The 72,089-nt window shown below is 40.2% G+C and overlaps 1 protein-coding gene across 12 annotated transcripts; it reads right to left on the bottom strand.

Moving 5' to 3' along the window:
- Window positions 1-32,590: 32,590 nt before the first annotated feature.
- LOC113436585 (glutamate decarboxylase 1-like) lies at window positions 32,591-69,726 on the bottom strand. Of its 12 annotated transcripts, none has more exons than XM_087930738.1 (16): window positions 69,587-69,726; window positions 68,383-68,472; window positions 64,033-64,167; window positions 63,331-63,573; window positions 61,318-61,408; window positions 50,504-50,616; window positions 48,887-49,002; window positions 46,988-47,067; window positions 45,746-45,800; window positions 42,171-42,287; window positions 39,572-39,636; window positions 38,558-38,636; window positions 37,421-37,570; window positions 36,809-36,916; window positions 34,630-34,719; window positions 32,591-33,777 (listed from the first exon to the last, which is right to left on the bottom strand). In XM_087930738.1, exons 2-16 carry the CDS (start codon window positions 68,423-68,425, stop codon window positions 33,604-33,606), a joined length of 1,659 nt encoding a protein of 552 aa, XP_087786864.1. In that variant the 5' UTR covers window positions 68,426-68,472; window positions 69,587-69,726; the 3' UTR covers window positions 32,591-33,603. The 12 variants fall into 12 exon arrangements, with proteins under 12 accessions (XP_087786864.1, XP_087786865.1, XP_087786867.1 ...); XM_087930739.1 differs by having other exon boundaries at window positions 68,395-68,472; XM_087930741.1 differs by having other exon boundaries at window positions 68,398-68,472.
- Window positions 69,727-72,089: the final 2,363 nt, after the last annotated feature.

Genomic DNA, 72,089 nt, shown 5'->3' with positions numbered 1-72,089 from the left:
ATAATGTTGGCACTGCAGACAGCTACTTTACTTTAGCAAGAAATCACCCTCATAATATACTTCTTCTTTCTCAAGTTGACTCTTGAATTTCTTGAACCTCTGGGTGCCCAAGAATCTGCTACAATACTCCAAGGTTTGCTCAAGTGCTGTGCTTTGTCTTTTCAATGGGGAATCAGTTTCTGAGTTCAACTGACAATGTGTACTTCCTGATCTTCCTTCTTTGAGTTACATATTTCAACAAGTTTTTTTCTGCTAAGGGGAACTTTTTCTCCTCTTACTTATTCTCTTACTTTTCTGCCCCTTCAGCAAAGATTCCTGGATGTATTTCAGTGTAGAGACTGTCTCCTCAAATCTCTTCACTCTCTCCTCCAATAAAGAGAAAAACTTGTACTTGCAGTAGATATGTCAGCTTTGGAATCCTTATTAAAAGCTGCCACTCAGCTACGAAGGATGGAAGAGGAGTTGTTGTTATTTGAGTAATTTTCAGCAGACATAATAGATATGTAAGACTTTCAATGTCATTTTCTATGGCACAGCAAGAATTATAGTTGAAAGGTGATTGGTTCATGTGATTAATGATGTGGGAGAAAAGGGGTGGGCGTTGATTGAGTATTGTGGGAAGTCTGGAAGGAACCTTAGTTCCGGATTTCCCCAGTATGTGTCAGGTACTGTTCCAATAAAAGTACTTTGAGATGGCTTGTGTCTTGGAGTTACTGGGAGGAATGAAATTTCTCTGGAACAATGACAAGATATTGGGTCCTTTTCAGAAGACAAACATTTCAAGGCAACCAAAAGGGGAGAGAGAGGTTTTAGTTTAATTCAATTGAATTAATCATTTTAATAAGTTCAATGTAATTCAAATTATTTAAAATGTGTTATTTATTTATTTTATTTAATAATTTATCATTTAAATGATAAATTAGTTAAATGATGTTTAAATGATGTTTACCATGTTTTACTTTGAGGTATTTTGTGTACCACCAAAGAATTACACAAGATTTAACTGTGATAGTATAAAAGTGAGTGATTGAATGAATGGGAAAACAGTTCTGTATCGGCGAGTCTAGCTTTTGGAACATAATTTCAAAAGGGATCCTACTATCATTTTGTCCATTATTGAAAAATAAGTGTAATTCCCACCCAACCTAAGCTGATTGAGCCAATATTTTTACATTTTTTAGAAATAAATATCCTTCTAAAGTATATTATATCTGAAAACTATCACACTGAAGTAGATGTAAAACAAAACAGATTTTTTTGAGGCAATGAATATATCCAGTGGACTTTCCCACAAAGCAATAAAAATATAATTAAATTGGCAGCTAAGTTCTTTTTGATAGTATCCCAAGTTTATTACCACTTGTAAGCAGTCTTAACTAACAGTAGTGCAAATTCCTGCTTGCATCTTTAAATATTCATTATCTGCTTTAAATTATTAAATTTCAGTTTAAGATAAAATCCAGAAAAGAAAAAATAACGGAACAATAAAAAGAAATAAAATACAGGAAGGGTAGTCCATAATTATGGTGCTATCTCTCTCCAAGAGATTTTAATCTTTGGGAAATTTAGCCCAGGAGACTAGATGCTTTGGAACAATGTTTATTCATACATAAATTCAAGTATATATGTCAAAATGAGTCTGAATGGCAACAGACTGATCTGTCTACCGAATACATTCAGTTGCTCCCTCAACTCAATAATAGTTCTCTCCCTCTTCAATTCATGAACCATCATCAGCCAAATATTTCAAGCATTACAGTGTATAAACGTAAGTACAGAAGACATAGGGGTACAAACACAAGATGTCCAAATAAATGATGCACAAACACCAGGATATGCACACATACACACAAATTGTGTGAATTTGATCATTTCATATCATCGGTGTGAATCATTCAGCAGGTTCTAACCAGTTCTGGAGAACCGATAGCGGAAATTTTGAGTAGTTCAGAGAACTGGCAAATACCACCTCTGACTGGCCCTGCCCCCATCTATTCTTTGCCTCCCAAGTCCCAGCTTATCTGATGGGTTTTCTTTTATTGCCCTGCAGAGGAGAATGGAGCTGGAAAGCAGGTTAGTGGGGTGTGGAGGGAATGGGGATTTTGCAGTAACCTTCCCCTGGAGTGGGAATGGAGATGTTATAGTATCCTTCCCTCTCCCACGCCTACCAAGCCACGCCACGTCCACCAAGCCATGCCCACAGAACTGGAAGTAAAAAAATTTGAATCCCACCACTGGTGTGAATCAGATAGTTTTCACATCCTGTGTAATGATGATGCACAGGATGGATCCCCTTCCAAATGCCCATGTGTACAAAATGTATACAAATTGAAAAGGTTCTAAGCTGATAATTTTGTTTTGGATTTCAGATAGCCATTTGAAGTTTAAAATGGGTTGATAGAGACTGCCGCAGATCCAAAGTGGTTGTTCGATTGTGGGTGCAAAGAGACTCAGGATGCTCAGCTCGTTCAACATCTTTATTCCTTCTTGCAGGTCTGAAAACTCTAGCCGCAGCAGCTCCTTTTACAGCAGAGCTGTCCACAGCTTTGACCAGTGACAGTTGTTTGTTTTCCCGCTCCCGTGACTTGGCCAATCAGCGGTGAGTATGCTAATATCTAACAATCATGGTTTGAGTTTAGATAGACCAGGCAAGATAAAAAAAAGGGAAGTTTTTCAATGACAAGATATATATCCTGTCTTTCTTTTAAGGAGCACAGAATGACTTCACATGGGGAAACAACATATTCTACCTTCACATCTATATACTGTGAAGATATGTTTGGTTGAGAAAAGGTAGCTATTCAGGTAATGTGGGGATTTAAATCTTGATCCCCATGGTCTATGTCTAATGCTTTTAACCAGCTAGGAAATATAAGTTTGGGGCAAGAATAAAATGAGATAAGAACAATAATATGATGGAAAAGAATAAAAATGAGATGAGGTGAGAATAGAAAGAACCGGAAAGGTATGACTGGATGTAAATTACCATTTTGGTGGCAATGTTGCTGTTGAGAGTATCCTATGTGATATCTTTGTCCTGCTAATACAGTAGCTAGTAGGATATTAGAAGCCAAAATAGTTCCTCAAACCTAGAATGAAGGCAGCAAAAGAAACAATGGATGGAAACTAATCAAGGAGAGATCCAACCTAGAACTAAGGAGAAATTTCCTGACAGTAGTTGGGTACTCCATCATTGTAGGTTTTAAGAAGAGGTTGGACAGCCATTTGTCTGGAATGATATAAGGGTTGGACTGGAAAACCTACAGGATCCCTTCCAATTCGGTTATTTCTGCTGTCCTGCCTCCACAAATTGACTGGACTTTTTGCCCCTCTTGTCTACCTGAATTAAAATACTTATATGTTATTTCCTCCCTTAATTTCATAATCTAAAACAGGGGAGGACGATGCTTCTTTTTTCTGTCATAGGCCTCTTTCCTTTAGGGAAAATCTATTGAGGGCATAAGGTGGACAGAGATAAAACAAGAAAAAGATGTGGACAGAGCCAAAAAAATGGGGGAGGCACCATTCTCGGGCATTTCCCCCCCCCCCACACACAGCAGTTTCTGATGCCCTCCTCTCTTTTCCAAACCACAGGTGGCAGAGAACAATCAAAATGCTCTTATCAAAATGCAGGGGTGACAGCAGGCAATGGTTAAAAAAAAAATTAAAAAGCCAATGGGAGCGGCTGGTGCTCCCGCTCAAACAGCGGACCTGATTGGGGACTCCAACCAGTTCCAAAGACATAACACTCCTTTCCCCCAGCTGGGGACATGCGTAATCCTTTAGGTAAGTCGGTTGTCTGCGCTGGCGACCAGAACGTCGTAACCCGGGTAAACTGCTGGCTGGCGCCAAGTCCTTGCCCCCGGGAAACGCCTCGGAGGTTGTTGGGGAATGGGCTTGGTCAGGTGTAGTGTTCTGCGAGTTCGGTAAGTCCCCCAGTTTGGGCTGACCTGGGCGAGTCGCTAGGTCCGGCTGGCAAACAGGTTCGCTTGGCTGCTGGTTTGGTGACTCTGGTCGGGAACTCAGGTCCTCCAGCAAACTCTCCTGGTCGACGGGGTAGACCGGGTCCCTCAGGGAGCTTCTGTCTGAGCAGATTGGCACCAGCAAGGAGCCCCTGGTGCTGGAAGGTCGGGCTGGGCCGGTAACGGTTGCACCTCTCCATCGCCTTCTGAGTTGGTCCACGTGTCTCTGCCACAAGCGTCCATCTTCCAGGAGGACCCTGTGACCGATACGACTTGACCAGGTACCCACAGAGGATCCCCTGCATAATTCCTGGCGTACACCCGGTCATGCAGGGCAAAGTCCCTGACCAGACTGTCAGACCCTAAAGGGGCGTCTGGGCAGTAGTGGGGGTGCAACCTGTCCAGGGTGGTCCTAAGGCGTCTCCCATCAAGAGTTCAGCAGGGGATTTATTAGTAGTGGTGCATGGCGTCGTATGTTGGCTCAGAAGGTAACGTGACAGTTTAGAGTGCCAGTTTTCCTGGCCGAACCTGGCAAGTGCCTCCTTGGCTGACCTGACTGCCCTCTCAGCTATCCCGTTGCTAGCGGGGTGAAAGGGAGCTGTAAGGATGTGTCGGATGCCCAAGTTAGCAACGTACATACTGAACTCACATGACGTGAACTGCGGGCCATTGTCAGACACCAGCGTGTCAGGGAGTCCATGGGTAGCGAATAAGCGGGTCAGAGCCTTAACTATCGCTTGAGTGGTAGTCGAGGGTAGCAGGGCCAGGTCTATCCACTTGGAGTAGGAGTCCACAACCACCAAGAAGGTCCTGCCATGCACCGGTCCAGCCAGGTCGATGTGCAGGCGGGACCAAGGGGCACTAGCACTCTCCCACCTGGTGGGCGTGGCAGCTGGTGGGGCAGCCCTGGTTTCTTGGCAAGGTTGGCATGAGCTTACCCAGCTGGCAATTTGGGCATCCATGCCGGGCCACCAAACGTAGCTGCGGGCCAGAGCCTTCATCCTTACGATGCCCGGGTGGCCCTCGTGAAGCACCTTCAGGATGGGTACACGAAGAGTGGCTGGGATGACTACCCTTGTACCCCACAACAGACATCCCTGTAGCTTCGATAGTTCCTGCTGACGGGTTTTAAAAGGAGCAAAGTCAACGGTACCTTGAGTTTCCGGCCACCCCCTTCCCACCCAGTCCAGAACCTGGGCAATTATCTTGTCTTTTTTTGAGTGCGCAGCAATGTCCTCGGCTGTAACTGGTAATTTAAGTTCATTAACTTCAAAAATGGCGTGAACCGGTGCTGGGTCGTCGACTGGGACTGGTAGGGGGCAGCGACTAAGGGCATCGGCGTGACTCAAGTTTTTGCCAGGTCGATGCACCAACTTGAATGAGTAAGCGGCCAGGAACAAAGTCCATCTGGTCATTCTAGGTGATAGTACCTGCGGGGTTTGCTTATCCCCTGATAAGAGTCCCAGGAGAGGTTTATGGTCAGTTACAAGTTCAAAATGATGCCCGAACAAAAATTCGTGAAACTTTTTAACTGCAGCCACCGCAGCCAGGGCCTCTTTATCTATTTGACTGTAGTTCCTTTCTGCCGTAGAGAAGGTCCTAGAGAAGAAGGCAATTGGTGCCTCGGAACCGTTGGGAAGTCTGTGGCTTAGGACAGCCCCAATCCCAAAAGGGGATGCATCAGCAGCTAGGACCAGGGGGAGTCGTTGATCAAATTGAATTAAAACTGCATCCGATGTAAGTAAGGATTTGACTGACTTGAAAGCATGGGCTTCTTTGGGTCCCCAATGCCAGGGGGATTCTTTGTCTAACAGCCTGTGTAAGGGTTCAGTGATAGATGCTTTGTGCGGGAGGAATGAGGCGTAAAAGTTTAGTAGCCCCAGAAAAGCTTGGAGCTCCGTCTTGTTAGTTGGTGTGGGTGCCTCATGGATGGCCTTTACCTTGGATTCGATTGGGTGGATGCCAGAGGCGTCTATCCTATATCCCAGAAAGTCCACTTGCCTAGTGGCGATGGCGCACTTCTCCCTTTTAAGTTTGAGGCCATGCTGCCTAAACTTCTCTAGAACTGCTCTGACCCTCTGTATGAGCTGAGGTCTGTCAATTGCTGAGACTAAGATGTCATCGAAATAAGGGACAACCCCTGGGAGACCTTGGAGAATCCTTTCCATGAGTGATTGGAATATACCCGGGGCTACACTTTCACCGAATTGGAGGCGTTTACACTTGAATGCCCCTCTATGTGTGACTATGGTTTGTAATTCAGCTGTCTGATCATCAACAGGGAACTGTTGGTATGCCTGGGACATATCTAACTTGGCGAAAATGGTGCCGGGTTCGAAGGTGTGTAACAGGTGCTGAATAACAGGGACAGGGTATGCGCTGACCTGCAGGTAACGGTTGAGGGTGGTTTTATAGTCTGCGCAGGTTCTTAAACTGCCATCTTTCTTGAGTGGGGTGACTATGGGGGTCTCCCATTTGGCAAAATCAGTTGGTTCTAACACCCCTTGCTTTAGTAGCTTATCTAGTTCTGCGTCTAACTTGGGACGGATGGCGAAAGGCACCCTGCGTGGCTTAAGGCGTAGAGGAATTGCCTGGGGGTCCACAGAGAAGGAGATGGGGGTGCCAGAATAGCAACCCAGCTCGCTGCTAAACACATCAGAGTAATCTGAAAATAGTGCATCTACGTCAGAAGTTGAGACAGCATGGATCCCAGTTACACTAAGGCCGAGGGAGGGGAACCAATCTAGCCCCAACAGACTGGGGAGGGCACCATTAACAACCACTAAAGGCAAATGGCCTTTAAAGGCTTGGAATTGAACTAAAAACTTGCCTTTCCCGAGGACAGGGATGTTCTTGCCCTGGTAGTCCCGCAGTGTCAGGTGGCATCTCTGTAGCTGCTTCTTCGATAGTCTGGGCTGGATCTTCTTTAGGGTATCCCAGGAGATGATTGAAAGTGCCGATCCCATGTCTACCTCCATCCTGCAGGGTTTACCTTCTAAAGAAATAGAGATTTTGATTTTATTGGGAGTCTGGGAAGTATGGTTAGCGTGGCAGGAGGTATAGCAGTCCTCCACTTGCCTTTGGGAATTAGAAGGTGGTGGAGGTCTCTGAGGCAAGGTACGCCCTGCTTGGCAGACTCTAGCGAGGTGACCCTTCTTTTGGCAATTTAGGCAGATGGCGTTCTTAAACCTGCAGGATGCCCTAGAGTGGGAGCCTCCGCAGGTTAGGCAAATGGAAGGTTGTTTGGGGGCGAAGTTGTTTCTCTGCCCCGCTCCTACCTGTGAAGGCTTCTGTTGCTTAAGATGGTTAATGTCTGATGAGTCTGTGGGGTCTTCATCACTGAGCACTTCCTCTGAATGGGTGGTGGAACTGCTGGGCTTTAACGGAGTACCTTGAATTTCAGCTGCTGATTGGGCAGAGAGCTCAGCAGCTTGGGCTTCCTCTATGGCAAGAGCTAGGTTCAAGTCCTTTTTTGCTAGCAAATGTCTTTGGAGCCTCAGGTCCCTGACCCCACAGATGATCTGGTCCAATAACATGTCTTCTAGGTAGTCTTTGAACCCACACTGCAAGGCAGCTGTCCTCAGAGCTGCCATATACTCGTTGATTGACTCACCCTCTGCCTGTTTTCTAATTCTGAAGGCGAATCTCCTGGCTATCTGAGATGGCTTTGGCGAGTAGTGGTTGGAGAGGATTTCTTGGAGTTCATCCCACGGTACGCTTCTGATAGCGCGAGGGGCGACTAGTGCTGTAGCGGTGTCAAACACTGCAGCCCCACAATAGCTGAGGAAGTAGGATTTCTTCCTGTGTTCAGCGGCATCTGCTAAACCGATGGCATCAAGGAAATGGCTGAAACGATTTTTGTATGAGTCCCACGTTTCCTCGGTTGGCTCGAATGGTGGGAATGCTGGATTAGCGTTCATTTTGAAGATGCAGGGTTCGTCTTCTTCAGTCGTATTTCAAAATTCGCGCTCTTAGAAGAGCGTAGGCGGTGACTGTCTCTCTAGGCTACGGAGGCTCTTTGAATTTTGCGCTCTTTGTGAGCGCCGGCGGCTGCGGCTACAGTGCCCGTGGCTTCGCTTTCAGTGACTACAGCTCAAAAGCTACGGAGGCTTTTTTAAATTTCACGCTCTTTGTGAGCGTTGGCGGCTGCTGCTTCAGCGCCCGTGGCTTCGCTCTTCAGTGACCACAGCTCTTTTGAAAAACACATCTGGCTAGCCTTCGATCACATCCCATCCTCGTCGCCAGTGTTGTAGAGCGATGGAAGGAAGAGGCAAGAGCCAGAGTGAACAATGAACAGGCTTTATTACAGGGAATAAAGGGTTGCCGCATCTGCCTTCTAACTAGCAGGTTAGCTGGCGACAATGGGCTGGCTCTGCTTGACAGCCGGCTTTTATAGCCGACTGTCAAACGGAGCCAGCCAATGGGAGCGGCTGGTGCTCCCGCTCAAACAGCGGACCTGGTTGGGGACTCCAACCAGTTCCAAAGACATAACACCCCTACTTTAGTCTCATCTAATTTTGGGACCTGAACATGAATAAACACTGCAGGACTAAGGTGAGCATAGCACATTGTACAAAAACACATTTTGTAGTCTGTGATAGGCAACGGGCAGCACGACAGCAAGATTAAAAGGCATTTTCGCTGTATTCATATTTTCAATTACATTTCTAAGCAGCAGAGACATTCTAATAGTGTAAGTAATGTTAGACCAGGTACAAAAATGACAATCAAACTACATTTGTGCCATTAAAAGAAAAGCACAACAGGATACTGCCAGTGCTTCTAATTACATTTCTTTCATCCCTCTTCTTTAAACAAATGGTAATGGGCCAGTGAAACACAGATCTAAAAATGCATACAGACCAAAAAAAAGTTGATTAAATTCATGTAGGGTTTATAGTGGTATGAATGGAGAATTCCCCCCCTCCACTACTTGCTTGATCTTTCTGAGGGAGGGAAGAGGTGAAGACAATTGTGTGTGCATGGCTAATTTGGCAGACTTAACTTTGCTTGCATTCTTTGTAATTGACATGTAGAATTATCACAAACTGGCCCAGGAGGCCCAGGATGGGAGCAGCCACACTGGATCTCTTTCAAATGTAAACCAGCAATTTGGCAGATGAGAGGAGGATGGGAGTCAGTCCAGGCAAAAAATGGGATTTGATTCAAGGCACAAAAAGGGTTTAGTTCTACTAATGTGAGAAACAAATTAGTTAGAAGTTAGAAAGACAAAAAGAAGGGCCTGGAATTTAGGCACTGTTGTGTCTATAGAACTGGCTGGAGTCCCCAACCAGGTCCGCCGTTCGAGCGGGAACGCTGACCGCTCCCATTGGCTGATGCCGTTTGACAGCCGGCTATAAAAGGAGCTGTCAAACGGCATCAGCTGTTGCCGCCAGCTGATCTGCCGAGTTAGCCTGGCAGCCGCGGCAACCCTTTATTCACCCAAATAAAGCCTTTTAAACAAACGCTCTGGCTCAGCCTCGTATCTCCGCCGCTCCACAACACTGGCGACGAGGGCAGGATACAATAAAAGGCTTCCAGACGTCCGATCGTTGAGCTGGTCACTTAAAAAAGAGCGAAGCCACCGAGCGCTGAAGCCACAGCCGCCGACGCTCACCAAGAGCACGAAATTTAAAGCCTCCTCAGCCGAGGAGACAGACGCCGCCTGACAGGTGCAGCCGCATAACGCTCTTCTAAGAGTGCGATTTTCGAACCGCAGCAGCTGAGGCGACAGGCACTGCCGCCTCAAGATGAACACCAACCCGACATTCCCACCCTTCAAGCCAGCCGAGGAAACGTGGGAGTCATACAAAAACCGGTTTATCTACTTCCTGGATGCTATCGACCTAACAGACGCTGCTGAGCACAGGAAAAAATCTTTCTTCCTCAGTTACTGTGGGGCTGCAGTTTTTGACACCGCTACAGCACTAGTTGCCCCTCGCTCTGTAAGGAACATCCCTTGGGAAGAGCTCCAAGAGATTCTTTCCAATCACTACTCACCTAAACCCTCCCAGATAGCTAGGAGGCATGCCTTCAGAACCAGAGGCAGGCTGAGGGAGAGTCAATTAGTGAGTATATGGCAGCCCTGAGGTCAGCTGCCTTACAGTGTGGGTTCAGAGACTACCTAGAAGACATGCTATTGGATCAGATTGTCTGTGGGGTCAGGGACCTTAGGCTTCAAAGACGCTTGCTAGCCAAAAAAGACTTAACCCTGGCCTTAGCTATAGAAGAAGCCCAAGCTGCTGAGCTCTCTGCTCAATCAGCAGCTGAGATTCAAGGAACTCTTATCAGACCTGGCAGCTCCACTATTCACTCAGAGGAAGTTTCCCTTGAAGAAGACCCCATAGGCACAATAGACATAAACCGCCTTAGGCAGCAAAAGCCCTCACAAGAAGGAGCAGGGCAAAGAAACAACTTCACCTCCAAGCAACCTCCCATTTGCCTGAGCTGTGGGGGTTCCCACCTTAGAGCATCCTGCAGGTTCAGGAATGCCATTTGTCTAAACTGTCAGAAGAAAGGCCACCTAGCTAGAGTCTGCCAAGCAGGGAGAACCTTCCCTCAGAGACCTCAACCTACTGCTAATTTCCAAAGGCAAGTGGAAGACTGCTATACTTGCTACCACGTAGACCACACTTCTAAAACCTCTAACAAAATAAGTATTTTTGTTTTCTTAGAAGGTAAGCCTTGCAAAATGGAGGTGGACACGGGATCTGCGCTTTCAATCATCTCCTGGGAGACCCTGAAGAAGATTCACCCCAGAATTTCAAAAAAGAAGCTGCAGAAATGCCACCTGACCCTACGGGACTACCAGGGCAAGAACATCCCTGTCCTCGGGAAAGGCAAGTTTTTAGTTCAGTTCCAAGGTTTTAAAGGCCATTTGCCTTTGGTGGTTGTTAATGGTGCCCTCCCCAGTCTGCTGGGACTAGATTGGTTCCCTTCCCTTGGCCTTAGTATAACTGGAATCCATGCTGTCTCAACCTCTGAAGTAGACACTCTATTCACAGACTGTTCTGATGTCTTTAGCAATGAATTGGGTTGCTATTCTGGCACCCCCATTTCGTTCACAGTGGACCCCCAGGCAATTCCCCTTCGCCTCAAGCCGCGCAGAGTACCCTTTGCCATCCGTCCAAAATTAGATTTAGAATTAGATAAGTTACTAAAGCAAGGGGTATTAGAGCCAACTGATTTTGCCAAATGGGAGACCCCCATAGTCACCCCACTCAAGAAAGATGGCAGCGTGAGAATCTGCGCTGATTACAAGACCACCCTCAATCGTTTTCTGCAGGTCAGCGCATACCCTGTCCCTGTTATCCAACACCTATTACACACTTTCGAACCTGGCACCATCTTTGCCAAATTAGATATGTCCCAGGCATACCAACAGTTCCCTGTTGATGATCAGACAGCTGAGCTGCAAACCATAGTCACTCATAGGGGAGCATTCAAATGCAAGCGCCTCCAATTTGGCGTAAGTGTAGCCCCAGGTATTTTCCAGTCCCTCATGGAAAGGATTCTCCAAGGACTCCCAGGGGTAGTCCCTTACTTCGATGACATTTTAGTTTCAGCAGTTAACAAATCTCAGCTCATACAAAGGGTTAGAGCAGTCCTAGACAGGTTCAGGCAGCATGGCCTCAAACTCAAAAGGGAGAAGTGCACCATCACCACTAAGCAAGTAGACTTTCTGGGGTACAGGATTGATGCCTCTGGCATTCACCCAATTGAATCCAAAGTCAGGGCTATCCACGAGGCACCCACACCAACCAACAAGACGGAGCTCCAAGCCTTTCTGGGGCTGCTGAACTTTTACGCTTCATTTCTTCCTCATAAGGCATCCATTGCAGAGCCCTTACACAGACTGCTAGACAAAGAATCCCCCTGGCATTGGGGACCCGGGGAAGCCCACGCTTTCAAATCAGTCAAATCCTTACTAACATCTAATGCAGTTTTAATCCAATTTAATCAACAACTCCCCCTAGTCCTGGCTGCTGATGCATCCCCTTTTGGTATTGGGGCAGTCCTGAGCCACAGGCTCCCAAATGGTTCTGAGGCACCAACTGCCTTCTTCTCTAGGACTTTCTCTGCTGCAGAAAGAAACTACAGCCAAATAGATAAGGAAGCCTTGGCTGCAGTAGCTGCAGTTAAAAAGTTTCATGAATTCCTATTTGGGCACCACTTTGAACTCATAACTGACCATAAACCACTCCTGGGGCTTTTGTCAGGGGACAAGCAAACCCCACAGGTACTATCACCTAGGATGACCAGGTGGACCTTGTTCCTGGCCGCATACTCATTTAAATTAGTGCATCGCCCTGGAAAAAACTTGAGTCACACAGATGCCCTTAGTCACTGCCCCCTGCCAGTTCCGGTCGAAGACCCAGCACCCATTCATGCCATTTTTGAAGTAAATGAACTTAAATTGCCTGTTACAGCTGAAGACATTGCAACGCACTCAAAAAAAGACAGGGTAATTGCCCAGGTTCTGGACTGGGTGGGAAGGGGGTGGCCTGAAACACAATATACTTCTGACTTCACTCCTTTCAAAATTCGCAAGCAAGAATTGTCAAGCCTACAGGTTGTCTGTTGTGGGGGACAAGGGTGGTCATCCCAGCCACTCTCTGTGTACCCATCCTAACGGTCCTTCATGAAGGCCACCTGGGCGTCGTAAGGATGAAGGCCCTGGCCCGCAGCTAGGTTTGGTGGCCAGGCATGGATGCCCAAATCTCCAGCTGGGTAAGCTCGTGCCAACCTTGCCAAACTACCAGGCCTGCCCCACCAGCAGCCACTCCTACCAGGTGGGAAAGTGCTGGGGGACCTTGGTCTCTCCTGCACATCGACCTGGCTGGACCAGTACATGGAAGGACCTTCTTGGTTTTAGTAGACTCGTATTCCAAATGGATAGACTTGGCCCTACTACCTTCAACAACCACTCAAGCAATTGTTAAGGCCCTAACCCGTTTGTTTGTTACCCATGGCCTCCCTGACACACTGGTGTCTGACAATGGCCCCCAGTTCACATCTTGTGAGTTTAGTATGTTCGCTGCCAACTTAGGTATCAGACACATTCTCACAGCCCCATTTCACCCAGCTAGCAATGGGATGGCTGAAAGGGCAGTCAGGTCAGTAAAAGAGGCACTTGCTAGGTTTGGCCAGGAAAACTGGCACTCCAAACTGTCACGTTATCTTCTAAGCCAACATACAACCCCATGCACCACTACAAATAAATCTCCTGCTGAGCTATTAATGGGGAGGCGTCTTAGGACCACCTTGGACAGGCTACATCCCCATTACTGCCCAGACACCCCCCTGGGATCTGACAGCTTGGTCAGGGACTTTGCCCTGCATAACCTGGTATACGCCAGGAATTATGCAGGGGACCCTCTGTGGGTACCTGGACAGGTTGTGTCAGTTGCAGGGCCAAGATCCTACAGAGTCCTCCTAGAAGACGGACGCCTGTGGCGCAGGCACGTGGACCAGCTGAGGAGAAGGTGGAGAGGCACAACTGATGGCTCCTGCAACCAGCCAAGCGGCCCGATCTACCCAGCAAGCACCAATGATCCAGCCTACCCAACAACTGCCAAGGGGCCGGTCTACTCAGCCCAGCCAGCCAGCACCGGTTTCCTTGCCGGGACCGATCTACCCAGCCGAGAGTTCCCTGCAAGGCCCGATCTACCCTGACGACGACGAGAGCTCCCTGCAGGGCCCGATCTACCCAACCAACGCCGAAAGCTCCCTGCAGGGCCCGATCTACCCGGCCGGCGCCGAAAGCTCACCACCGGGCCTGATCTACCCGAGAGACAGCGAGCACTCCCTACCGGGCCCGGTCTACCGATGAAGGACTCTAAACTCACAACTGAGCGAGCCGGTCTACCGCCCCGGCCGAACGACGTGCCAGAAACAAACTGAACGGAGAGACCTACCTGACCCACCGAAGGGCCTCGCTGACCGAACCCACTCTCCAACAACCTCCGAGACGCTCCCCGGGGCCGAGGACTTTGTTCCAGCCACAGACTTCCCTGGACTCCGACAATCCTGCTGCCATCGTAGACGACCGGCCTATTTGCAGGACTACGCATGCTCTTGGCCGGGGGAAAGGAGTGTTGTGTCTATAGAACTGGCTGGAGTCCCCAACCAGGTCCGCCGTTCGAGCGGGAGCGCCGACCGCTCCCATTGGCTGATGCCGTTTGACAGCCGGCTATAAAAGGAGCTGTCAAACGGCATCAGCTGTTGCCGCCAGCTGATCTGCCAAGTTAGCCTGGCAGCCGTGGCAACCCTTTATTCACCCGAATAAAGCCTTTTAAACAAATATTCTGGCTCAGCCTCGTATCTCGGCCGCTCCACAACAGGCACAATTTCTGGATTGAGGGAATCAATAGGAATAATAATAATTTTTTAAAAAAGAGGTAAGAAGGAGGGGAGGAGCCAAGATGGCAACATCAGCAGCCCCTGAATTTAACTCCCAGCTTGTGACAGGCCTTATCTCTTCTCAGTTAATCCTACAGCCCCAAAAGGTTATCCAGAGGCAAGGAAAAAACAAAACAAAACCCAGATGAATCTTTGTTTCTGTTTTATGATCAGGTGCTGGGACTTTCCCCTTGAACTCCAAATGGAAGGAAAAAAAGAGGTAAAATTACGATATTTTCTTTTTTCCCTTTTTAATAGTCCATGAGAGGTAAAGAAGAATCCATCAAAATGGAAGAACAGTTTAAAATACACACACAAAGGGGTGATAGTGTCTTAAGTTGATTTCATTTCCAATCAATTTAAGCATTGGTGTCCATTTGTTTCAGCTATAGCAGAGAGGAAAAAAACCCGTGTCACAATCACATCTGCCTTGAATGTTCCCCAACTTCAGTACCCACCAGCGAACCTACGAAATGCATGACATAAGCAGAAAAGCGTTTCCTGGGACACATGCCTTAGCATGCTTGGTTGGCATTGGGAGAAAAAAATCAGCTTAGGGGAGGGGTCTTCAAACTTGGCAGCCTTAAGACTTGTGGACTTCAACTCCCAGAATTCCTCATCCAGTCATGTTAGCTCTGGAATTCTGGGAGTTGAAGTCCACAAGTCTTCAACTTGCCAAGTTTGAAGACCCTTGGTTTAGGCCATCAGGGTGGTGGGGTGGAGAGGGTCAAAAGAGCATAGATGTGAGAAGATAACTGGGAGGAGAGAGTTGAAGTGCACCCCCCCCCCCCAATCATAAGTGAGGGCAGGTCGGTAAGCATCTGAATTTTGATCACATATGGCCACAGGGATGCTGCAACAATTATAACTTGGAGGAACTGTTGAAAGAAATATCCTTCTGGGTTCAGTTCCAAGTGGGGAAAAAGACACTGGAAACATGGACAGGACCACATGACTTGGAGCTCCAAAGTCAAAAGGATGATCTCATGCTTCAAGATGTTGGGTGAAGGAAAAGAAGAACCAAGATGCTGAGAAACCCTTATATACCCTCTGTTGGGCCCCACCTTAGTGTTTCCTGTTTCTGTGCAAGAAATGTATCCCATTGGCTGTCAGGCTCCCAGGGGCGGGGGTCTTAGCTAACTTTGTAGGCTTTGTCTGGACCACATGGCTTCCCCTGAGTGCTGGCTGATACACTCTTCCCAGGCCAGGTGGTGAGATGGGTAGACCCTTTATTATGTAGAATACTCTGGCCTAGGCCTTAATGGCCCATTAGCAAAGGTGGGGGGGGGCTGAGTTTCTACTTCTCTGAGTTTCTACTTTACTCTTTTTAGGGGAAATATTCTGCCTTTTAGGGGAAATATTCCTTCCTTCCCAGGATATTTCATTTTTCTAGGAGGGGGGTGGGTGCTAACTTCCTACAGAACCATGCTAAGTCCTTTTGCTCGGTGCCAGTCTAATTTTGCATATTTTCTGAATGTTGTAAGATTCTTGGAAGATTATGGGTACTAAAAATGATCCTGAAATCTGCCAAAGTGCAGAAATTATCTGGAAATGTATAAAGACATAGATACAAACTCTATACCCCAATATATTCTTCCTTAAGATCTGTAGATAGGGAAAACTCCAATATGAAGACCAGGAAGGGGAAAAATTTTGTGAGGAAGAAATGTGTAATCAGAGGTGGGATTCTACCAGTTCACACCTAGGACTGGTTGTTAACATTCTAAGCAGTTCGGAGAACCGGTTGTTAGAAGAAATTACTGGCCTAATCCTGTAAGGAAGGCAGGAAGGAAACATTCTGGTGTTGCTTACAGAAACTGCCTCTCCGTTAACCCTTATTACATTCTTGGTAGGACTAGACTTCCTGTCTCAGGAATGTCTCTAGAGTTTTTTTCCCCTCCTTTGCTGGTACTTTGCTTGTGTGGAGTGACCATTCAAAGTTACAATGGCACTGAAAAAAGTGACATATGACCATTTTTCACACTTACGACTGTTGCAACTTCCCCACAGTCATGAGGCAAGGCGAGGAGAAGCATGCCTCGATATGAGTGATGTCGAGTTAGCCATGCCCAGCTAGTCACATGACCACCAAGCCATGCCTACTAACTAAGCCACGCCCACAGAACCGGTTGTTAAAAAATTTGAATCCCACCCCTGCGTGTAATCCAGCGTTACAAATCAACAGTTTCCATCATTTTCTTCTAAAATGATTTTGGATTATTTTACTGAAATATTGTATTACGGGGTGAAGTCTTTTTCTCCAAAGGTTTAAAGAGTTGGGACAAACAAACTGGGAAGATATAGCAAGACACCAACGAATGCTTCATATTCAGTTCTTTCAGCCTCTGCCCTTATTTGTTCCTCGACTATTATTGCTGTGACTTTGATGCCAATTGAGCAGAACACTAAAATGTCTTAAACTATTTTTCATTCTGCTTAGCTCTCTAAGCCCTGCATCTATCCTTGTTACATTTCTCATGTTTCATCCCTAGAGGTGCATCTAAGAGGTATGTCAGTTCCATAAAAAATGAGAAAGGAAAGAAGGAACATAGCAAGCTATTTAAATTACAGAAGAAGAGCAAAGTGCATGCCTTCTGCTCCACCAAAAAAATGGGTTTTTCATATGAACTCCATTCTGATTATTCTGAAAATTTGTAGATCTAATAGATAGGGCCATCTTTTAATTCTGTGTAATTTTCATAATACTTGCTGGCAAACTGTAGGGAGATCAATCCATCCTTTTATTTGAAAATCCTAAAGTATAAATACTGTTCTTATAAAAACACACAAATTCTGAACATATTAATTTTGATAGTTAATTTCCAGTAATAGTCATGAGAAACTTTATTTTCCAAATTAAAGACTTAAGCTCTGAGTCAAATCTGAAGATAACTGCATCAGTCTGATATGGTAGTCTGTTTGCTGTTTGAGCATATCCTAAGGAAGCTTCTTATACAATTTTAATGCAAAAATTCTTATGCAAGTTTTTCTTATTAAGAAGTTTTTCCTAATTTTCACTTAGAATCTACCTGTCTTTAAGCAGGGGTGGGATTTTAGCGGTTCGGGCCGGTTCTAGAGAACTGGTTGTAATGATTCTGTGCAGTTCGGAGAACTGGCAAATCATGCTCCTGGCTGGTCCCACCCATCTCCGCCCACCCGCTCTGCTCGCCCAGTCAGTCCTTATCACGCAACATTGTGCACCTGCCCAACATCACTGACTGCATTTTTTCCTGCCCAGTCACTCTTTAAGGTATTTCTTTTTTCCCCTCCTGACGATCAGCTGTACCTATGATCAGCTGTGCCCCCTTGCTTATTTACTGCTTCACCCAGGAGTCTTCCCAGAGGCCCAGGAAGGCAAAAAATGGAGGGGTGTGTGGCACTCCCCTACCCCCCTCCATTTTTTGCCTTCCTGGGCCTCAGGGAAGCTTCCTGGGAGCAAAAACGCCCCCCTAGGAGGCTTCTCTGAGGCCCAGGAGGATCTAAAATGGAATGCGGAGTGTGCTGCATGCTCTGTTTTTTCTTCTTCCTGGGCCCCAGGGAAGGCTTCTGGGAAATATAGGGGGGATGCTGCCAAAGAAAGCCACACCCAACCAGTTACATGGCCATGCCCACCTAGCCACATCCACCTAGCCACACTCACCTAGCCACGCCCACAGAACCAGTTGTTACAAAATTTGAATCCCACCCTGACTTTAAGTGAGGACCATTATCCTGTCTCTTCCAATCTGGAATGCTAGCAGTCAGGTCTTCTTCTGAGGAATAACTCAGCAAATATGTGAAAAATGCTATAGTATCTTCCTTCAATCATGGTTTTTCACCTCACAAGGCTTGATTTCCTATTCCTTGGTCATCTTTGCAGCTGCTTCAGCATATCTGAAATCTTTTTTTCCCGGGGTGTTGCTCAAGGTAGAATGTTACCAGTGCAACTAGAATAGAAATGGTTATAACAGCTGTAATATAGCCAAAAAGTTGTATCCTTGACTAACACAAGAATGGAGCAGTTCATTTGAAAAAGAAGAGAATATACTGTATGTATTTTAAGCTTGAACTGTGGAGCCCTTGATATTCTTTGAACATGGTTGCTTGTTTGCATACGTTTCTTTGCACAGTTAGGTAATATCATCAGTATTATTGACTGTGGGGTTTGCTCTCAGTTTATCTACAGTAGCTTGCCCTGCCAGTTTTCATGGGGATATGATTTTCTACTTGTAGTTCCTTGATTAAGGTATTGTTTTCTGCTTGACTGTTGTCTGGTGTTAATCCCTGCTTATCTGAGTGTTGGCTGCAAGAGAAGATATATTCTGGTCTTTTTGTTTCCTTCTTAGCTTTTTTTATTTTCTCTTTTAAATCATGTGTATATATGATTTGTTTCTATGTGCTTGTCGATGGATTATTTGGAAAATCACAGGATCTGATAGAATTGCTATCAGAAGGACTGGCAGCATCTTTCTATCTTACTCTTCTTCTGATACAAGAAGTAGTGCTAATATAAATATTAAATACTAATACTCTGATACAGGAAGTATCACTAAGCTACCTCAATACTCAATGTTCTTAAATATTGTATTAAGGATTGTTAATATTAGGCCTAAATCTTTACCTTTCTATGAGCTTTATTCGTAGTCATTTCCAGAATATTTCTATTTTTCTTGTGACATATCCTAAAGAATTTATCCTTCGCCTAGCGTTTCACTGGGTAATCTTACCTATATCTAAACAAAGATGTTAACTATTTTTTAAACATTTCTGCTTTCTTATCATATATGCAAAAAAAAAAAAAAGAATAATGCTTGTGCTGTGAAAGGAAGCAAAGGAGGTTCCTGGGTGGATTGCTTGTTAATAACATTCCATTACATTTCAAGGTTTTTCAGTTTGCTTGGTGTGAAATTTTTCCTCCTAAAATGAAACTTTTCTATGTTCATTCACCTGCTGAAAAATTCCTGCACATCTTACATAAAAGTATGGAATATTGAATTGGTTTATTTCCTGTTTGTGTGACTTTTCAGTATCACGTTGCTGCCACATGACGTTTTGCAACATTTTCCCCATTCACAGAGTGGGGGTGGGCGTGGCCTGTGTGTGACCTATAGGCTGCCAGTTTGAACGTTCCTGGGTTAGAGGTTAGAGTTACAGTTGTTTGGTGTGGGGAGCAAATGAGAAAATGTGTGTTGCACAATCATGTTAGAAACGCTTCCCTTCATATTCTTGGCTATGATGTCATGATGCAAATACAAAAGGACAGATGGCCTATGATATCATAATGTAGATTTTGTCACTTTGGCAGCATCATGGTTAGGAACAGACACCTATAATGGCTGAATTAAGTAATGCCTCTACCTACATTAATACAGTTTAAAGAATAATAAATTAAATAAAAAAATAATCCTTGACATGAATTCTATATGGTAGATGAGATAAGATGGTGAGACCCTACTTCACAATTTCCTCTTTGATAGTTCATGATACCTAGTTTTGTCATGTTGCAACAAAATGTCCTTGCACTTTTACTTTCTGCTTAAAAGTCTCTTGTTTAAAAGTTTGTAGGATTCTGGTGTAGTGCTGGTGTAGTTGATACTGCTGCATCCCCCCAAAATTGTAAACTTGAGTTATCCTGGTGAAACCTGGATTTTGAGTTTCTTTTTCCTCACAGGTGAAGCTTTGCAGTGATATTCTATGGACTAACAATTTATGGCACATAATGATAAGCCTATGTTTCATCAGCTATCACAATGCTATGAAGAAAAAACTCATCTTCATTCTTGTAGCATGGCAATATTTGCTGGTAAATTCGAACTCTTTAAACTTTCATATCTGCCATCAATATATGAGCATCTAATCTTATAAAAAATGTGGCCCACAAGTTGTAGTGACATTCCACATTTGAGTAATCCACCAAGTGTCCTTAATTAGTTCATCACCTTTTCTTATAATAAACTCCATTGGTATCATTACAGGTCATCCACTTCATTCTTGGTCATATTTATAAGCTCTTCTCACTTCAACATCTTAATGTAATTTTTGGCCCAGTGACACACAATATTCACAGCAACAGTCATTATTTCCCAGGGGGTATGTTTGAACCAGAGTGCAGAGTGCAATTATAATAAAGCACAATTGGTTTATTGACAATGCCTGAGGCAAAAACACTGCTAAAAAGGTGTAGGGATACATCCTCTTTGTAAACTTATTCAAATCAGATTATATAAGAGATCAGACACAGCAGCAAGATGTTTGATTTGACATAGTACATCATATATCTAATCTCATCAGTGACTCCATTAGGGTATAACTATGAGGAAATAGGGCAGGACTACAATAGAGATTTGAGAGAACAAAAATGCAGTATTATAAAATATAACATTTCTTGTTTCTAGTGAGTAATTTTCTTTTCCAGAGCTTTGCTTGCCTCCCAGAATTTTTTCTGGTTTATCACTATTTATTCCTTGCTTTCTAATGTTTTAGGGCTGACAGATTAGTTTCCCAGGAAAGCATTTATGAATATTGCCATGCCAAATTTTCAATTCAGCAGTTACCAAATTTGACACTACAAAGCTGGACTAGTACAGATAGTCCTCAACTTACAACAGTTTAGTGACCATTCAAATTTGCAACAGCACTGAAAAAAGTGATTTATGACCATTTTTCACACTTATGACCATTGCAGCATCTCCATGATCACGTGATTTATATTTGGATGCTTGACAGCTGCTTCGCATTTATGACTGTTGCAGTTTTCCAGGATCATGTGATCTCCTTTTGCAGACTTCTGACAAGCAAAGTCAATGGGGAACCAGATTCACTTAATAACCATGTTACTAATTTAACCTCTGCAGTGATTCTGTTAACAAATGTGGCAAGCAAAATCGTAAAATGGGGCAAACTCTCCTAACTTAGCAACATCAATTGTGGTTGTGAGTTGAGGACTACTTTTTTTGGGGGGAAAGATGTATTAGGGTTATGGCCTTTAGCTTGAACATCCCAAATTCTCTTTCATTTGCCATTAGTGATAGCTTCCAGAAATGCTCTTAATAGAAGGAAATCAAAGTTCCCTGTGCAATATATTGTACTATATTTCTTTGTGAGCATTAGGAACAAATTATTTATACACTTGTTCTCACACTTTGTGATTAGTATGTGATTAGAATTTTGAGAAAGAAAAACAAGAAGTTATTCAATAGGACATCTATCAGTATGAATAGTTTTAGCAAGCTATAGCAAAAGTCATTCTAGTAATTTATCTACCTGTGTCAATTCCCATTGACTTCTTGAAAATAAAAATCAATATTAATGATACATTTTCAGTACCATTCCTATGAACGTATATTAATAAGCACAGCACAGAAATCATTCTTGACCTTGTGCCATAAAGGACAGATAATCAATATCCCAAATGTCCTTGAACTCTGTCCTTGGATTATGCTAATGAAAAACTAAACAAACTGGGCTGTTATAATTAAGAAATGGAGAAATAGAACAAGATAATAAAGAGCATGTGGGTGATTTAATATTAAAGGTATTTGATAATGGTAACAAATTCTTAAGGCAACTCCTTTAACCTCAAACTATCCACTATTGACCTCACCCCATTCCTAAGAGGTCTGTAAGGGGCATGCATAAGTGCACCATTGTGCCTCCCATCCCTGTCCTATTGTCCCCATTTATTTGTACCTATTTCCTGTATTCTTACTCATGTTTAATCTTATACCTATTATCTTGTAAGCAATTGACAAATAAAATAAAATGAATAAACTTCTTCTACCTAGGTATATTATTTACTTACATGGAAATAGGAAGGTCATTCCAAATGTAAAGCAAGCAAGGAAAGCTTTAAAAATAGTAAAACTGAAGACACTCGAGTCAAAGATGAGATTCCTGTTTAGGTAAGTTTTGTGAACTGAGAAAGGAAAGATGTGCAGCAATTTGTGAATTATTTCTGGAATTTTATACATACTTGTAACAAATTTGAATACTTTTTTGAAGTTAGTCTCATAGCTCAGAAAAATTAAATACTCTATAGCAAAGGTCAGAAACTGCTATTAAATTTCAACAGAATAGAAGTACTCATTTAAAATGACCTAAGTGCTAGAGCCCACTGTAACGACGAAGCCAAAAAGGCATTAAGAATTGTTAATCTAATCTTACGTAGCTTTTTCTCTGGTAATATTACACTAATAACTAGAGCATACAAAACATTTGCTAGACCAATAGTCGAATACAGCTCATCAGTCTGAAACCCACATTACGTATCTGATATTAACACAGTTGAGAAAGTCCAAAAATATTTCACAAGAAGAGTTCTCCACTCCTCTACTCGTTGCAGAATACCTTACGCCACCAGACTCAAAATTCTAGACCTAGAAAATCTAGAACTACGCCGCCTTCGTCCGATCTAAGTATAGTATATAAAATCATACATTGCAATGTCCTACCTGTCAATGAATACTTCAGCTTCAACCATAACAACACAAGAACAAACAATAGATGCAAACTCAAGGTTAATCGCACCAAACTTGATTGCAGGAAATACGTCTTCAGCAATAGAGTGGTCAATGTCTGGAATACCCAGATGACTCTGTGGTTTTTTCCCCAAACCCCAAAAACTTTAACCTTAGACTTTCTACTATTGACCTCACCCCTTTCCCAAGAGGTCTGTAGGGGGCGTGCATAAGTGCACCAACGTGCCTACCGTCCCTGTCCTATTGTTTCTTTTATATATATATTGTTTTTCTTATATGTATCCATGTATTCATAACTATGTTTTTACTTATACCTATTATCTTGTAAGCAATTGACAAATTAGAAAAAAGAAATAAATACATTAAATTCTATTTGATTTTTTTAAAAAATGCTGTTACTTTTCACAATAAGTCTTGTATCTGATGCAGCACAAATCAGTGACTTTCTCAAGTGAGTCCTTAGCTTTCATCATTCCCAGAGATGTGTATCAGATGGGGATCTCACATTCTTCATCTCTTCTCTCCCAGTCCTTGGGCTGGGTCTGAGTGGATTGGTACTGCATGTGGTTCTATGTAGTCTCTGTATCCAATAGTAAAGCATATATGCTCTTCAGGAGTGAACTCTCGGATTTGGAGACTTTTTTAGCTTGGTTGCTTTCTTGAAAACATTTCATTACCCAGGTGAATAACATTATACATTATACACGAGCACACAGTAGTTACTAACTCAAAGTAAACCGCACCAAACTCGATTGCAGGAAATACGACTTCAGCAACAGAACAGCAAGGTGCAGTACATCTTTAAGGCCTGGAATACACTACCTGATTCTGTGGTTTCTTCCCCAAACCCCCAAAACTTTAACCTCAGACTGTCTACTGTTGACCGCACCCCTTTCCTAAGAGGTCTTTAAGGGCCATGCATAAGCGTAACAACATGCCTACCATCTTTGTGCTAATGTTCCCTTTTATATGTATCCATTTCATGTATAATAATCATGTTTATACTTATAACATGTTATCCAATACATGCTCGACAAATAAGTAAGTAAGTAAATAAATAAATAAATAAATTATCCGAATGCAGGGAAATGAGGTTTACTGGCTGCTTACATAGAGTAGCTTGCTCTGCCAGTCTTGGTGAGAGTGAAGGGAATGTGTTCTGGGATCTTGTCCATGAATCCCCTGAATTTCTGTGCAATTTATCTACCACCTATCTCTTTGCTTAATCCTTTGGTCCATCCATTCATTTTTCTATATGGCCAGTCGCAGGTCTGGCTAGATCAAACAATGTGCACAGTGCTTTTGCACATACAGGATCGAGACAATGCTCTACTCAGCAGAATACCAAGGTTTTTTTTTAAACCCAAACCCCTACTTTACTTTCAGAAGCATTGTCTGACTTACTGCCTGCTAAAGTCAGCAATCTGAGATTTTGGGTTTTCTTCAGATCCTCTGGTGTGGTGAATTGGTTGAATTGGAGTTCATGGGGGTAAGCTACAAATATCTAAAGTAATTGAAGGTAGGAAGCAGATAAATGGAGAGATGTGTATATGTGTGTACTTTACTATTCTTCAATTCCAACTCAAGTATTGGTCATGCAGTGATGTTGATTGTAAATACAGAGAGGATTAGTTTCTCTCTCCCTGTCTCTTGTACAATTGAAGAACAAGCTAAACAGATAGCTGCACAAAAGAATCTTGATATAGAAGCACAGAAAGTTAAAGGCATCCTCAATAATGGCTCCTTGGAATGGATGAGCCAGTATAAACATGCTTTTCAAATTGCCTAATGTAAAAATGCCTACACATTTTAAGACTGTATTTACTCAAGCAAGATTTGAGCATATGGGCACAATGGTTAAATATGGAGGATTTAACCAAGTCCCTCATGATGAATGTACTTTCCTTTGTGGAGCCCAGAGACATATACTATTTGAATATCAATTGTATAAGAATATAGACAAATGATCTATTGGGGTCCTTAGAATAACATATTTTATGTGCAGTCAGAATACAGAAATCACCTGTATGGCCATTTATTTATATAACCTAGTTCAGTTGAGATCTGCATTTGTGAGTCTGACTGAGGTAAATTATAGGAGTGATACAGAATTAAGCATCACTTTCTTTATTTAATCAGTTTATTTTGTTTCATTTTTACATACAGTTGTATGTAAAACAACTGGATGTAAAATAATAACTCTGAAGAGGCCAAAAGGAGCATTTACACAGCGCATGTGTTCATGTCAGTTCAACCAGACAACAATATGAAATCTTTTCAAAATTTTATCTTTATTGGTTTGGCTGGACAAATGAGTGTTGACTCTTTTTGGACATTTCCAGTTCATTTGATGATGGCTTTGGCAGCCTGCTGAACTTTTGAAGTTCATAGTAACCTGTCTATGCTCTCATGCCTTGATGATTGTGGAGTCTTAATAGTATATTGAGAAATATAGACTTTGTGTTGGTTTAGCCCATTTTGGTAAGCTTTTAATATCTACTGAATTGTGTGTGTTCTCTTCTGCCTGTTAATTATAGGGAATTTGAAATATATTTTAAAGTGCAAAACCTGTAAAGTATATTAGCTGACTTTTCAACCAATGATAGGTGTGCATTCAGTTCAGCATGTCAGGTGCTGTTTGTGACATCACCTCAGAGTTCCAAATTTCAAACTTATAAAACTGTAGCAAAAAAGGCACATATTTAATTTTTTATATACTATATAACACAGTACATACTCCTCTTTCCATTTCATACATTATTGTATGACATTAAAATCTCATTCAGCCATAAGTTGTTGACTGGGAGATGACATATAGGCTTTGGCTAAACAAAAGGATTGATGAATATAAGTACAGTTGAAATCCTTTTAATTTAGATGCTTAGTTTTTATAAAATTGAGCACCACACAAGCGCTGGCAACATTTTTAATGAATAGATCAGCAATTGTGGATTAACTTTGCCACCTAGTGTTGAAAAAGCAGATATGCAGAAACATATTCACCAATGTTCTGTACAATTGTGGTTTAAAATTTATGAATTCAAGTGTACTCATTCTTTGCATATTGCTCAAAATTAGTGGAATAGCTTTGCAATGCTTAATGGGGAAATGTAGCATAAGTAAAGACCAGGTTCAAAACAATGCAGGTAGTTGGGCAAGTGTGCGTCTTTCAGGGAAAATAGATCAGATAATATGGGATAAAGTAGATTTTTATCCACTTAGATATAGCACTAGATTTATAAAGTCAGTTCAGTTATTGAACCATCTGATGCTTAGGAAAATGGATTTTTAAGATTCTCAATGTAAGGGTTTCCTCGCTTTTTTCTCTTTCTTTCTTTGCAGCTATCCTTCACTCTAATATAGATTTTGGATTTTTCTTTCATATGGCCAAAACATCTCATTTTACTTTAATAACCACTGTACTGTTTATTTATTAAATAGTAGGAATGAGGTTTGAATAATTTCAGTCTCTTGAGGAACACATCCTAGCAAGGTATTTCTTTAAACAAAATACCCAATCACAGCTTCCAGATTTGTCGCTGCCCAGAGTTTAAGAGGCTGTCTCCCTTAAAATCTGCTCAGGCAGGATCTTCATGAACTCTTTGCAATTTACTGTGAACAAGTCTGCTGCCTAGTTTTCCCTCATCTTTTTTTGCAAATTCCGGTACAAATCTTCCAGTTGTGAACATTTACAGCTTGTGCAATGGAGTGCACTGTTGGAAGAACTGAAGGACCAGGTAGGAACACACAATCATGGAGAATTCTGCTCAGAGTCATATTCAAGTGGGGGGGGGGCATATAAATTTAATAAGAACTATGCAGTTACTAAGAGTCAACAATAACTTTATAAGATATCATTTTCAGCACTTTTGTTTTATTAAGAAACAGAATACATGTATAAGACATAATACAAAAACACAAGCATAAATCTAAACAACTCTGAGCTATTAAACCTGTGAAGTTCAGTATAGCCCTTACTACTACTTACACACATACACACAAGTGAGTAGTTTCTTTAAAGGTGCAGTACATCTTTAAGGCACAGTTAATATATAAACTCTCCAATTCAAAATGTCTTACAAAATATAAAAGCAACAGTTGAGATGCACCTTATTTTATTTTATTTTATTTTTTTCTCTGTTCATCTGCTTCATCCTTCCTTCTGTATTGGATTGATTATTTTGGCTCACTTACACCAGTCTTCCTCCTCCCTTTCAAAGCTTCAGGTATAGAATAGACCAAGGGTCTTCAAACTTGGCAAGTTTAAGATTTGTGGACTTCAACTCCCAGAATTCCTGAGCTAAAATGTCTGGAGGAGGAATTCTGGGAGTTGAAGTCCACAAGTCTTAAAGCTGCCAAGTTTGAAGACCCCTGGAATAGATGGTACCTGACTCAATAGCAGTACCTGTGAGAGGGATCTAAGAGTCCAAATGGTCAGCCACTTAAATATGAGCTAGCATTAAAAGGCATTAAAAGAGGGACAGAATTAAGATCACATGAAATGCTAGTACCAATGTATAATGCCTCAGTAAGACCATACTTGAAATATTGCATCCAGTTTTGGTTGCCTCGATATAAAAAAATATCCCAGAAAGATTGCAAAGAAGAGCAATAAAGATGAATAGGGGACTGAAGGCTAAAACATATGAAGAACGTTTGCAGGAATTGGGTATGTCTAGTTTAATGTAAAGAAGGATTCGGGGTGACATGATAGCAGTGTTCCAATATTTCAGGGGTTGTCAAAGAGAAGAGGGAGTCAACCTATTCTACAAAGCACCTGAAGGCAGGACAAGAAGCAATGGATGGAAACTAATCAAGGAGAGATCCAACTTAGAAATAAAGAAAAAAAATTCCTGACAGAATAGTTAATCAGAACAGTTAACAGATTGCCTTCAGAAGTTCTGGATACTCTAACACTGGAGGTTTTTAAGAAAAGATTGGACAGCCATGTGTCTGAAAAGTATAGAGTATCTTGTTTAAGCAGAGGGTTGGACTAGAAGATCTCCAAGGTCCCTTCCAACACTGTTATCTGATTTGTTTAGCAGAAAACATTGTAAACTCATTTAACAACCATCTTGCAGGCATTTGATCCCCATTGTGATTGTAAGTTGAGGACCACCTGTACATTTATTGAGACTGGCTATAATAACAGAAGATTACAGGTTTGATTGCATTGTATTACCTCTTTCTTTTCCTCCTTTTTATATTTTGGTGAATTAGAGAGGCATCTGCCTGAACTGCTTGCAAGTGTTATCTGACCATTCTAGATTTAGAAAATGTTTTGCCCTTTGTCACCTTGATGACAGAGTTTCATATCTCCATCAAGGTCATTTTCCTTACTCTCTAATGTTGGGAAATGCAAATATTTGGCAGTGGAGGAGACACAGGTGATTCCAGTGATTGATGACTCTTCTAGGCAACAGCCTAGGATAACCTGTCTCAGCCTTTCTGAAGATTTAAATATAATTTGGCTAATGACATCTACTGTTAAAAATTCAGCATCAGATATCTTTGCTAATCTACTGAAAATCAACTATTCAGTCCAAAGATCTCATTGAATTTTCTATTTGCTGCTAGATTCCCACCCCCTCCCCAGGCCTAATGAAGAAAACTTATATACATGCATAATGAAGCACACCCTAGAGTCATTCTGTCCCCATATTGAGCTTTATTTACTCAATTAATATCTCATATTTCCACAATAAATAGAGTTCAGAAATTCTTCTCCCCTCCCCTGGGGATATTACCAACCAATGTTTGATAAGAAAGGGAGAGGAAGGAAGCACACCCAGATGCATTTTTCCCCCTGTCTTCACAACATCATCACCACCAATCTCCTTGTGGAGAAATTCTAGTGACATTTTCCCCCACATCAGAGGTGGTATCCTCCAGGTTCTGACCAATTCTGGAGAACCAGTAGTGGAAATTTTGAGTAGTTCAGAGAACCAGCAAATACCACCTCTGGCTGGAGATTTTACAGTATCCTTCCCCTGCCACATCCACCAAGCCATGCCCACAGAACCGGTAGTAAAAAGTTTTGAATGCCATCACTGCCCCACATCCTAAATTATTTATGTTTTCTTATAAACTTCTTTGAGTTGGTAGTTGCTTTGAATGAAGGAGGGGAGGGGGAGAAATAACAGAAAACACCAAAAATATTAATTCAAATCTTTTTAAAAAATAAAATCTATTAGAAGGCAAAAGGAGAAGGACATGGCAGAGGATGAGATGGTTAGTGTTGTTGAGGTAATGAACATGAATCTGGGAGACAGACAGGAGGCCTGGCATGCTATGGTCCATGGGGTCACAAAGAGTTGGACATGACTTAGTAACTGAACAACAACAAATTAGCAACCATTTAAAAGAAATTACATAGCAATCCCCAACACTTCTATCTGGAATCCTTACTTCTGATAGTGAATGGGCTGAAACAAATGGCAAAAGACTAAAAAAATTTTTTTGTCCTTCTAGAGCAGGATTGTCAAACTCATGTCGTCGTGGTGATGTCACATGACATATCGGGACTTTTTTCCCCTTCGCTAAACCGGGTGTGGGCACGGCCAGTGTGTGACGCATCGAGCCCACAGGCCAAGAGTTTGTTCTAGAGGACCTTAAAGATAAAATTTGCCTTGTCCCTTGGTAAGAAAGCTGCAGAGCCCTAGAAATAGCCATTGTGAGGATATCTTCTGCCTTACCTGTCAAAGATATTTCTGAGTGATGGGAATGAAAATGGTTTCTTCCAAGGATTTTAAAACTCAGCCAGATTGATTTGAAATAATGTGTTATGGCCAAATTCCCAGAAATCTTGGCTACTTCCGCTGTAGGATTATTGTGATATTATTTTCCATTATTTCTACCATCAACATCCTATTATTTCAGGTGTCAGTCAGACATTATCTTGAAAGGGATATATAATAATCTCTATAATCTTATTGAAAAAAGAAACCTCTGAATGATTTGCATTCGGGTAAGGCTAGCAAGATGCTTGAATGATAATTTGTTGAAGCTATAATTGTGTATTACTCAAAATAGGTGACATTTTAATGATATAATCACACTATGGAGCACTGCACACCAGAACAACTAAACACAAGAACAGTTTTTTTTCCTGAAAGCCATCACTCTGCTAAACAAAATAATTCCCTCAACACTTCAACTATTTTCAAAGTTTGTATTACTATTACTGTTACTCCTCATCCATCCCCTCTCACTTGTGACTGTAGGACTGTAACTTTGTGGCTTGTATCCTTATGATTTATATTGACTGTTTCCTAGTATGATTTGATTGTTGATTGTACCCTATGACTATCATTAAGTGTTGTATGTTATGATTCTTGATTCTTAATGAATGTATCTTTTCTTTATATATACTGAGAGTATTTACACCAAGACAAATTCTTTGTGTGTCCAATTACACTTGGCCAATGAAAGTATTCTATTCTATTCTATCCTATTCTATTCTTTCATTCATGGCCAGGTCTTTATGTGATTGTCCTTTATTTTGGTGGCTTTTGATTTCTTAGTGTAACTTTTATATTCAGTAATTGGACATGCTGATTAACAATCTGTGTAAGTAGAAAGACTAAACTTAAAATGATTTTTATTTTTTATTTTATTTATTTATTTGATTTGTCAATCGCTTACAAGATAATAGATATAAGTATAAACGTGAGTAAGAATACAGGAAATAGGTATGAATAAATGGGGACAATAGAATAAGGATGGTAGGCACGATGGTGCACTTATCCACGGCCGTTTTTTGGAGGGTTATAAATTTTATTTCTGATTAATTCAATGAAATTAGACCAGTCTAAACCAAATTGGATGTTTGAGAAATATTATTCTTATTATATATTTTTGTTAGATAACTATGTTAACTGAATGTAATTCTTACTTTAAACCAGCTCAGGCTAATATTGTATTTATATGCATGTCAGTTACTCTAGTTTAGCCATGAATTTCCAACTTAGTTTAATGTAGAGCCTTCAAATAACCACCCAGTCTCAAATAATACAGCTCTTGCTGCCCAAACCTCCCAACCAACCAAAAATCCAATTAGAATCTCTGGGACTGAGTCATCCTTTTTTTAAAAAAATGTGTACTCCTTACCTGCTTCTGGATCCATGTTGCTGTTAGCCACTATTTATTTATTTAACTCAATTTAGGCATTGCCCAATTCCAAATCATCCATGGATAGTTCACAATAAAAATAAAAGCACAAGATGGAACAAGATGAGATCCAATCACTCCACACAAGACATAAAGGGCTCTATCCATCTCTACCCCAGCCTGAAAGAACCACCAAGTCTTCAAGGCTTTTCAGAATTTGATCAGGATGGGAGTCACATGGAGATACGTAGGGGGAATCTCATTGTGAAATCCCATGGTAAAGAAAGGCACATTTCTGAGTCCCCATAGATGGAACTGTTTGATTATAAAGACCTGGAGCATACTAACTCTTCTGGCATATACTGGCCATCAGAAACCATGGGAGATATAGGGCTTTATAGGTAATGGCCAGCATGAATTAAATCAATATGTAAAACTAAAATCTTTGTGTCATCTTGAGAAATGACACAAAATCACTACAAAACTCTAAATTGTAAAATTTACACTGATACCACTCACCATTATTTATCACTATCTAAAATAAATAGACATGATCTTTTGAAAAGAAAAATAAATATTCAAAACAATCAGCAAAAACAATCATCAGTCCATATCAATAGAAGGCAATATAAAACATTCACTACTTTTAAAATATCCCAACCAGATTTCCTTACCAGGCCTTCTGGCAAGACGTAAGGTACATAAGCTGTAATTTAGACCACACCTTCAGGACCAGATATTCTTCATCCTTGATTAGATAGGGCCATGATAGATATAATATGGGAGAACTGTGAATAGGAACTATGAATAGGAATATTTAGATCATTGCTGTAGAGCTAATTCTTATCTTGAGTTGCTGGTTTTCCTCAGGCTCCATATTAAATTGTAAAATTCTGCATTGGTATGATTCTGATTGGTATCTTAACTTTCAGAAGAAAAATCTGGAATGGTTGTTCTATCTGAAATGTTTCATTGAGGAGAAATAAGTTTGTTATTCCTAAATTTTATAAAATTCTGCTTGTTTGGCAAATCTCCTGTTTGAGACACAATCCCTATTCAGGCATTCAGATGTCCGCAACATACAGGCTACATTGGGACACACGCATTGGTTTCTGCTTTATTTATTTCCATCTTTATCAGATTGATGGTGAAAATCTAAAGCACAAGTTCCAGAAATGACCATTCTTGCACAGCTACCAGTATAAGACATTGACCAGTAAAAATGCTGAAATATGCCTCAAGAAAATCTGATGACCTTGAAAAATGGCATACCATTTTTTAAATAAATATAAAATGATTTTTTAATCTAAAACCAGCAGAAAAGAGGAGATAATGGTCTGAGGCGTTTTCAAAGAATTAAACAATCTCTATTTATTGATTTTATTCATTTGTTTACAATAATTTAGTGCTGCCTACTGACTAGATTCTAATGGCTTACAATTTTAAAAATGTTAAGGTCAATATTCTATGTAAATCAATCCAATAATATCCATGCAATCATTACCGATGCTGTCACTGCTCTTCTATTCAAATGCCCCATGAGAGAAGACTGTTATCACCATCTTTCTAATTACCGAATGGGAACAGCATCTTGACTTTGTAGAATAAGCTTCTCTGAAGTGATGGAGTTGCTACCAAGAAAGCCATAGTCAGGGCTTTTGCCCTCTTGCTTGCTTGGTCTCACAAAAAGTGGGCACCCTATCTGACTAGGCTGTGTCTACTTAGCACATATATTTCCAAAAGTATTGGATTAAGTGAAGTGTGCCATCCTCACCCACACCCTGCTATAGACCATCAAAAGAATGAGCAACGTGTTTTTGCCCCATGACTAGGCTTGAGCCCTGACTAAAAAGGATTTAAATAATATTTATTATGCAGGGTTACTTCTAGTTGTAGTCCAATCGTCTTTTTTAGTTTCCACTTTGTCTTTACTTCCACATTTTGATCACTGCTGCAACCACTGCCTGCAACGGTCATAAGTATAAAAAATTGTCAGAAGTCACTTTTTTCAGTGTCGTAACTTTGAACAGTCACTAAATGAATCATTGTAAGTCGAGGACTACCTGTATTTCTGATAATAATTGGTTGTTAATGAGTGGAGTGGGAAGGACTGCCATCTTGGATCTGTCTCAACCCTGAGCATGGTGCCCTGAGATGTGTCTATGTGGGTTTTTTAAAACACCCAGTGTATGTACTGTGCATGGTGATTCTCAAACATGATTTCTTTTGGGGATTACTGAAGTGATCATACAAGACAGCATGATTGCATGAATTTTTTAAGAGGTTTTAGGCTGCAGTCTATGCAAAACAATGCTCACTGCTTTGAGTAAAAAGATGCTTTGTCGACTCACAAATACAAGCTTCTTGGAAAATGACATATTTCATCAGATCTAACTCCTTTCCCATTATGTTTCAAACCTTTTAATTTCATCCCAAGAAATAGCAGAAAGAAAGGAAAGTACAGTGCAGAACTTTTATGAAAAAAATAATAACAGACCTCTGTTGATCTGCGTTCCTCAACTTTGACAACTCTAACATGTGGACTTCAGCTTCCATAATTCCCTAGTCAAGAGGGCTGGCTGGGGAATTCTGGGAGTTGAAATACACACATTAAAGTTGTCAAGGCTGAGAAACTCTGCTGTAAAGAATCCCCATAATACATTTTTTTCTAAGTATCATAAATCCTTCCCAAGCCTTTCAATCTCTTCCAAGAGGAAATCAACATCTGCTTTTTTGGTTGCTGGATTAGAGAAGACCATTCGGAAAAAGTTCACATTGTCCCCTAAAGGCTGGTAGCTAACCATCGTAGTGCCTTCTTCAATTATCCTTGCTTTTATTTTTGGAGCAACCTGGATAGATATGACAGAAAACAATACTTAATTCTGGGATAATGCATTAAAGAGACTAAGGAATAAGTAGTAGCAGCCATTATTTTGGAATGATGGCAGAAATATGAATTAAAGTGTATGTTTATATCATATTAAAATATGGTAAAACTTATGCTTATCAATATTGACATTTTAGAAATGTCTTCATATTGATATTAACTTTTTTCTTTATCTTTCAAGACTTAAACATTCTAGTGTTAAAATTATCCAGTCAATATGGTATAAATAGCACTGTATTCAAGTAATGTAATGTATTACTTATGCCTTATCATAATTCAATAAAACAAATTAAAGAATGAAAAAAGGATTCAATGGTGAGTCTTGGATTAGAAAAATAAACAAAGTAGAAACAGACTGGAATGAAATGTTGGGTGAAACCATGCAGAATAAAAACAGTCCATCAGAAACTGAGGGCAAAACCAGAGCTTCAGCCACTGCAGATTGTATCTACTATGCATAGATTAAACTACCCTTTCCAAAATGCTTGATTGCATGACCCTTCATCTCTAGAAGTCATACTCAATGGTTCATTGGTAAGGATAGTAAGAATTGTCCTCTACCATATTTAACTTATGTGAAATATGGAGGGATAGATAGAACATTTTAGTTCCGTAAATACTTACTCCAACACTGTGCTTTTCAAACTTGGCAACTTTAATATGTGTGGACTTCAACTCCTAGAATTCCATACCCAAAATGGTTGGCTAGAGAATTCTGGGAACTGAAGTCCACACATATTAAAGTTGCCAAGATTTATTTTTTTTTTGGTGGGGGTGTGTGGGGGAGCCAGAAAATGTACATATGAACTTTTACCTGATGAAGTCTTTTGTCTCTTTCTGGCCCCTTTGGGATATGTCGAAGACTTGGTGGGATATACCAGAAGCATACATTGCTAAATTCAGGCTTGAAGATTTAAAAAAAGAAGAGGTAAAATAAAACATTTTTATTTCTCAACAAATGTTCTACTTTATCAAATAGGCAGGAAAAATTGTAACCTGAAGTCTTATAAACAAAATTAAAATAAATGCACTCTTTGTGCAAAATCCTTACCATCAATATGAACCCATGATAAGCCCATGAATTGCTCTGCTGGCATTTTCTTGTACCTGATGACATTGCATGAGTTCTTCTCTTTTCCATTTAATGCCCAGCATGAAAAAAACTCATTGGAAATATCAGCCACTCTACTTCCTTCCTTCCTTCAGAACTGCCTCTCCATTAAACACAACTATTCATCCCTGTTTAACATAGGGTAAAATATTTTCTACTGCCAACCCAATAAACATCACGAAATAGCTCAGGGGTCATTTCTCCACTGTGGAGTCAAAATTCATTATGAATTAAGCTAACACTTGTTTTTATTAAGTTCGCTGAAGCCTTAAATATTGGCTGAATTTGTTTCTGCATGAACATAAATTTTAACACTTTATTGAGAATTAGCATTGGTTCAGGTGTATGATATTTCCATCAAACATTTATTAATATCTACGGAGATAAAATGTGTGAAAAAACAATCTATTTAAATTTCATTAATTATATACAAGTCTCTGAGGCATCTCAATGAATTATTACACGTTTTAAAGCTGGTTATTTTCTATTAGCTCAGAAAAAAATTGATGTGTGTGAAGAACATTCCATAAATACCAAAAATTTAAGCTGTAGAACCTTTCCAGATCTAACTTATATTGACTTTAATTTTTCATAGTCCTTTTTTTAGTTTAGTGATCATTTTACAACTGCTATTTGTGAAGCATTTTTATGTCTTTTGATTCATATTACACATTTGCTACTCTATTTTTCTCTCCTGGGGCATTATGAAAACTAAGGATTGCCTTTTCTGATGTTTACATATTTATGAAATATTTTTCATTTTACACATTAATAGCTCAGGGAAATCTCTGGGGCTTAACGTCAAATAAATATGCACCCACATGAATTTGTAAAGAAGTTCTGGAAAATGTAGAATTCTAGCATTAGAACTCTACTTAGCTGAAGCAGAAATATGAGGTTCATACCCATTTTTAAACATATTTTCATTTAATCTGATTAATTTATTTGGCAGCTACTGAACCTAGCGAAAAAGATGATTCATTCTTCCTAATCACTGGAAATCTTGATTCATACCCAGAATGTGTAATGCAAAGAATTCACTTGCATGAAGGTTCATATGCAAAGTTTCAGCTAAGGAAAAAATAAAGACTGAGGGAAAAAAAGATTGGAGGAGGTGGGGGTAGAAGAGGAAAAAACACATTTATTCCCTATAATCCACCCAAGAAAGATTGGAAGACCTTTGTAACTTTTGTGATAATGAACTTAGTATGCCCATTTATTTATTTAATTTATATCCTGCCATTATTGTTTTTACAAATAACTCAAGATGGCAATTACAGGCAATATTCCTTCTTCTTCCTATTTTCCCATAACAACCTGCGATGTGGATTGGGCTGAGAGAGACTGGCCCAAAGTCATCCAGCTGGCTTTCATCGCTAAATTTGAATTTATGATCTCCTGCTTTCTAGCTGGCTTCTTAACCACTAGACTGAACTGGCTCTTTTCATCCTTTGTGAAGAAGACTTGTGGGATCTGAACACTATAGAACAGGGGTGTCAAACACAAGGCCCGGGGGTCAGATATGGCCCATGAGGCCATCCTGGAATCAGCAAAGGGCTGGCCTGTGGTGCCTCTGCCAGCAAAACTAGAGCCTGGGAGGTCCACAGGCAGTCCTCTGAGCTCCATTTTTGCTAGCATAGGGTTACAGGAGGCTATCAGAGCTGAAAATGGAGCTCAGGAACCTCATGCCACCACAGGTGCCCCCAATACAAGTGATGTCGAGCTGGCCACACCCACCCTGCCCACAGCCATAGTCCTGGCCCTCCAAGGTCAAACACATCCCTGATGCGGCCCTCAATGAAATTGAGTTTGACACCCATGCTATAAGATTAACAAAATAAAGAAGTAATACAGAGACTTCTTGCCGCTGTTAACTCCTAACCTCAGCATCAAAAACCAGCTCATAGTTGTTTCTTGTCTTGAGTTCCTTGTAAAGATATTCTGCGAGTTCCAAAAATTTGTTGATAAGAATTTCAAATCCTCCTGTGCCCTGTAAGATACAAAAGGCAGAACAAACATGAGTCATTCTATTGTCTACTGCAATTTGGCAGGGTAAAATATCAATGATTTATCTGGGGCCAGCAAACAATTAAAATGAGATCCTCCCACTGTAAATTAACATAATGGCTATATTGTAATTTCAGAAGCTGCCTTTTCAAGAATACAAAGGTTCCTCTGCAGATTTTTATTGGAGCTTCATTAAAAAGAAGTCCAGCAATGTTAAATAAATACTTTTATTGCTGGGGCCAGCAATACTGATCAGAATTTATATCATTAATTAATTAATTAATTCATGCATTCATTCAAATGTATTGCAAATGGATATGTATGTATACATTTATTAATGGTATTGATTTTCATTGAAAAAATATTCTCAAGTGATACGGTTTGTTATAGAATGAACTAAATCTAACATTAAAAACTATGAAACTGAAAGCAGCCGACTTGTTCATCTTTAGTCAGGCACTTCATCCAGTAATGAATGTGCTCCTACTTTAGCTCTCCACATTAGCCATAGTTTGAAGACATCAACATGTCGGCCACACTGGATTGATTTGTCTCCGGTGTCATAAACTGTATCATAAGCCTTGTCTGATTGGAAGAGATAGTCAGCACAGAGCTGATTGCAGGCTTGGAGAAGACCCTAGGGGAGATAGAGAATGAGAAAAGCTTTGACCAACTATTTTATTTTACGTATTGGCTCAATGGCTAAGACACCGAGCTTATCGATCAAAAAGTTTGGCAGTTCGGCAGTTCGAATCCCTAGCACCACGTAATGGAGTGAGCTCCCGTTACTTGTCCCAGCTTCTGCCAACCTAGCAGTTTGAAAGCATGTAAAAATGCAAGTAGAAAAATAGGGACCGTGTGCGTTCCGTGTGCCTTCAGCGTTTGGTCATGCTGGCCACATGACTACAGAGACGTCATTGGACAGCGTTGGCTCTTCGGCTTTGTAACAGAGATGAGCACTGCCCCCTAGAGCCGGAAAATGACTAGCACGTATGTGCAAGGGGGATCTTTATGATCTGATATATTTCTAGAAATGAATCAGGACAGGGCTGTGATTCCCACCAAGCCAAATGTATAATATCCATGTATTAAATTGCTTCTCAGTTAATGGCCACTTGTTCAGTGACTAAAGTTGTGATAGTACTGAACAAGTGGTAGTTACAACCAGTCCTCAAAATTCTGGCTATCACAGCAGCCCTGTGCTCATCATCAGTTCACGATTCAAGTGCTTGGCAACAGTTGTAGTATCATACAGTCATGTGGCTACCTCTTGTAATCTTCCTTGTCAGTTTCCCACAAGCAAAGTCAACAGTGAAATCAGCAGGGAGGGTTGTAAGTCAGTTCCATCACTTTTTTCTCCTAAGGAGCCTCACTTGTATTCCGTAATGAACTCATGCTGGAGCAAACTGTCCTCAGCTCCACTGATCGTCTCTATTCCCCGTATGAGTGCTCAAAAGTAAGCCAATTAATTTCAGTAAAAGTAGCTTCCATACGATACAATGGTAGCCTCATCCTACAAATCTTTCCTTGTGCAATATTATTTCAGCATTATTTAGATAGAAACGTTATTTTTATAGCAAAAACAGGTAGGCCTACCTGGACAAAAAAAAAAAAAGCAAATTACCTTTTCATGGACTAAAAAAGCCGAGCACTGTAGAGGAACACCCATCAGTTTGTGAGGATTCCATGTAACAGAGTTGGCTCTAATTAAAGAGGAGAACTTTAATATCTGCAGCTGCTTTAATATCTGTGTTAATATCTGCAACTATATGATTATAGAAACTCAACAAAAAAACAGAAACAAAGCAAGGGGATTTTAAATATGGAACACTTAAAGAAAATATAAGTATTTTTTTAAAAGCTGGAAAAAATAAACTCTAAAATTATGTACAGATCTCTGATCACTCTATGATCCTGTGTAAATGTATGCATTTATACACTAGTCATTCGGTCACCATACAATCACACACTAATTCAGTGAAAAACCACTGTTCACTGTATATAAGTATCAGACTGGAAGTGGTTGATGGATTAAGGGAAGATCCCACCCTCAAATGCATCGTGCTTCCTTCTTCCCCATCCTTTTAATTGTAATTGTAATGTAATACTGTTCTTAGGAATATTTATTGTTTATGATTTTATTGGCGTTTAATGTTTGTAAGCTGGCCAAAGTCGCCTCGAGGTGACATAAGTGGCAAACAAATATAATAAACACAAAAAAACAAACAAAAATATTTATTGATAAGCTTGCGTTTTTAGTTCCTGATTATCACCAGTTCTTTTACTTGGTACATAAAATGAGGGAAGTATTCCCACATTCAGTTTAACTGCAAGTGTCAATGGGTTTGTTTAGGGGAAAATTGTACCCTCTGTGATTAGTTGAACTGGGTCTAATACTGCTTTTCCATTTTCCCAACATATATCTCTTTGACCTCCAACTGATGCACAGGTTGTAGGAATAGGATCTATATTTTTTCCTCCTGCTTCTCATAATACAACTCACTTTGGTTGTCCGTGAGTCATTATCCTTGTAATTATATTCTTTATCTTCTCTTCAGGGAGAGGTTAGAAACAAACAAACAAAAATACTATATTAATCTCACTGCCGTACAAATAAATTACATCACAAGATGCTTACCTTTCAATGCCACTCAATTTATGGAAATGCTTTCTTGACAATAGTAAACCACCTCCCCATGATGCCTATTGAAATTAAACACACAGTTATCTAAATGAAAAGATTCCACCTTTTATCACATTTTGCCAGCCATACTTACTACAGTGGCCTTTCAAAAATATAAGAATCCCAAAATGAGAAAACAGAGGGAAAAAAAAGAAAAGTCTGATTGTCTGATTTTATAAAACTTTTGCTTTTTATGAAGCAGAATACAGAGTGGTTCTTTCTGTTCTGTTATATTCTGGGAGTGGAGGAGCAGTGCTTGAGTGGAAATAATTGTATTTTATAAGGTATTAAAAATAAAAGTTATTGTATTAGTATTAGTTATATATTTCAACAGTGGAAGGAAAAACTAGAATATCCAGTTTTGGAGAATCAATGATACCAAGTGTGAAGGAATAAATTAGAAATAGGAATGGGAATGGGAATAGGAAAAAGAATAGAACAGAACAGAATAGAATAGAAGCTGGTGGGGACCTTGGAGGTCTTCTAATCGAGCACTCTGCTCAAGCAGGAGACCCTATACCAGTGGTGTCAAATTCATATTGTCACGGCAGCATCACGTGACGTATCGGGACTTTTTTCTCCTTCGCTAAACTGGGCGTAGGCATGGCCAGCATTTGATGCATCCGGCCCAGGGCTGTGAGTTTGACAGCCCTGCCCTATACCATTTCAAGTGGTTGTCCAGTCTCTTCTTAAAAACTTCCAGTGATGAAGTGCGAAGTGCCCATGATTTCTGAAGGCAATGTGAATATACATTTAACAGATAATCAGAGTTGGAAGGGACCTTGTAGGCCATCTAGTCCAACCCTTGCCCAAGCGGGAGACCCTACACCATTTCTGACAAATGGCAGTCCAATCTCTTCTTGAAAGTCTCAAGTGATGGCGCTCCCACAACTTCCGAGGGCAAGCTGTTCCATTGGTTGATTGTTCTCACTGTCAGAAAGTTTCTCCTTATTTCCAGGTTAAATCTTACAATTTAAACATGAAATTGACTAATTAGAAAATATTATTTCATGTTTATGGGACAATCAAAAGAATGATCATTATTTTTTTTTATGTGGGCATTGTAAAAGATTTAACAGTTTTTCTTAATTCATATGATCTGGTCTTTCCAATTGTAGCCTTGTTTTGGTTTAAAATCACTGTCAAAATATATAGGAAAATAATGTTATAGTTAAGGAACCATGCAATGTTTAATTATATTTGTAAAATATGAACTTTGTCATCTCATGAGAAGCTTTGGCTCTATTGGAGCAACTGGAAAGAAACTTATTCTCTAATATTAAGGACAGTACATAGGATATGGCTTTGTTATCTAATGATAAGGATTGAATTAAAGTTATGTTATTGTAGCTATTGATCCTTTTTCTGATTCTCTTGTTGTCATTCCCAGTATATACTAATCACCATTTTATTTATTTATTTATTTATTTATTTATTTATTTGTATCCCACCTTTATTATTTTTACAGATAACTCTGGGTTAAGGTCACTCAGCTGTCTATCATCGCTAAGGAGAACCCTTAACCAGGTTCTAGCCTGGGCCTTAACCACTAGGCCAAACTGGATATAATAACAGTATGCTGATATGATGGTGCAGCAGGTTATTCTTTGACTTCAGTTTTCTACTTGTATCCTTTACTGAAAATATTGTGTTTAAAACATTTTAAGTTAAACTAAGCTTTTTAAAAGTTTAAATAACATAATGTAGTGTTTGAGAGCTGGCTTGATATAGTGGTAAAGGCACCAGGTTCAAGATCAGGAGTCTGTAAGTTCTAATCCTTTGGCACAAAATTGTCTGGGTGACATTGAGTCTTTTAGCTTCTGCAGTCCAGACAGTTGCGAGGACTCAACAAAAAGTACATTTTAAAATGTATCATATTATGTACTGAATAATATGAATTAGTCATAGGAAGGAAATTACTGAAGTCAAATAACAAATCTCCTGCAACATCCCATTAGTTATATTCTGGCTCAGGGTGTTATTCTGATATAACCAAGATTTTCTTCTTACCTAGGTTTACATTAAGTGAATAATCTTAAGGGTGGCAATGACCTTTCTCTCCTTGAAAGCCAGTAACATCTTTCATGGTTATTTCTGCTCATTGTGTGTAATTATAAATCAATCTTATAAATCAACCAATTCACTGAGTTCTAAATTGTCTTAATAACTGTTATTTATACACATGTCTTTGGTCTGTGTGAATATTTATCTGAGCTGTATAAATCTATCAAATAGATGTTACAAAATCTGAAAAAAACAAACACTAGAGTTTGCAATATCCATAGAAACAAGCAACGTCTCTTCAAATCATTAAAGCCATCCAGAGTCATTTTGGAGGGTAAGATGGGCGGCATATAAATTTAATCAATCAGTAAGCGTATTTTTTCTAGACTCATAAAGCTGATTTGTAAGCTGTGTCAAGCTAACTCTGCATACTGAGGAAACTGGGCCTGTACATTTGTGAGCGGATAGCTGGCAGCAGCTTATAGAGCAGCCCAACTTCGGTTTCACCACAAATTTGTTGCAGCACTGAGTGTGAAAACAAGGATCTTACATCCACATGCAGCCAAAGATTGTATTTTTCACAAATCTCAGCAATGTTGACAAGAGGATCAAAGGCTCCATAGACTGTTGTTCCAGCAGTGGCACTAACATACAGTGGTATTTTTCCCTGAAAAAGAATATAACATCCTACATTAAAGCAAAGGCAATTTGTCCTCTGTCAGAATCATTATTATAATTAAAACATTTTTCCATTTTGGATGGGGTGCCTAGGTACTATATAGTGAGGACATTTTAGCTCAGAAGAGATCAATTTATGTATTAATTGTGTGCTTTGAACTTTCATAACTTTAAACATCTTCCTTATTAACTATCAGATAATAAATATTGCATTAATAAAAATGTGTCAATAAAATAATAAAATAAAATGCCTTCTTCCAACCAAACAAAGCACAACTTGTAATGCCCTCAAGTGAAGACTGATTTCTGGGAACTTGAATGGTAATATTGACAACAATATGAAGTGACTTGTCACCGTTGCGTTCTGGGATGATTCTCAATCTAACACTTTCCTTCCAATTCCTGTTTACCTTCTAAGCCCACAAAAAATTATTAAAGTACTATTGACTTTCATAGATATTATTAGAAAATTTAAAAATGGTGAATTGGTGCATCCTAAAGAATTTTTATGAGAATATGCCAACAAGAATCTGGGATCATAGCAGGTGTGGTATTCAGCAGGTTCTGACCAGTTCTGGAGAACCAGTAGCGGAAATTTTGTGTAGTTCGGAGAAATACCACCTCTGACTGAATATTTTACAGTATCCTTCCCCTGACATGGCCACTAAGCCACGCCTACAGAACCGGTAGTAAAAATTTTTGAATCCCATCACTGGATCGTAGGACACATCTGAAGCACTTGAAAAAATAAACCAGTAAAAAGCTGGTCCCAGGAGTGGGATTCTACCAGTTCTGTCCACCTCTGTAAAACCGATTGCTCTGAAGAGCAGCAGACATAACATAAAATGTAAAATCACCGAACCAGTGGTCAGATCCCACCACTGGCTGGTCCACCACAGTAATCATTTTGTGGACAAATACCCATCCTGTTTGCCTTGCAAGCATTAGACAATCTATTATATGATGTCAAAATTGTAAATATCTCTATTGACTGAAAAGATTGCCTACCCATTTTAGCCATAGTCTCACAAATTTAATTAGACAGGTATGGTCTTAGAATTGAGAAGGGGAAATGCATTTTCACAACAACAGTGATTACGCATAGCTCAAGGCAAGGTTGGCACATTCAATTCTTGGACTTCTAACTTGACTTTGAGGTTGCAGAGATTTCATTGACCTACTAGATAACATCATCAGGAAAAGATTTTGGAAGATTTGTAGGTTGACGAAGATTATGTCTCCTTCAGTTTTCCCTGCTTTCTTAGATGGGAGGTGCACATGTGTTTTGTAGAGACTGAGGCCTGGTTGATTCTTAAGCTACTGTTCTTTTTCTATGATTGATGCATTGCAGCTTGTTTTATTATTAGATTGATGAGATGTTTCTAATCTATCCAGCTACTGGTGGATTAATCTGTGATGGTGAACTGTTGTTGCATGTTGACCTGATATACTGTCTTTTGATACGAGGACTTAATCTATATTAGTTGGTCACTTTTTTGTTAACTGTGCAAGTTTGCCCTATACATCTATGCGGTGTTCACAGTATTTGAATTTTATTTTGTATATGACTCCTGTTTTGTCTCTCCTTACTATTTGGTCTTTCGGTTTGCTTAATATATTCTGCAATATATTCTGTTGGTTTGTTTACCAGGATTATTTTAAACAATTTGAGATAGGAGATGGTTGTAATTTTTATGGTTTGTAGCATTTATGTTTTTGTTGGTTGGCTTGACATGCACCTTTTGATGAAAATGTGTGGCTATTTAGTGTATTGAAAGTACCATGTAAATAGTTGATTTCTTCTTTATGTGATTTCAGTGTGTTGCAGTGTGTCATGACTCACTTTAATATGCAGTACTGTTATGTGCTATTTGATTAAGATGGTTTGGTTGGTGAATTGTTTTCTGGCAGATTTATGTTTGTAACATGGTGTATTCTTGCACAATTAGAATGTCTATAAGGGTTAATTTGTTGTTTTCTTTTTCTGTGAATTTGATTCCCTTGTAAGTATGGTTGATTATATATTTTCTAACTATAATTTTTTATTTTGACAAAGATGTCATCTATGTAGTGAATTCAGATTGCAACTGAGACAATGGAAAGACTATTTTTTAGATATACATTACTATTCCTATGTACTATGTATAAATTTCGAGGTCCCTTTGATCTATTTATAGATTTTACTTTCAAACTGGAAGTACATAGTGAGACATAGAAATATGAGTTCTATAGGTTTGAGTATTTTAATCTTGTGTCTTCAGTTAGGTTAGGTATGATGTAACAACACAGTAATTGTTTCTTTTACTAGTTTCTGGTTGCCCTTTTTTATATTATATTGCAGGGCAAAGATAGATTTATTATTATTATTATTATTATTATTATTATTATTATTATTATTATTATTATTATTATCATTGTTGTTGTTGCTGTTGTTATTGCCTTTAATTTATTTTGCCACCACTTTTGAGTCTTTCAGCATAAAGTTCAACACCCAACCTGATGTATATGTTTCTAAATAAGTTAGACTTCCAGGGGTTTTCAATTAAAATTGCGATATAATGGCACTTGCTCTTCTTTCTTACAAGCTCAAAATCTTTCCTACAGTTTCCAAATTATTTTCCTCTTCTGCTTGATTATTAGACTGTTCTTTATTTTTTTTTATTTTTTATTAATATATTTATAAACCACCTTTTCTCAAGTAGTTTCAGAGTCATGAACAATAAGCATGAGATAAACATATAACAAAGACATGCAATCAAAGCATTGGTAGTGAAAGAATTTGAATAAATGTTTTGAAGACAGTAAAAATATAGTAAAACAGAGTAACCAGCTAAGTTCAAAAATGTTTTTTAACTGATATTAAAATTATTGGAGTCAGTAGTACTTCTAAAATACTATGGTTGAGCATATTGTACAAGGTGGCCAAGGATGCTATCTTTCCCAACTGCTTTTCCATTATAAATCTTTGCAGCCTGCCCAGTGCTAACATTTTCTAATCTAAAAAGGATGGTTTTTCTTATGCTATCTTCCTCTGGGGTGTAGCTGAACTGTGAGGAAGTAGAAAATTCTTATGGTCTTTTTAAACTACCATCTCATTAATCTGATCTTTTTGGTGATGGATGTCTATGCTAAAAATAAAGATGAGCAATGGATTGTTGTTTCTATCTGCTCATTTGTCTATCTTTTCCCTTTTGGAAAAAAAAAAACCAAAAGAAAGAAAACTTTTCTACATATTTCTAGATATCTCACTGAAGCCAAATTGCCATTAACATGATAATTCAAAGTTATAAACCAAATTATGTTCCAGAGGAATAGTCACGTGAATAGAGGCTGAAAGATTTTATAGGTTTCTTGGGACATGAATCTTTGAAGGGAAGTAGCCTACTTTATCAAATTAATAAAGATGCCATGAAGCATAAAACCAGTACAAAAAGACAACAAACAAACCTGTCTCTTGACTTTGATAATATTTTCCTCCAGTTCGGTTGGAATCATTTTCCCTCTGTTTAAATGTTTTAAAAAGTGAAATGTAGCATTTGATAAAGATGGAATGCTCAAATTTTTCAAACATGTAAAAAAACTTTCTTTTGCAAGCGGAACAATTCACAGATATATACTTCTGAATAAATCCCCATGAGAAGCAAGTTCCATCCAATCATCCTCAACATGGACACACCTACATGCACCAAAAAACCCACACAGTAAAGTGAAGCAGAAAAGGAAGAGCTTGTAAATCTAATTCCTCCATTGTTCATTTTTTTTCAGGATACATGGTAGACTTCCTCAGTACTGTAGAACAATATTCTATTGCTTATTAAAAACCCATTTGTAGAGGGAGGCTACATTAAGAATTATGAGGAAATTACACAAGCAGAAGTGTCTATTGATAGACACCTCTGCGTGTGCAGGTTCCCACAATTCAAATACTGTACCTTTGAATATGTAGAAAATTGTGAGAATATGAAATAAAGACACAATAAAAGTAATAAAGCCAGAGAAATCTCCTTTTCTGTCTCCAAGAAATTATGAAGGATATCAGTGAAGCCCTATCTTTTTTTCTCTCTCAGCAAACAAAATAAAGTCTTTTATTGCTTGAAGAGGACGTAGACTTAGATTTACAGTAGAAGTTCAGAAAAAAGGTCATTTATTGTTTTAAATTGTACTAATATCCTTTGTTAAAGCATCAGTCATTTTTCTAATGGACTCATTCATTATATGCATTGGTGTTCTTGGTTTCCTTACACATAAAGCCAGTTTTTTTTACTGTGACAACAAACTTCAGCAGCTACATCTTGATGACACCAATGGGGACAATAGACCTAGTTTGAGCTGATATATTATTTATGAAAAATTAATTGATACATTTTACAAGAATCCCTTGACTTCATAGCAGATCTGTACAATGCTGGAGGAAAAAGTGTCTGGAGGCAATAATTGAAATAACCTATGCTGCTCTGGGAAAAGTACCTGTTTCTCATTGTTTGTGAAATGCTCCAAGGAAGTAGAAATTATTGTTAAATAACTGACAACTAAGTCATTTACTCAGGGAGATTTAACCTACTGGGAGGAGAGGGGGGCATTTTGTGAAAATAATGAAGCCAGAAGATGAAAATGCATCTCTATTAAAGAACATTAGAGGAAGTGAGTTGTAGATACTGATATTATACAGGAAAACTTTGAGAACCTTACCTTTCATCACATTTGATAACAATAACATTATCCAGCCCAATTCCAACAACTGCTGCTGCCTTTTTTATAGAATAGTGACTCTGAAATAATTTAGAGGAGAAATCATCAAATAGGGAAAAAAAAGACTTCACAAAATGCATTAAAGATAAACAATTTTATAATCACTCTTGTCTTAAGAAAAATGAAACTGGGTAACATTGAGTTTAAAAACATGACTTGTCTGACTGTTTTAACAGTCCTTATAATTGTATCTTGGTCTGGGAGCAAATCCCTTGAATCAAATTAGAGGAACCTGTGAATAGGTATGTATAAATAAGTTAAGAAACAAATTAAGACAACAGTGATATTAGAGGAGGCAGCAGATGACTTTCAAAATTCTCAATACTTTTTGTAGGGTGATCAAGGATACTTCTAAGGAGAAAAGATTTCAAAGTATTTTTTTAGAGTTAATTAGCAATGGCCATAATACAATTTACTTCTTTTGAGGGTTTGTTACTGATGGAAGTGATTCCTCCCTTTCTCAGTACTGTTAATTTAATATAATTGTGGGGCATTATGCAGAAAAATAGCCAACTACCACGAACAATTTGAATCTGTTTTGAGAAAGTTACCTTCTTAGCATAGGGAAAGTGAAAGAAATAACACAAAATAAGCTAAATTATTTCTATGAAAGCTTACCTCATAAGTGAAATTTCCAATAAGTGTGCCTTGTCTAAACTACAGTCAAAATATCTCCCTAATATAATCTATAATACAACACTGTTGTGATCCATGAGGAAAATATAATCAAAGTTCATAACTCTTTGATTTATAGTTTATTAATTTATAACTGCTTAGGCCAGTTATCTTTTTTAGATTGTGACAAAGTGAACCACATTTTATGCACATTGGAATTTATGTTAGGCAAATCTTTCACATCTGATGTTCTATAGATATAAGGGTTCTCTTACTCATAGAGTTTTCCAGTTCTCCTAATTATATTTTAATACATAATAACAATACATCTAGAATAACAATTTTCATTGTCTCAGGGTTGACTCATCCTTCTATCCTTCCAAGGTTGGTAAAATGAGGATTCAGATAGTTAGAAGCAATATGCTGACATTGTAAACCACTTAGAGAGGGCTGTAAAGCACTGTGACGTCTAAGTCTAAGTGCTATTGCTATTATAACACACCTAGAGCCAGTTGCTATATTGGAATTAGCAACATTAAGTTGACACAAAATCATATTGTGCCAGCAACATGGAGCAAGGATGACTGCAACAGGAATAATTGTTCCTAGGCTGAAAGATTCATGTGTTAGTTACCAGTCATTGACTTTGCTCTGGGACTTACACAACATCTCTTGTGACTGTCATGGCAGAAATAATTCACAATGCAGTGGAACAGCAAATGTACATTATTGCTAGCAGGAAGCAACATTTCCTCATCTCTATAACTAGCCATGATTTATACATTAAAAATTCATTTTCCTCCCTTTTGACAAGGTAACTTTCTTCGTGGTAAGTAATCAATTGCTAAAATTGGGGAGAATGGAATTGAGAGTTGGTGAATGTCAATCCTTTGAGGTAGGTAAAGTCAGGGTAAAAAAGGATTGATTAAGAATCTTGAAATGTATTTTAGTGTGTTTGGGTATTGTAACAGAATTTCGAAAGCCTATTAAAGCCCTCCTCTATTCCAACATATAATTAATACAATGAAAGTGGACTTGTTTTTAGTTTCTTTCTCATGGTTTCTACTTTCCCAGGACCCCGATATCTTTTCTATATGGTTCTACATTCTTCTGGCATTCCATCACACTGAGAGGTCATTCAACAATCATGTATTATTAAGATAATTGCAGTCTGCCACAGTCAAATAATTTTATGCAGGTGTGATTGCAGACGTACATACTCACATGTTCAGAAATAAACAATATGATCTCTGGAAGTGCTGCCATGCCTTTGGTTTTAATCTCAGGGTAGTATTTATAGCGAGCAACTAAAACACTGTAGAGGTTTGATATGCTTCCCCCTGGTAAAAAAATTAGATTTTATTACCCTTTGAATAGCTGAGTGTCGTTGGGAATTAATGCTTCATCTCATCATTTCAAGTCAAACAGACAAATTTCAGATACCAAAGGCAGATTAATTTAAGTTATTCCATGTAGTGAATATGGATCATCCACACAGGTAATGTTCTCAACTGCAATTTTCTAGAAGCAGCTTATTTCCATTCAGGACATTTTTCAATGCCAAAGAAGGTCTGGGCAGAAAAGCCATGACAAGCTTGCTATGTAAGTACAACTAACCTGATTACATTCTCATCCACTAGGATACAGCATAATTTATTAGTGTTAAAAATGATGTTGCATTGATTCCAACATGCTGAATTCTATAAATCAGATGGCGTATCATTGTTTCAATCTGGTATGATCCATGTTTGTCGATCAGTGAAAAGTGTTATCAATTATCATCTCTCATCCACTGGTGATTTGCAGCATTGTTATAATTTTATAACCCAAAGATAGTTAAGAACAGAGAGTAGAACAGGATGACTATGACTTTTTTCTTTGTAGGTTCTTATTACAACCCAGCCAATTCAATGATTTTGCCATTTCTGTATTCATTTTAAGGAAGGAGGAAAGTATTGAATGAAGTCCTAGACTAAAGTTGCTGTCGCCAAATCTGTGGAAATGGGACCAGAATTTTGCTTCCCTTTACTTCCCTCGCTGGTTGGCCCCACCCCCATCTATTCGCTGCCTCCCAAGTCCCAGCTGATTGGCTGGGTCTTCTTTTGTTGCCCTGCACAGGAGAACGGAGCTGGAAAGCAGGTTAGTGGGGTTGGGAGGGAATGGGGATTTTAGAGTATCCTTCCCCTGGAGTGGGGTGAAAATGGGGATTTTACAGTATCCTTCCCCTGCCTTACCCACCAAGCCATTCCCACCAAGCCATGCCCACAGAACCAGTAGTAAAAAAAAATTGAATATCACCACTGAGTCATGCCCCATTATCCTCTCATAGCTTTTCTTCTACTGAGAAGTTAAAAGCAATTGCTCCTTCTCTTCTTCTCAGTATGAAGATGCCACATATGGTATTTCCACATAGAAAGAGTAAGGAAAAGATAGCCATCTCACTGGAAACAGAGGGGAAGGATCTCCACAGGCTGGATTTAGAGGCCTTGCAGGACAAACCATTACCTGCAGACCAAAGTTTCCTTTCTTTGCCTTATAGTGACTTCACGTTTGTGTGTACACCTGAGAAAGAGGAAGATATATTGTCCTTAGGTATGTATGTACAATATGTACATATGTTCCCACTGTTATTATTTTTATAAATAACTCAAGAGGACAAACATACCTAATACTCTCTCCTCCTATTTTCCCACAACCAGGTGAGTTGGATTGAGAGAGAGTGGCTGGTCCAAAGTCATTCAGCCATCTTATACCCCTAGGGCAAGACTAGAACTCACTGTTTGAACTGTCAGCAGACTACACTGGTTCCATAATTTGAATAACACTTTTTAATCTAATCACCTGGAGAAAATATGCCATCTGATTCCTTTTCTTCCCATCCAATAATTTCCTGCATTTTCTTCAGCAGGATCTCCTCCATTATGATGAATACTGGTGCTATTTCGTATGTAAACCTGTGAACGTATTTTAATGTAATCAACATAACACAGTGAGAAAATGTAGAAACCTGAAACACATCCAAATTGCTTGACAAAGAAAAAAGAAAGGCAATGATGCAGAACTCCATCTGGTTCATGCAGAAAAGATCTATTCACAGAATCTAGTAACTATACATGCAAATAAAACTATAGAAACATAGCTAGCATGCATGCATTTTATTCCAAGACTTACCTAGGAACTAACAGAGTATAGCACTGGATATGTCCCTTGGGCAAGTACTTCATCATTTTAGCCATTGTCTATCCACTGCAGGATGAAGGCGTCTTCCGCATGTTTCAAATCTATATGATCCTGAGCTTTCTTTTGCCAATTGGGCCTGCAATACTTGCAAGTACTTATGACTACTTATGTGCAACTAAACTTTCAAAAGTAGTCTTTCAAAATTCCTAGAGTCACTCCTACTTTTCTCAAGTGCTTTTCTTGTTATCCATTTGCCATTTTCTAACTAATTGCTAAGCATGCTTTAGCATTATCTGAAATATTAAGGGAATTATATCCAACTATTCTTGAATTACTAATCATAATATATTATTTTTTTCTCATCTTATTTTAAATTGTACTATAATCTAGTGATAGATGAACCTTTCTGGTATATACACTGCTCAAAAAAATAAAGGGAACACTTAAACAACACCATGTCAACTCCAAGTCAATCACACTTCTATGAAATCAAACTGTCCACTTAGGTAGCAACACCGATTGACAACCAATTTCACATGCTGTTGTGCAAATGGAATAGACAACAGATGGGAAGCATAAGCAGTTAGCAAGACATCCCCAATAAAGGAGTGGCTCTGCAGGTGGTGACCACAGACCACTTCTCAGTTCCTATGCTTTCTGGCTGATGGTTTTGTCACTTTTGAATGCTGGCGGTGCTGTCACTCTAGTGGTAGCATGAGACGGAGTGTATAACCCACACAAGTGGGTCAGGTAGTGCAGCTCATCCAGGATGGCACATCAATGTGAGCTGTGGCAAGAAGGCTTGCTGTGTGTGTCAGCATAGTGTCCAGAGCATGGAGGTGCTACCAGGAGACAGGCCAGTACACCAGGAGACATGGAGGAGGCTGTAGGAGGGCAACAACCCAGCATCAGGACCGCTACCTCCACCTTTGTGCAAGGAGGGACAGGAGGAGCACTGCCAGAGTCCTGCAAAATGACCTCCAGCGGGCCACAAATGTGCATGTGGCTGCTCAAACAGTCAGAAACAGACTCCATGAGAGTGGTATGAGGGCCCGACGTCCACAGGTGGGGGTTGTGTTACAGCCCAACACCATGCAGGATGTTTGGCATTTGCCAGAGAACACCAAGATTGGCAAATTTGCCACTGGTGCCCTGTGCTTTTCACAGATAAAAGCAGGTTCACACTGAGCACATGTGACAGACGTGACAGGGTCTGGAGACGCTGTGGAGAATGTTCTGCTGCCTGCAACATCCTCCAGCCCTCCATGTGCTCGCCAGAGGTAGCCTGACTGCCATTAGGTACCGAGATGAGATCCTCAGACCCCTTGTGAAACCATATACTGCTGCAGTTGGCCCTGGGTTCCTCCTAATGCAAGACAATGCTAGATCTCATGTGGCTGGAGTGTGTCAGCAGTTCCTGCAAGACGAAGGCATTGATGCTAAGGACTGGCCTGCCCATTCCCCAGACCTGAATCCAATTGAGCACATCTGGGACATCATGTCTCGCTCCATCCACCAACGCCACGTTGCACCAGACTGTCCAGGAGTTGGGGGATGCTTTAGTCCAGGTGTGGGAGGAGATCCCTCAGGAGACCATCCGCCACCTCATCAGGAGCATGCCCAGGCATTGTAGGGAGGTCATATAGGCACGTGGAGGCCACACACACTACTGAGCCTCATTTTGACTTGTTTTAAGGACATTACATCTAATTTGAATCAGCCTGCAGTGTTTTGTTCCACTTTAATTTTGAGTGTAACTCCAAATCCAGACCTCCATGGTTTGCTAAATTTGATTTCCATTCATAATTTTTGTGTGATTTTGTTGTCAGCACATTCAACTATGTAATGAACAAAGTATTTAATAAGAATATTTCATTCATTCAGATCTAGGATGTCTTATTTTTGTGTTCCCTTTATTTTTTTGAGCAGTGTATTACACTTGAATGTAAATGTTTAAGCCTTGTAAATTAGATTTTTTTTAAAGACAGTGATGTGTGTGCATGAGCCTTTGGTGATATGTAGACACTAGTTGTGATTAGTTAATTTATACTAGCTTGTATTTAATTGTGTTTGGGTGTTCCCTACTTTAAACATGGCAAATAATAAATAGAAAAGCATCTATGAAGTCAGTCTTCTTTAACTAACTTGGTTCCTAACCTGGTTTTATCAAACTCTGCCATTCTCTATTGGCACAGTCTCAGCTCACTGGTGGTGATGGGATGGGGGGATGTAAGCCACAATCCAAACACAGAAGCAGAAAAGCAGCAGGGCCAAACAGGTTTTGAGGTCAAATCCAATTAGATTTCCTTTTTTTTTAGATCAAAATGCTACCTTGTATCTGCCTGACTTGTTCTCTGTTGTTTATGATTAAATGTTTTAGTCACAGTTTTGTTTATCAGCATTTTACAATTACTATACTTCACATTTTAATGATTTTAAATCAATATCATTCCACTTTTGAATGTCTTAGACATATTATAAAAAAGATTGAATGAACAATTCTTATAGAATTACAGATTCCATATATAGCATTTATCATCTGCAGAAGAATTTTCCTATTTTCATCCCTTAAAGTAAATACCACTGTATCAAATGTAAGTCCAGAATGTAGAGCTCAAGGCCAGAAAGATGCGTGGTGGTCTACCCAAAATATGTTCCATTAGTAAAGTTCTGAAATGTTATGGTACTCCATAAAATCCAAACACATTATTGCTAGACGTGAGGACAAATACCTTATATTAATGAGTGACTTGAAAGTGAATACATCCTAAACATTTTTCAATTTGCTTTTAACCATCAGACTAGAATTCACAATCAGCTTCAGATTTGGTAGTTCACATACATCTGGCCACACCAAACGGCAGCCATTTTCTCTATTTACAATGTGAGTACCAGTTAAATTTGATGTAAAAGCCTTGTCATAGACCCATAAAAGTAAGAACTCTAACCAGGGAAAATGTGATGGCCATTCTCTTTCACATTTTTTTTACTGTTATAAGATTCCTATTTCTTCTGCCTCTCTTTTGTCACCTCTCTGTAATGTTGATTGAACGCATCTATAGTGCACTTCTATATTTTTTCTCTGAGCTATTCTAAAACTCTCTAAATAAAATATCAGTGTAATGAACTTGTGTCCTAGAACCACCTTCTTCCCACCACTTTGGGATGAGAGAACTTTATTTCTATTTCATGTTGCTTCATATACCACATAAAGTAACTCGCTAGGATGGGCAGGCATATAAATCAAATAAATCAATACATAAAAGTTGTGTTGGCCCATTCTAACTTTTCTATCGTATAGAAAAGTTCGTATCGTATTGAAACTTAAGTTTCCAGGAGGATGTCCTTGAAAGAAAAGGAACTCTAATAGACTCCTTAATAGAAAATGCATATAAAATGTGAACAATAGTACAAATTGTTTTCACGTCCATACAAAATGGGCAAGGTGAAGCTATAGTTGCATATTGTTATGCTTGAGGTTTTAGGTTCCTGGGCAACTAAGAGTTTAATTTTATACACTAATTTTAAATATCAAACATGCTGCACATAGATCAAACTGTTTAGCAATGAAATTGGAGCTTTTTTCAAAGCTTTTGAAGAGTTGAACTGATGCCATCTTGTATCACAAAAGGTTCTCTTTGTTCCATTCAAATTATTAGATACTTAACCCAGAAGAGGAAAATGATTAAATTTTCTGACATTTTGTATAATTTGCCATGACTGTTAATTCTCTTTGTATCTGAAGTTCTCAACAACCTTCCTATCAACTCCTGTGATTTTTTTCCAACAATCCTTCCCCCTCCATTTCTTGCACAATGCCATCTTGTTAAAATTTTATCATGGAGATGAATTCTGATGCTCAGAATGTTACACGGGTGACTGTAGCATTACCAAAAGTGTTATGTCCTGAGGACTCAAGGAGTTCTCACTCAGGTCCACTCACTTTGTGTGGGCGTTATTCCCCCATTCCCCATTGGTTGGTTCTCCCCAGCAGCCAGCTATAAAAGCAGGCTGCGGGGTCCAACTGGCTGCTGATTGCTGCGAGCCAGTTCCAGGCTTGGCAAGCACGGTCAGCCCTTTATTTGTAAAATAAAGTACTGTTGCACTCATGCTCTGGTTCAGCCTCTCATTGCTCAAACTTAACACTGGCGACGAGGATGGGATGGCTACCAGAAGCACCTTGCAACCGCTGAGTCACTAGCCACCGATCTACAGCCCAGAGAGAGCGATCAGCTGGCGACAAGGAAACGCTGATCCGCAGCCAGAGAGAGCGGTCAGCTAGCGAAACGAGCGATCAAAAAGAGCAAACGCAGATCCGCAGCCAGAGAAAGCGGTCTGAGTCAAATAGTTAGAAGCGTCTGTAGCCGCTTGTTAGCCCGCTACGGGAAAGTGAAGCGCTGCGAGCCGCAGCCGCTCTGCACTTGGCGCGAAATTCAAGCGGGTGTCATTTGAATTTCGAGCCAGTAGGAATCACAGCACAGCGCTGTAGAGAGTCACTAACGCCCACTTTTTGGCGCGAATCAAGACACATCCAACGGCTAGCAGCCAACGTGGTAACCCAGAGAGAGAGAAAGAGAGGGTAGCAAAAAACCTCTCCAGAGCTGATATCACTAGTAACTCACGAGCGTTCGTAGTCCCAGAGAGATTTTTCCGCAGGTAGCCCAGCCGTTCCAGCACCATGAGTTCCAATCCAGTATTCCCGGCGTTAAACCAGACGAAGAGAAGTGGGAATCGTATAAGAACCGTTTCAATCATTACATCGATGCGGTCGGCCTGTCGGATGCGGAGAGCATCGGAAAAATCCTATTTCCTAATCTACTGAGGAGCCACCATTTACGATACCGCTGCAGCACTCGTGGCGCCGAGAGAATTGAAAAACGTTCCGTGGTCCGGTTGCTTGAGATCCTCACAAACCACTATGCTCCCAGGCCTTCACAAATCGCCAGGAGGTTCACGTTCCGAATGAGGAAGCAATCAAGTAAGGAGACCATCAACCAATATATGGCCGCCCTCAGAACAGCAGCCCTGCACTGCGGGTTTGGAACATACCTGGAGGACATGCTCCTCGATCAATTAGTTTGTGGGGTCAAGGATCTCAACCTACAGAGGCGACTGCTAGCTAAAAAGACCTCAACCTCGCGCAAGCAGTAGAGGAGGCCCTAGCAGCCGAGCTAGCAACGAACTCAGCCACCGAAATTCAGGGCCCAAGCGCCAAGCTAGCAGCGTTCCCAGTCCATTCCGAAGAGGTGGAAGCGGAGGAAGGCCACAACGATGAGAACGATGTCCATCGCCTCACCAATGACAGACGGTCGCAGGTAGGGGCCAAACAAGAATACACCGTCCACCCAAGCACATCACCCTGTGCCTAGCCTGTGGGGATCACATCAAGGGCCACCTGCAAGTTTAAAGGAGCCGTTTGCAACAACTGCCATAAGAGGGGCACATTGCGAGAGTCTGCCAAGCCCCCAAAGCGCTGCACAAAGACCCCGTCCTCGCACTCGGGACCACAGAGGCAAGTATTAAACTGTCGCACGCACCGCCTTGCCAGGCGTACTTGCCACTCTGTTAGTAAAATTTCTCTCTCCGTTTCCCTAGAAGGTAAACCGTGCCACATGGAGGTTGACACAGGGTCAGCGCTCTCAATAATCTCGTGGAACACCCTCAAGAGACTCCACCCCAGCCTATCTACTACCCGGCTTCAGAGATGCCAGTTCGGTCTGAAGGACTACCAGGGGAAGGCCATTCCCGTGATCGGCAGAGGCAAGTTCTTTGTCAGTTTTAGAGCTTTTAAAGGCCACCTACCTCTAGTGGTAGTTAACGGCAATCTACCCACCTTATTGGGGCTCGATTGGTTTCCCCACCTCGGCCTAGGGTTAACAGGAGTCCATGCTGTCTCAACCTCAGACACTGACTCCTTATTCGCTGACTACGCAGATGTGTTCAGCGAGGAGCTGGGGTGTTATAATGGAACCCCATCTCGTTCACCGTTGACCCCCAGGCAGTCCCAATCAGATTAAAACCACGTGAGAGTTCCATTTGCTATTCGACCAAAACTAGACGCTGAATTGGATAAACTACTAAAACAAGGGGTCATTGAGCCAACAGATTTCGCCAAGTGGGAGACGCCCATTGTCACACCCTCAAAAAGATGGTAGCCTGAGAATTTGCTCGGACTACAAGACAACAATCAATAAATATTTACAAGTTAGCACCTATCCCGTGCCCGTCATTCAGCACTTATTGCATACATTCGAACCGGGCAGTATTTTTGCTAAATTGGACATGTCTCAAGCATATCAACAGTTCCCTGTTGATAACCAAACAGCGGAACTTCAGACCATCGTCACTCACAGGGGTGCCTTCCGATGCAAGCGTCTCCAATTTGGCGTAAGTGTTGCCCCGGTATTTTTCAATCCCTCATGGAGCGGATTTTACAGGGCCTCCTGGTGTAGTACCCTACTTCGACGACATCTTGGTATCGGCCAGGGACAGACCCCAACTCTTCCAGAGAGTGCGAGCAGTGTTAGAGAGGTTCAGACAGCATGGCCTCAAGTTAAAAAAAAAAAAATGCGCCATTGCCACTAGACAGGTGGACTTTCTGGGTTATAAAATTGACGCCTCTGGCATTCACCCCCTGGAGTCCAAGGTCAGGGCGATCCACGAAGCTCCCACACCGACCTCCAAAACGGAGCTACAAGCTTTCTTGGGACTCCTAAACTTTTATGCATCCTTTTTGCCCCATAAAGCCTCAGTAGCCGAACCCCTACACAGATTACTAGACAAAAAGTCACCGTGGCACTGGGGGCACAAAGAAGACCAGGCGTTTAACGCCGTCAAATCACTACTTACGTCAGAGGCAGTGCTCATACAATTCGACCCCAACCTTCCTTTAGTACTGGCAGCAGACGCATCCCTTTTGGAATTGGGGCGGTCCTTAGTCACCGACTCGCCAATGGTGCCGAGGCCCCCATCGCCTTTTTCTCCAGGACGCTCTCGGCCACGGAGCGAAATTACAGCCAAATAGACAAGGAAGCCCTAGCAGCTGTTGCAGCCGTGAAAAAGTTTCATGAATTCCTTTTTGGCCACTTCTTGAACTGGTCACCGACCATAAGCCCCTCCTGGGCCTACTGGCCGGTGACAAACAGACACCTCAAGTCCTCTCCCCTCGGATGACAAGATGGACACTTTTCCTAGCGGCCTACTCATACAAACTTATCCACCACCCGGGCAAAACCCTATCCCACGCTGACGCGCTCAGTCGCTGCCCTTACCCGCTCCAGCTGAAGACCCAGCTCCTGTCAATGCCATTTTTGAAATCACCCAGTTGGACCTGCCCATCACCGCCCTTGACATCGCCGCCAAAACCAAGGCAGACCAAACGCTTGCCCAGGTGCTCGACTGGGTGAGGAGGGGGTGGCCGGGAGGAGGCAATGTTGATAACAAATTCGCACCCTTTAAGACTCGCATGCAGGAGCTGTCCAGTTTGCAGGGTTGTCTTCTGTGGGGCACTCGGTGGTCATTCCGACCTCGCTGCGTGCGAGTCCTGGAAGCGTTGCACGAGGGACACCCGGCATTGTGAGAATGAAGGCGTTGGCACGCAGCTACGTGTGGTGGCCGGGTCTAGACGAGGACATTGTCAATTGGGTAAGTTCCTGCAGCATTTGCCAGGAATCCCGTCCTGCTCCCCCATCGCCACCCCTACCAGATGGGAGAGCGCCAGCACCCCTGGTCTAGAATCCATATCGATCTGGCCGGCCCGTGCATGGAAAGATGTTCCTAGTGGTCGTGGACGCTTATTCCAAGTGGATAGACGTGGCACAGCTATCCACGACCACCACACTAGCAATCACCAACGTGTTAACGCGCCTGTTCGTTACACATGGACTACCCGACTCCTTGGTCTCCGATAATGGCCCACAGTTCGCATCAGTAGAATTCAGCGTTTTGCAGCCAACCTAGGCATTCGCCACATTTTCACAGCCCATTTCACCCTGCGAGTAATGGGTTGGCTGAAAGGGCCGTCAGGACCACCAAAGAGGCCCTCGCTAGGTTTGGCAGAGATGACTGGCACCACAAACTCTCACGGTTCCTGATGAGCCAGCACTCAACCCCCTGTACAGTCACCAATAAGTCCCCAGCGGAACTTCTGATGGGCCGGCGCCTGAGGACTGTATTAGATAGACTGCACCCACAATACTGCCCTGACTCTCCCCTTGCTTCCACTTCGGGGGTTAGACATTTTATGTTACAGGAGCTGATATTCGCAAGGAATTTCGCTGGGGACCCACTTTGGATTCCGGGCGAGGTCATCGCCGTCACCGGGCCGAGATCGTATAGAGTCAGGCTGGAGGATGGTCGCGTCTGGAGGAGACACATAGACCAACTCAGAAGGCGCCTCAGCAACCTCGCAAACAAGAATCCAGAGTCTCCAGTCGAAGGGGAACCGTCTCATCCGCCACCCAGCCACACCGCACCCAGTGACCAGTCTGCGCCAGCGGTCGTTCTGGTCAGCCCAAACTCGGACGACAGTGCCCAGAGAGTTGACCAACCGGATCCAACCCTCGAGAGCTCGACCCCAGAAACCAACCCGGTGGTTTCCGAGGATGCCCAGTCCAGAGAGAGTGTTGGCGACACTATGCCAGCTCAACCGTCACAGACTGATACCGAACAGTCAGACAATGTTCCCGAGTTGCGCCGCTCCGGGCGCCAACACAAACCCCCATCTACCTCAAGGACTATGCGTGTTGCATCTGGGGGAAGGGGTGTTATGTCCTGAGGACTCAAGGAGTTCTCACTCAGGTCCACTCACTTTGTGTGGGCGTTATTCCCCCATTCCCCATTGGTTGGTTCTCCCAGCAGCCAGCTATAAAAGCAGGCTGCGGGGTCCAACTGGCTGCTGATTGCTGCGAGCCAGTTCCAGGCTTGGCAAGCACGGTCAGCCCTTTATTTGTAAAATAAAGTACTGTTGCACTCATGCTCTGGTTCAGCCTCTCATTGCTCAAACTTAACAAAAAGTATTTCAATTCTTTTCTGGCTTGAGCAGAAGAACTACCCTCTTCTATATTCTCTATATTAAGCACTATTAATATTGATAGGTGAACTACTTGAGAGCTAAAGTTTGTTTTCAGCAATAAATGCCAAATTATTTTTGTTTCTCTTGAATAAAAGAAAAAAATGGTGGAGAAAGTACAGGCTTGGTTTAAAACAATTCATTTAGTGACTGTTCAAAGTTACACTGGCACTTGAAAAAAAGTGACCATTTTTCACAGTTACAACTTGTGCATCATGTGATCAAAATTCAGATGCTTGGCAACTGGTTCACAGTTCTCACTGTTGCTCTGTCCCAAGATCATGTGATTCCCTCTGGAGACCTTCTGTCAAGCAAAGGCAAAGGGGAAGCCAGATTCACTTAACAACCATGTTAGAAACTTAACAACTGCAGGGATTCACTTAACAACTCAGGCCGGAAAGATCGTAAAATGGGGCAAAACTCACTTAACAAAAGTTAACAGAAATTTTGGGTTCAATTGTAGAGGTTAAGGACTATCTGTACTACTAATGAGACTAGAAAACTGTCAGCATTCATAGGCCTTTCCTTTTGGATCAACAGAAAAAAGAACTAAACAATGTCAACATGCTAAGCTTTCATTTGCACTTATTATTTATTGCACATGATCCAACAAGTCAATTAGACACAATGTATCAAGGATTCATCATTTAAAGTTTCAATCAGAGTTTTCTTAATAGATTTGGGAAAACTGAGGAGTTGCTAAGCTCCCCAAGTTCTAAGAACTTAGTGGAGCATGCTGTTCATGCTTCTTACCCATCCCACAAAAGGAAATAGTCTTTAAGGAGTGGTAATTTATAGATTTCTCAGAACAAAATTCAAAATCCAGATGGGAATTTGTTTCCATGTGCTTTTTATTAAGAAAGAAAGCATGGAAGCATGAGCAGCTTAATCCTAAAGAGAAACTTATTTTTTTTCCAGTAGAAAAATGTGTCTTTTTATAGAACAGTATACACATACTTCCAATGCATTGCAAATGCTTATTTATTTGATTTACATACTTCCCAGATGGTAAATATATTTTGTTCTATATAAACACGTAAAAATTGAGAACCACATGGAAATGGAAAAAATTAAGGTGGCAATATAAAAGGCTAGTATAAAAGAAATAAAAGTAACACATTAAAAAAAACCAAATAGTTATTGGAACATCTTGTTTTAGTATTTTAAAAAGTATGTATTCCTGTGCTTATATGCACAGACATGTGTGTATGTGCACAGGCAGGCACATATATAAAGAACATTTCACTGAGGTTGGTGGTCCTGGAAGAATGTTTGTACCAACGAAGTCCTTTCCTTGTTGGAACTCAACGAATCTTTTCATTCTTAAAGAGCAATTAAATATTCTGCTGAAATATTATTTAATCTTATATTAATTCCTATATAAAACCGGGATTATAGTACATACATGTTTGTATTTGCAGTAGCTGTCAACCATTCTCCAACAAGTCCTATAATGTCAAGGCCACTGGAGAGTTGGTTGAAATAACGGGGATGTCCTTAAAAATATAAATGATAGAAATACATCATTTTAAGACACTTCTTACTATTGCAGTAAAGAAGCCAGTTGGAACATGGTGTAAAAAAGCTTTTTGCCCACATGCCTTAGTGTTTTCTATGTAAAAAGAGTTCACATTTTTATGGGGCTATAATATCCATCAAAACATTCATGGCACAGCAATGAACAAAGAACAAAAGCCTCCTCAGAAATCTGCATTACAAAAGACATTTCTGAGAGATGCGTCTGAGAAAGAGTAGTATCAAAAATTATACAGTCCATGGAAGTTTGCGCCACGGAGATTTATATTTTAAAAGTCTACATCAGAAAAGCTTAAAAACATAAAATCTAGTATCAGAGTGAAAGAAAGGCAAAGGACATCCCCCATCCCTTAAAATTATAGTCTCTATTGAGAATTGGCATTTGCAGGCATCTGCTAATGCATGAAAAGTAATGGAATTAGTTTAGCTAGTAAAATCCTCAGAACATGCTTGCTCAGGGTGAACAAGGCAATTGTGTGCACAAGAAACCCGAGGGCCACAATATTAGGGAAATATATATTGAAAAAAGTTTTACAGGTACGTCAAAGGGAAACGTTTAAGAAAAGAGGAACTTGGAGAGGGGGGGTATAGTATCCTAATTATAGCATCATGTGCTACTTGTTACTGGAAAACAGGGGAAAATGTACTGATGACTCCTAGGCATTGCAAATGCAAGTTAAGCAATATTAACAATATTGCCTTAAGGAGGGCTTATGGAGAAGTATTTATACTACTGTATTTATTACTATTGCAGGAGTGTCCTTGACATGGGGCTAATGGGAACGAACCCCTGTGTCCTTTCTTCTGTGCAGAATAAAGCTTTTGTAAATCTCCACCTGGGTGTGTAGTTTATTGGGCATTGCACGCCGAGCAGAAAACCAGTTTTCTGGGACAACAAGGAGACTTTGTATTTAGTTCTGGGAAGTGCCATTTTTCCTGACTTGGCTTCACCCTCTGCTCAGTTTCTCTTTCCCTGCAGCACTTGAACCTCTTAATATGCTTGCTTGTTTGCAGTTTTTCATCTTTCACCCTTCTCTCTGCATTTTCTCAAAATTTCTGCAGGCTTTGTGAAAATAACAGATATAAATTTCAGATATAAATTTCAAATCCATTAAAATACCTAATACCTTTTCCATGCAGACAGCTATATTATTAGTCACTCGCTCAGACAAGCTGTGTTTGCTTCCTTCTATCAGGCTCCAAAGGTAATAGGCCACATGAAAAAAAAAATCACACCTGGAAGAGATTTTTGTGCCCCTTTTCCCTCTCTTTGACTTAAGAGTAAAAGACTGTAATTCCAAATAAAACTTGACATGTAAAGTTTTTGTCGTATGAGCAGGACAGAAGGTTATTGCAAGAGCACTCAGACTTATATACTGCTTCACAGTGCTTTACAGCCCTCTCTAAGCAGTTTACAGAGTCAGCATGTTGCCCCTGACAATTTGGGTCCTCATTTAACCAACCTCGGAAGGATGGAAGGACGAGTGAACCTTGAGCCAATAAGACTCAAACTGCTGAACTGCTGGCAGCCAGCATTCAGCAGAAATAGTATGCAGTACTGTGTTCTAACCACTGCACCACCATGGCTCTTATATAGGTATATGCATTCCTTTCTCCACCATGCAAACAAGGCAAGTGTAGATACTAGTTTTGTGTCTATGCTGAAGTGGAGTTTTGGGGGAAAAAAATCAGTTGTTTATTACGTGAATAAATATAGTAGTATAAAAAGAACCAACAACTGGTCAGTAAGTGAGGACTACCTGTGTTTGGAAGCATTTTGCCTTTAAAAGTGAAGGTTTCATTTAGATGATGAACAGATGTGGGAACATCTGACGGAATTGCTTAAAACAGTTCTGCAAAATCACATTGTACTGTTAGTTACCTGTTTTAACACCATATTTCAAAGTGTCCCTGCAGTCCACAAGAATTTGCTCTAGAGATTCAGGGTGATCAGAAAGTTCCAAATTGAAGCTTTCTAGCCCTTCCAGAAGCTGATGTGGATGGTGGAAATCAAGCACTTTGTTCTTTCTGTCAAGAGTCTTTTTGATGTAACTGAAGATAATATCCACCACTTCATGAAGAAAATGTTTGGTGCATTCCTCACCATTCCAAGCTGGCAACAAATCTAAGGAAACAGCCCCCATTAAAACAACATGTTGTGAAAAGTAGAATTTAAAAGGAAAAGTAATGATAGATCTGAAACAAAGAATTGCCACATGGTTGGAGGATTCTTTCAAAATTGTACTTCCTTAACGGGATAGAAAAATAAAGGTCTTCTAGTTCTTTCATTGTTTTTTGGCTTTATAAAAAGATAAGGCACTTTTTCAAACTTTCCTAAATAAGCCTGTTAAAATTAAAAACGTTAAGCCATTTCCAAGAATAGATAATTTTACTGAGAGTGATACCCTACAAAAATTAAGAAAGTAAATAAAGTGGTGGAACAAAACTTTATTCTCTTTAGAAAAGAACAAAGCCATTGAAATTTCCCTATATATGTTAACATGTATCCTTTCAAACACACAAACTGACAAATTAAAAGATGCACAAATTGAAAAACGTATTTTCAAATAAATGTTACTATCACCTGACCCATATACATTTGAAAAATTTGTTTCAACGTTTTGAAAAGCAGATTCTTTTTCTTTCTCTTCATATTCTCCATGGAAAGTGGAAATATGTTTGGATTTCTGTTGGTGAGGTTCTGAATGGGCTGGTCCATCTGGGAAAGTAGCACAAGAATAATCATATTTTCAAAAGTTACCATATCAATATTTGAGTAGCAGGTAAAAGATCTTAGATGATTAACTGTCATGGCAAAAGTAACTGCCCTAAAAGGTAGCCTCAAACAGGAATACAGAATTTTAGGAGCAAAAATGAAATAACTAATGTATTATTATTCTTCCTCTGACATTTTTATCTTCTTGGTACATAGTCTTAATTGATAGCTTTGATTGATATTATAATGATAAGTTTTCTAGAGTTGTAGTGTGTGATATCTTTCTCATCTCCAGCTATTTATTTTCTTTCTTTGGCTTATAATTTCAATTAATATATTTTTGTCTATCTTCAGCCATAAATGTGATTCTTAAACTTGCATATGTTGTATGTACAATGTTTACGGTTGTGGCCCACCAGTGGCCAGTGGAGCTGGCAGCAGATTTGGACAGTGAGGAGGTTGGGAAGGAACATGGGCCAGTCCTGGAGTCTGGGAAAGGCTCTGACAAGTGCTCTGCAAAGGAAGCATCTGACAGTTATCAGCTGCCTTTGGAGTTGGAGATCAGTAGGGGCAGAAAAACAGCTGGAGCCTGTTCCCAGTGTGCGCCTGTAAAAGCTGCCAGGAGAAAGGAACAGTTAAGGAACAATGGTCGACTCGGGAATAAGGGCACAGATGGGTGCTGAATGGCCCCTCCCATAGGGAATAAAAAGGAGCGAAAGGGGAGAGGTGTTTGCAGGAGACAAGTACTGTAGTTCAATTCATTAGAGTGATGATCTGTTCCTGGCTTCTTGCCAAGTAATTTTTGCTACAGCGTGGTGTTTGGAAGATATTGGCCTGGCAATTCTCCAAGCCTGATAAAAGTCTGTAGTTGTGACATCTCATGAAAGACTGTTTGTTGGGACTTTGCTGGAGAGGAATTCACTTGAACCTAAGGGGTTTAACTATCAGGATGAAGAGTCTGCTTCATGATCTTGGGAAGCCTAGAATTGTTTACTTTTTAAACAATTTTTTGACACTGAAATATTCAGTGTGACTGCAAATGTTTAATATGCTGGTTTGCTTTGAATACCATATTTAATATACACAAAGGAAAAACAACTTAAATATCAGGTTCCTAAACATAAGAACAGTCTTATCTCACTTTCATCTCACTTATGCTTTGGTAGACTGAAACCTCTGTCAATCTATCTGTGTTCAGGTGAAATTTTAATTTCATTAAAAATAAACTGAACAAAACAGAGAACAAATCATTATAAGGTAGAGGTGTAAGCCCCACAGTATAAATCAGATTAAAATGATGTCACCTTGCAAACATTACATTGCATAAGTGTTCTGGATTAGCTCTTTTTATAACCCAGATTTATAGCATTCAAAGAAAAGACTGAACATGCTCTCACTTTATTTTGTTCTGAACCCCCACCTTTTCTTTTCTGTGCTTAAAATAAACACGGGGTTTGCACTTCTTGTTTGGTCCAACATGATTCATCCACCAGGGGGGGGGGGGGGGGGGGGGGGGGGGGGGGGGGGGGGGGGGGGGGGGGGGTTCGAGGGGGGCATCCACCAGTTCTGAAGTGCCAGAATGCATCACCTGACCATTTGCCCTTCTACAGGAATCAAGGTGAACACAACTTCTGCCAATGTTTTCTTACTTTACCTCAGAACTAGTATTTTTCACTTTCTGATAGAAGAAGAGATAACAGCTGGTTTGTCTGCTACATTTCACTGAGTATAAACAATGGACTAGTATGTGTAGTTAAAGGAGCACACCTCCTCTCCCTTGTTGCTACAATGCACAACCATTTTATTTAGTCCTAAACTAAATGTGCTGCTCAGAAGAAATAATGCACTCTCTCTAAAATTCAAATTCTTCCATTTTCCCAAGTTTGGGTCCATAATCTTTCCTGCAAGGATTGTTCTAATAGGGTTTCACTTGTATGGCATTGTCTTCTGGTATGGCATTGTCTTCTGGTATGGCATTGTCTTCTGGTTTATCTATCTTTATTTTCTAGTTATGGTCTTGGGTGTTATGTCATCTGAGTACCAATTGATTGGTATATCTTCCTAGTGCTTGATTCCCCTTATTAATACTTTAGTAAGGAGAATTCTGAGGAATCCTGAAAAGTACCAAGTTATGGCCACCCTGGATCCAAGGTATTTAAGGGCTTTCTTTGTGTCCTTTATTGTACTTAGAAGAACATCATAGGTTTTATGGACATGCATTTTTCTGCATTAGTGTTAGTCTTTCCAGGAAGACCAGACAAGCTGCTACTACAGACATGTCGGGAACAACAAAGCACTTCTGGGTTGAAAGGATAGAATAGTAACACCATTGCCCAACTGGGGATCATTTTATATGCCCATTAAGTTGTCCACCAAAGTGGTACCCATCTATCTGCTTGCAGTTGTTCACTTTCAAACTGCTGGATTGGCAGGAGGTGAAGCATGTGTCAAGAGCTGATCCTAACTTGTGCCATCAACCAGGTCTGGAACATAGGCCTACCAATTTGTCAGCCAGAATCCTAACCATGAGCCACTGTGCTCCCTGTCTGATGAGTTCATTCGACTTTATTGTAGAACAGAAGCATTAACAGAACCTTTTAAATCTGGAAGTACAAATCTTCAGCCTGATGGGTTAAGTGGGATATTTTCTGAATTTCTTTCTCTGTCCACTATGTAGCTGTGGGAACAGCCTCCCATCTGATCATTCCCTGTTCTGTCTCGCCTTTCCTCTTTCCCAAAAGATGAAAGAGTACAAACTCACACAAACACAGGCAGGCAAGCTGGCTCAGACTTCACAGAGTTAATTCTTTGGAACTGATAATATTCTTGGCATTCCCACATGTCCTGCCCACCAAGTCCGAACTGGTAAAGTTTTACTCACAGAAAATCACAAGGCAGTCCACAAAAACAGTCATTCACGAAGAAAATCTGAAGTAAGGTTAAAGTTTGTCCCATACAAAGTTTCAGGAGAAAACACACCCACTTTTATCCCCTGTGGGGTGTGGCTCAATGACTCAGAACACTCTCTGCCCCTCCCACACCTCCTACATTGCTGCTCACATTTCTCCCTACGACGCTGCTTAGAATCGAGCCAACACTCTTCCTCTTTACTCCCTGTCAGGGGCTGCTCCGATATGCCTTCCTCCTGATTAATCTCAGGCTGTTTCTCTCGGTTGTCTGATGGAACCTGAGGCATTATCAGGGAGGAAGGTCCTGGGGAGGAAGGCTTTCCCAGTTCCTCCTCTGACAGCATAGGCTCGGGAATCAGGGCCACAACAATTCCCTATGAAGTGTCTCCCCCACTCCCCCCAAAGACATCTCCCAAGGCCATTTGCAGGTATCATTACATGTGATTGGAGTAGTGGTTAAGGCTCCAGTATAGAAACCAAAAGACTAGTTTTAGTCCTGCATTAGGCATAAGTGCAGCATGAGCTAACCATCCTCTCAACCCTAAGAAGCAGGCAAGAGGGAACGAACCACTTCTGAAAAACTTTGCCTAGAAAACTGCAGGGTCTTTTTCAAGCAGACCAGGTGTCACTAAAACCCCACTAAAACACATCTTCCTGCATTACTTCTAAGAGCACATCGGTTTCTTACGAGTTTACATCTGCTGAACACTGCCATATGGCAACAATGAATCTACTGGCAAATGAAAACAACAAATGGTTACCTAGAAAAGTGAAATTATCATATGAAAAACAAAAACGGATTACTGTTTTTCTTTTTAATCAAAAGCACCATGTCCATAATAAAGCAGATGAAAGAGTCATGTGAGTTATGAAGTTCCATCATGAGACTCTAAACATATTTAAATCTTCAAGAAGGTTTCTTTGGTGTTTCTTTTTTTAAAATAAACTAATGTATTTGAAATTAAAAAAAAAAATCTCTTCTAACCTGGCAGGAAAGAAAAGAAAAGGGGTTGTAAGATTTAAGTGTTTCTTTTCCAGCACACTTTTTTTTCCATAAAACCCACAAATGAATTATATGGATCATTTTGAGATGTCCAGAGAAATACAAGCTTTACCTGCAAGAACTTTTTCTGCTCTTCTTGCAGGTGTTTTTCCATAGATATCTTCCAACTGTCATCCATTTCAAAATTGTCATCCATTTTCCCCATTCCCAAGATCTTGGTCAGCTGCAGAGCGATCCTAAAGCTATTTTCTGTTTAGGGAACTCTGGAAGAGCTAGGATATTTTTGGAGGGATGAGACAATGATACCTTTAGACTTACTTGTTGTATTGGTAATCATCTGGAAATCCATCTGTTTTCCTCTGAATAATCATGCACCACTGAGTAATATCAGCAATACTAAAAGGATAAGAAAAAATTGTAGCAATAGAACTGAATATAGGTATTCACAAATGCATGTCCTGCTGAATTTGTTTATTTTATTACAGAGCACATAGTTTTATATTTCTAGACTGCTCGGTGCTTCTGGACGTGCCACTACATGATTGGAAAATGTGTGGAGACAAAAGTTTCAGACTAAATTAAGGAACTTTTTCTTAAAGAGACATTGCTGATTTTATTACTTTAGCCATTTGTTCATTCTTATTCAAGTTCAGCAAACTGAACAAGAACTGATGAGAAATAAATACGTAACCATTAATATGGCTTGTTCTTCTATTTCTCCATCTTCCTGGAACAAACTTGTTCATGAAAAGAAGTTTTTATGAAAAGACGTTTTTGAAAAGAATGTGCTGTTGGCTGAATCAGGAAGAAAAAAAAGACTGTTCCATGAAATATCTTGGAATCTTCAGGACATACACAAAACAGGATATATCTAGAGATAAATCTGTGTTTGTTATTTGGAATGACTACCTCTTTGTCCTTTAAGAAATAGCTGATGGGAAACAAAAAAGTGTAAGAAAACACCTATGGAAGTACTTTGGCACAATGGTTTTTCTATAGCTCTATTTATACCTTCTTTGAGGTGGAATGAAATAATGTTATGCCAAAAACTATCTTGAAGTTTCTCAAAACTTTTTGTTCCTCTTCCAGAAATCTGGTTCTTATTCCAGCAGATAACCCTATTTTATTTTAGCTTTATTTTACAATTAAAAAGATAAAACTAGTGATTAAGGCATCAGCCTAGAAACCAGGAGATCAAGAGTTCTAGTCTGGCCTTAGGCATGAAATCCACCTGAGTGACTTTTGGTCAGATACTTTCTCTTGATCCAACTCACTTCACAATATTGTTGTGGGGAAAATAGGAAGAACAAGGAGTATGTTTGTTTATTTGTTTATATATTCATTCATTCATTTGGGTTGTTTATAAAAATACTAAAGGTGGGATGCAAAAAAATAACTACGGAAATTAAAAGCAAGAAGAAAAAAATAAAAAGTGCAGAAATTAAAGAAAAAGGAAAATAGAAAAGGAAAACACAACAAAATGGTAAAGAAAGGAAATATATAAACTTACGACTTCCTTTTTCATCACAAGTAGTAAATTATCACCACTTAAAATATAACAAGTGATATCTTCTTCCCATATATCTAATCAATAAGCAGACCCTTAAAGCTTTGTCATTTGATGGGTTTCAAAGACCAGTCATTGTGCAGGGTGCCAAGATGTCTGACTGACTGGTCAGTGTTTCTTCTTTCATACCATTTTTACAAGCAAGGAAGAGTAGCATAGATACAGCATTTGGATTGGAAAATAGATCCCACATGGGTGAAACCTTCCAACCAATCCATAAGACTAGTGGTGATGTTAGTAAAATGAGATCACCTATAAGCCTGGAAAGTCCGGGACTTTCCAACCCAACAAATAGAGGATGAGATCATGTAGTAACAAAGAGGCCCCTATAGGCTTCAGACACTGCAGTTTGCTGCTAGCATCTAGCACCATCCATAGGATCTCAGTAGCTACTACAGTCATTCAGTCCTGATCAACAGAGTTACTGGAGAAGACAATATATCTATTTTAACCTTGATTAAGTAAACCACCTTTAAATTCTGTCCTTATACTTTTAACGGTCTTTATTTTAATTCCAACAAATAATGTCCTGGATTCCTAGAACTTTATTTCTTTCCATTTTTTCTGTGCCCCTTCTTATAAAAGTCTATAAAATTTTAACATATCTTATAAATCCAATATGAGGAAATGATCTAGATCACTTTTTCAGTTTAATCTTTTAATTCTTAAGATATGAGCTAGTTTCATTTGTACATCCAGTGTAGGATCTTTTTCCATATCAATCCTGTACTCTGTTAAATCACTTTCAGATCAGTCTCAGTCTATCCTCTTCAGGGTAATCTTTGAAATAAAAATTGCAATCTTGCTAGTAATATGCAAGCTTGCTCCCTCCAAGAAGTAAGACACTTTTTCTTGGGTATCCCAATAATTTTTACTTTTTAGGTAAGGATCTAACTAAAAAGCCATTTCTACAGAATATGTAGTGTTTTTTATTTATTTATTTTTATTTATTTTATTTTGTCAAGTGATTATAAGATAACAGGTATAAGTATAAACATAGTTATGAATACATGAAATGGATACATATAAGAAAAATAAAAAAAAACAATAGGACAGGGGTGGTAGGCACAGTGGTGCGCTTATGCATGCCCCCTACAGACCTCTTAGGAAAGGGGTGAGGTCAACAGTAGACAGTCTAAGGTTAAAGTTTTTGGGGTTTGGGGAAGAAACCACAGAGTCAGGTAGAGTATTCCAGACATTGACCACTCTGTTGCTGAAGTCGTATTTCTTGCAATCAAGTTTGGTGTGGTTTACCTTGAGTTTGTATCTATTGTTTGCTCTTGTATTGTTATGGTTGAAGCTGAAGCAATCATTAACAGATAGGACATTGCAATATATAATTTTATGTACTATACTTAGATCAGACCGAAGTGGTGGAGTTCTAGGTTTCCTAGGTCTAGAATTTCAAGTCTGGTGGCATAAGGTATTCTGCAATGAGTAGAGGAGTGGAGAACTCTTCTTGTGAAATATTTCTGGACTTTCTCAACTGTATTTATATCAGATACGTGATGCGGATTCCAGACTGATAAGCTGTATTCGAGTATTGTTCTAGCAAATGTTTTGTATGCTCTAGTTAGTAGTATGATATTACCAGAGAAAAAGCTATGCAGGATTAGGTTAACAACTCTTAATGCCTTTTTGGCTATGTAGTTACAGTGGGCTCTAGCACTTAGATCATTAGAGAAGAGTACTGCAAGGTCCTTGACAGAGTTTGGCTCATCAACAAGGTCTTGACTATTTAGCTTGTATTTTATTTTCTGTTTTTTTTTTTTGCCAATATGTACGACAGAGCATTTATTTGTTGAGATCTGAAGTTGCCATTTGTTTGACCATTCTGATACATAGCCAGGGTCTTTTTGAAGGGTGGCAGTATTGTCTGTGGTGTTGAACAGCTTTACAAGATCAGTGAAGAGAACGCAGTTGCTCTTAATATGATCACAGAGGTCATTTATGTAGAGTATGAAGAGAGTTGGTCCTAGAACACTGCCTTGGGGGACACCACTGTTGACAGGTACAGAATTTGATAGGACGCTCCCAATTTTGACCATTTGTTGTCTATTTGACCGGAATGCTTCTATCCAGTTATGCAGGTGTCCAGAGATACCATAAGTTTTAGTTTTAAGAGTAGTTTGTCGTGTACCACTGAATCAAAGGCTTTACAGAAGTCAATGTAAATTGAGTCTATTGCTTTGCCCTGATCGAGTTGTGTAGTCCATATGTTTCTGCAGTGTAAGAGTTGCAGATTACAGGATAGTTTTTTTTCTGAAACCAAATTGTTTGTTAGAGAGTAGGTTGTTTGTCTCTAAGTGGAGGATTATGGATTGGTTAATAATTGATTCCATGACTTTACAGGTGATGCAGCATTCTATCAAACAGGATATTTATGATGTCTTCAATAACTGGTACATCACATTCTTTCTTTGAATGCCTTAATGCAAAAGACTGA

This window comes from Pseudonaja textilis, chromosome 3 (assembly GCF_049901715.1).
Source record: "Pseudonaja textilis isolate UNSWEBS1 chromosome 3, rPseTex1.2, whole genome shotgun sequence".
NCBI classification, from domain to species: Eukaryota; Metazoa; Chordata; class Lepidosauria; order Squamata; family Elapidae; genus Pseudonaja; species Pseudonaja textilis.
Note: the sequence above shows the minus strand (reverse complement) of the source record. Positions and strands in the feature narration are given on the sequence as shown.

Coding starts and splice junctions, on each gene's coding strand:
- LOC113436585 (XM_087930737.1), bottom strand. CDS start 68,281: ATGGGGAAAATGGATGACAATTTTGAAATGGATGACAGTTGGAAGATA. Junction 36,917..37,420: donor GGCTAATGTGGAGAGCTAAA/GTAGGAGCACAT, acceptor TGTATCTTACAG/GGCACAGGAGGATTTGAAAT. Junction 33,778..34,629: donor GAGACAAAAGACTTCATCAG/GTAAAAGTTCAT, acceptor ATATCTATCCAG/GTTGCTCCAAAAATAAAAGC.